Source organism: Lagenorhynchus albirostris, chromosome 6 (assembly GCF_949774975.1).
Source record: "Lagenorhynchus albirostris chromosome 6, mLagAlb1.1, whole genome shotgun sequence".
Taxonomy (NCBI): domain Eukaryota; kingdom Metazoa; phylum Chordata; class Mammalia; order Artiodactyla; family Delphinidae; genus Lagenorhynchus; species Lagenorhynchus albirostris.
Genome location: NC_083100.1, coordinates 20,818,068 through 20,887,496, shown reverse-complemented (window position 1 = coordinate 20,887,496; position 69,429 = coordinate 20,818,068). Strand labels below are relative to the sequence as shown.

The window sequence follows — 69,429 nt, the reverse complement described above, 5'->3', positions numbered from 1 at the left end:
GGTACATAGCGGGTGCTCCCAAATTCCTGCATGTCTCCAAACTTTGCAAGTGCTTTAGGGCAGGTTTAAGTCAATCTCAGATCCCTGGGTGGCTAAGAAAGACATCTTGACTCATTTGACCAACTTGTCCTGGAGCCTAGCATGGGTTCAGGCCAAGGATTCAAAGGATCCCATTGTCTCAAAGGGAAGAAAGAAGAATGATCAAGGAAATGGCTAAGGCAGGATAATAGGGCCAGCTGTCTTCAGTACAAATGATGAGTTTATCAAAAATGGATCTTTGGGAGGTTCCTTCTTCAAGGTCAACAGATCTCATCTGGTACCTGCTTTCTGCAAGCTGTATGACCTCGCACAGATCACTTTAACCTCTCAGAGTCTCACTTTACTTATGTGAAAAGTGGGGATGATAAGAACAGCTTTGTGGGGTTGTTGTGAGAATTAAATAAGATAATTAAATGAGATTATTTTTGTAAGTCACTTTGCTAAGAGACTGGTATAGAGCAGACCACCCAGCTACGCCTCCCCTCCCCTCCCCCTCCCCCTTCCCCCCTCCTTTCTCCTCCCTCCTACTGCTGTTGTTATTACTATTATTAGCTAGCCAGCCTTCCTCATGTCTCTCCAGAAAACCATTAACCATGGTTAATCAATCCCTGTTTCTACTCTCTTATAATTATATAGAGTTGTCCACCTGAGAAATAGTTCAACTGTAACTTTGCACGGCCTCATGCCTTTTGCTCTGGGGCTTTGTTTGAAACCATGCTTGCCTTCTGTGTCCCCAATGGCTTAATATGTGTAGCGTGTCTGTCCTAATCAGATGTCATCCGGGCCTTCCGTGGCATCTCATGTGTAGCTACGCGAGACAACGGCTGCCCACCCAGCCCTCGGGGGTGCTCTTCCCTCCAGGCCACTTCAAAGGAAATTTTGCATACCCCTCACAGCCTATATTTTAAGTCAAATCCTTTGAAATAAGCTCTCCAGTCTGGGTGGAAAATCTCACCAGGCATTTTTATATGAAGTGAAAACAGAAAATCTCATTTTGATAGAAAAGACCAGTCCGGGACCTCATAATCTAGTGGAGAAAGTCGGGGTCAGCCTGACCCTAGCCCCTCTTCCATGTCCTGGCCAAGGCAGTTTGGGACCCACTGCTGTTGAAATGTACCCTCGCCTCCCACTGTGGCCCAGAAGGGACTGGAATCTAATGGGATGGGGACAGAGTCATAAACAACTGCACTGCTACAGGACACTGTGCTTATCTCTGCAAATATTGACTCTGGAGGATCAAACAAGTGGCCAAAAAAACAATAATATTTTCCGCCAGAGAGAAGGTCCTGTTCCAAATGGCTAGGACCAGGCAGGGTAGACAGGCAGCAGCAGATGGCACACCTGCAAGGTGAAGGTCTCCAGAGGGGGCTGCTCGGGCGGGTGGAGCCTTCAGAATCGTTACAGCCAGCAGGGGAGGAGGGAGGGGGCTCAGGCGCACACAGGTGGCCTTGAAGGTTACCAGGCATCCCGTGTTCTGGATCAAAGTTTTCACGGTCAGGGGATTGTTCCGAGAAGCAAGACACCCGCAGTTAAGACCCCACTCAGGTTCAGCAGACATTCGGTTGGACCTGTTCTTTGGACCAGACATCCTGCCAGAGGCCGTCATGAGTGATTCCACTCGATCCTTACAGAAGGCCCGCGAGCTAGGTGTGCTTACTCCATTTTGCAGATGAGGAAACTGAGGCTGCAGCAGTTTGGTGACTTGTAGTCATCAGGTGTGTGACAGGGCAGAACTGGCACTGGGACCCCATAGAACCGCCTCTAAAGTAGGTGTGCTTGTCCTGGTTGTTTCAAGCTAGGAAGTCCTTGGTGTTACAACTCAAACGCCCCTTTATACACTGAGGGTCCAGAGACCAGAATTCTGGGCCCAAAGCAGGAACTGAGGTCATTTGGCTGAGTCTCCGGGTTGTTCACTATTTTGTAAAGATGTGGATGGAAATAACTATTGATTTTTCATTCCGGCTCTTGGGCAGGAGCCCCAGTTTGGATAGTATTGGCAACATGCCCGATGCCACACTGCAGCTCCGGGGTGTGTGTGTGTGTGTGTGTGTGTGTGTGTGTGTGTGTGTGTGTGTGTAATGGTGGCAGGGGATTAACTGTGACTCTAAACCTTCCCTTCTGCCCAAATCCCAGACTACCATACCTTAGAGTCCCACGGCCACTGATAATCATTACAATAGAGCAGCGTCCCCGGGGCCTCTTTTCTTTTCTTTTCTTAAAAATTTATTTATTTATTTATTTATTCTTGGCTGCATTGGGTCTTCGTTGCTGAGCGTGGACTTTCTCTACATGCGGCGAGCGGGGGCTACTCTTCCTTGAGGTGCGCGGGCTTCTCATTGCAGTGGCTTCTCTTGTTGCAGAGCACGGCCTCTAGGCACGCGGGCTTCAGTAGTTGTGGCACGTGGGCTCAGTTGTTGTGGCTCGCGGGCTCCAGAGTGCAGGCTTGGTAGTTGTGGCGCACGGGCTTAGCTGCTCTGTGGCATGTGGGATCTTCACGGACCAGGGCTCGAACCCGTGTCCCCTGCATTGGCAGGCGGATTCTTAACCACTGCACCACCAGGGAAGTCCCGGGGCCTCTTTTCTGTAGAAGGAAAGGGCTGGGTCATAAAAAGAGACCTCTTGCTGGGGGTGGACGTGGGGCTGAAAATGTTATTAATGAAGATAACGAGGATGCGGTAAAGAGGCAGGGAATGCAGAAAGAGACCAATGCCAAGATAAGCTACAGGGTAGCAGAGAGGAACAACAGCAGAGGAGATAGAAATAGTTGCGCTCTGACAGTTGCATAGAGAGAGAAACACTACAGAAAGTGAGGAAGACAAGTTTCCTTGGAGGCAGCAGCCAGAAAGATTTCCTCCCAGGTGCACTCGGGAGGCTGTGGGTGAGGGAGTGCGTGGGGGGTTGTGGAGGGGACTCAGCCACAGAGGGTGCTGAGCACTGGGAGACAGCACTGCTGCCTCTGATGGCCCTGATGTCCTGCCAACAACCATCAGCTCCCAGAAAAGTAGTTTCCAACACGCACCTGCTGTCCATAGCAGAAAGCCGAGGGGGATGTGGAGTTGAGACGTTGGGGGAGGGAAGAAGGCTTCCACCCTCACAACCAAGGAGCCAGAGCTCTGATTTCTAACACCACCTCCAGGAAGCCCTCCCAGCCCACTGTTTAGGCTGTGGGGCTCACCACGAGCCGTCCAGAGGCTCATCGTCCCCTTGCTTCACATTCGCGGCTCAACAGATTCTAATCAGGGTTATAATTCTCAATAGGCTCTTTTATTTGTGTTTTTCGTGTGGGAGTGTATTATTTCTTTTAATAGCCTGTACATTTCTCTACTATTTCTGTTGTGTATCCTTCACAGGATCTGGTGCAGGGCTCCTGTTCTTTTGAGTTTGTACAGCACTCTCTATCTTCTTTTAGCAACTTATACTTTAAAAAATTCCCATGTTTATTAAATTTTGGGACATTCTCCTGCCTGTGGCTTCTATTGAAAATTCCCTTCCTACTCGATAGCTTTTTATACTGCCCACTGTCCTTCGTGAGGTATTGACGCCCTCGTGAAGGCAGAGTAAGGCATTTTCATTCCCATTTTATAGAGGAGGGAACTGAACCTCAGAGACTTGCCTAAAATACTTAACCTGGCCCAAAGGTTAAAATACCTTCTACATTTTGCACCAATGTATGGTACACAAGCTGGTTTTAGGTGTATGTCGAGGAACATATTTTAAGTTCTGTGTTTTGTTTTCATGTGTAAAGGAAAAGTAGCATATGAAACCTGTGTTTTCAGAAATATTGTTACTTGCAGTATTTTATTTACGTAAAAACAAGTGAGTTGATTTAAAGATAAATATTAAAGACATAACAATCGGAGTTGTTCAAAGATGGGGCAAAAATGAGAAGCAGGTTCCCAAAGGACTGATGTTTGGGAAACACTGTTTAGTCTCAGTTTTGTCCGCAGTGGTCCCGTCAGTGGGGTTTTACTGCCTGTCCACAGCCAGGACGAGGAGATAGGAGTGCCAAGTGAAGGGACCAGTGCTTGGGGAGTGAAACCACGGATCGGTCCAATGACCCTGAATGAGGAGGAGCTCCGTTTCTTCAGGCTGCAGTTCTTCCATTTATGCAAAGAGGACTCGCTGAGGCTGCCCACATGTCGGCATGTAGAGAGGATGGGATGATCTCCGTCTACTGTGGGCAAAGCCAGATAGAAGGGGTGTGTAGTGGGAGGAGAGGGCTGCCCAGGAATCAGAGAAGGCCAGCCTCTGCCCTCACAGAGCTCTCAGTGTCACGGGGAGATGGAGGAGACAGATGCAAGACACAAAAACACAGATCTTAGGATAGCTGGGACAGAGCTCCACTCCTGAACGGTGGTGTTCGGCGCAATGGATGGGGTCAGATGGGATTGGCCTTGCCTTCAGGAAGGTGCTCTACCAGGAGTGAAGCGAGAATCATATTAGCAAGAATCATATTAGAAGAGAGGCTTTGTCCTCCAGGAAACTTTCTGCATCCTCATGCTGGCCTGTATAGAGTCTCTGAATTGAGGGTCCTCCTCTTCCCCTGGAGAATGATTCTTTGCTACCTCCAACCCCCTCAATGGCTTAGTTTCCCGACTGCCTGATTTCATCATTTCCTCCCCTACTCAAATCTCCCTCCCTTCCCCCTCAACCTCAGCTGAGCAGTGGCCCTCTCACCAGCCGGCTTCTGATTGGAGGGGAGAGGCTGTGCTTTAATTACAGAGCAAAGGAGAAACCAGGTCCGTACAGTCCTCTCCCGGGCGGGAAGGTGGAGGGCGGGCAGAAGGGCACGTTCGAACCCATGTGTCACCACCACCCGGCAGCAATTTTGTAAGAGCCCAAACGTGCCCACAGCAACTTCATGCTTTCCCTCACTCCCCGCGGAGGCAACAGATTTCCTGGAAAGGGGAGTTAGGGCAACGAAGTGTGTGCGACAGTGTGAGAAGCTGGAGAGGACTGGGGGGCGGGGTGAGCTCTGTGTGCTCAGCTGGACACACAGATCCCTTAGCCCGCATTGCAACACGCCTTTGCGGTGGACTTGGGTTTCAGCTGTAGGAGGGGCTCAGTTTGTGTGTGTGTGATGATGGGGACGGCTGGTGCCCTTGGGGAGCAGAAGGCAAGCTGAGCCTGAGCCTCTGAGCCTGCAATTCCCCATGGCCAGGGCCTTGGAAAAGCTGGCTGGGTCCCTCCCGTCCTTTATTTGTTTAGCTCTGCCTGGTTCTCAGTGGCCCCAAGGGGGTGAGGGTGGGGGTAATGGGAAGATGAGATAATTGTGAGGCCCTGAGCAAGTTTGCTCAGACAGGATTGTGTGACTGCGATCCACTGAGCGAGCGAGGGAGAGAGACCCCCTGGGAAGAGTCAGGGAGGGAGAGGAAAAGCAAGTCCAACAATACTAAAAGTAAACGTGAAGACTCAAAGCCAAGAATCTGTTCGCATTGAGAGGGGCCAAAGGAGGCAAGGGTGAGCAATCTTTCTCCCAGCGGAGGGCCAGAGAGTAGGGGCGGCAGGGATTTGCTGGGAGGAGAGGGGAGGCCTGCAGACAGATTTAGGATTAAGAAGTCTGCTGTGTTTCAGGAGCTCCCCCATCGGAATAAGATGGGCTGTTGTTTGCCAGGGCCTGAAAGGTTTATTTAACGATTCCAGATAGAGTATCGCCAAACAGATGTATTCTTGTTCCTCGAAAGAAAAGCTGCAGCCCATAGGAGGGGGGCAGGCCCATCTAATAGAGGCAGCAGCCCCGCTCGAATTTTTCACAGATGCTGCACCCTTCTTGAAACCTTTTCAGGGAAGCCAGTTCTCTCTCGATCGGGTCCGTGGCATCTGCCTTGCCTCCTGGTGCCGCCTGTCCCGCCTGCCTCCTCCAAGAAGTCTCGGGGAGTGCCCTGTCCGGCTCTGAGGCTTGTCCTAGATGACTGTGTGTGTGTGGGGGGTGGGGGTGGGGGTGGGGGGGAGGGCAGGTCTGCCGGGGCCTGACCAGGTGCCGGACTGAGATTGTCTTCTGGTGATGCTGGGGACTCAGACACCTCACTGTGGGATTCTGGGAAGGAGTGGGGACCACTGGAGAGGGGACTTTCCAACAGGCATCCTGCTGCTCCCATGTAGGCACGTTCCAATGGGCGGTCAGTTGGATGCAGACTGGGAAGTAATACTCTAGGGTCTGTATTATCTCCTGGTCCTGACAGCCTTTGCAAGCCTGTTCTCTAGAATCAAGGAGGCCCTAGCGCAGGGGTCAGCATCTTGCAGACCTCAGGCCCATTCTGGCCTCCATCTGTTCTTGTAAATAAAATGTAATTGGAACACAGCACAGCCATACTTGTTTGTTTGAATGTCATCCTTGGCTGCTTTGGGGATGGGATGGCAGAGTTGAGTAGTTGTGACAGAGACCATATGAAGCCCGCCACGCCTAAAATATTTACCGAGTGGTTTTGTTGTTGTTGTTGGGTTTTTTCTTACTAAAACAGTTTCCTGAACACTGATTTGAAGGCTGAGGGGTGCTCTGCTCAACACTCTTCCTTCATATGCAATGGGGCTCAAGGTCCCGAGCCCATCAGGGATTTCCACAACACCTTGACCTCAACGATCTCCCAAAAAAGGAGGAAAATATTGTGAATGGTTTAATGGGTAGCACCTCTACCTTAGGCTTGGAGCTCTGCTGTGCTCTTTGTAAAACTGTGAGCCTGGGATAGAGTGGTAACCCAGTGGAAGGAAAGACATTGATTCATTTTATCCCTATCAGCCTGTCTCTGGAGAGCAGAAGTGCCCCTCACTCCCCAGGGAATGACTGAGAGTCTGAGAAGCAGAGGATACTGGAGTAACAGCCTGGCTTTCGTACAGATGTTCTCATCAGTGAGAAGGGGCGGAGGCTGTCCATCATGCTTTCCAGAGGGGGCCAGAATAACATCTTCTGTCCCACATGCCGCTTCTCACCCTCCTTGAAGAAGGGCTGGCCCCGTGACTCTTTGACGAGTAGAAGGCGGGGGAAGTAATACTGTGGGACTGCTGGATGTTACGATGCCTCGCAACTTCCATCTGGCCTCTTGAAACACGTGCCCTTGGGACCCTCCCCCTTGAAACTGAGCCACTCTGAGTTTGCTCTGAGAAGCCCAGACCATGTGGAGAAGACATAGGAAGGGTGTTGACCATCCGGCTCAACTACTGTCCAGGACGGTGAGTAACGCTGTTGGATGCCCAGCTCAGTCAGGCAGACCCAAGTCCCAGACCCTGTCTACTACATCCACATGGAAGAGCCCATGTGACAATGACCCAGCTGAGCCCGGCCAATCCACAGAACCATGGCTGATCATACACATAGTTGTTTTAAGACTTAAGCTTTGGGATGGTTCGTTCCACAGTGAGAGGTAACCAGTCCAGGACAAAGGCATCATGGGCCATGAGGGGCAGAGGGGGCAACTGGGGCCACACACCTTGAAGTCAGAAGCTGATTTTCAATTGAGTTCTGGTTTCTTGACTCCCCTGGGGTTGTGGGGAGGTAAGGGTTTGACATCTGGCTCTATTATATACTCTTTGGGTGAACATACATAGGTCACAACCTCTCTGGGCTTCCTATGACATTTATGAGAATGAAATGAAGTAACACCTGGGAAAGTATTTGCACAGATTTACTGCTCTTCGTTTTGTTCTTTTCTTCTTGTCATTGCACGTCATCACCTGTTGCTTTGGCCATGCAGATCTGCTGGGCCTCCTTCTTACAAGAGGGAGAAAGTTCTGGATCTATGCCTTCTTCCAGGTCTCTAAGGCATCTATGCTCTGATGTCTTCTTCTCTTTCTTCCTTGTTTTTCTCCAGTGCACTTCCTGGAAGCTCTGTGCCTCCGGTTAACCCCTCCCACCTCACTATACACCGGGGAACCACCCCCCACCCCTTCCCATTAAGCCCGGTGAATTCCTCCCCCTGCAGCCATCTTCCCAGCTGTGTTAGTGGAAGGGACTTGGCACTTTTCTGACCTCATACTGGGGAACTCTCAGCCTCATGAGCGGCAGGTAATAATAGTAGCACAACTATCTGTTGTCGAGGGCTGCATGAGAGGCAGAGTGCTAAGGACTTCACCTTGATTCTTTCATTCACTCCTTGCAGCAGTTCTCTGAAACAGGTACAATTATTATCACCTCCTTATTAGAGATGAGGAAACTGAGGCTCAGAGAGGGGAAGTAACTAGCCCCAAATGACGGAGCCAGGGAGGGGAGGAATTGGACACGAATGCAGACAGCCTGGCTGCAGAGCCCTTTCTCTGAATTCCTCCACCAGCCTCCAATGCTCATGTTCTCATCTGATTCTTTTCCTTTGTGTCCTCTCCATTCGGTCACTTTAGAGTCATCCAACCTGATACAGTAACTTCTAAAGGACAGGGCTACACAAAAGCCTAAGCGAGCATCTGGGGAGAGGGATTTGGTAAAGGCATTCTGAAGACAAAGATGATGATGGTGATCCGACCAAGTTGTTGCCCTGGTACCTGAGGCTCATCTGGGAAATCATCATAAAGCATGCAGCCTTGGCCTCTCAGAGCACATTCTTCAGTTTTCATATTGCTTGGTTGAGTTTCCAGCCATTGGATCAAAAAAGCCAGAGGTCCTCTTGCTTGTTTCGTTTGTTTCAGGCCGTACCAGAGAGGAGGTGGCTGACGCTGCTCTGAGGCAACTCCCAGGGGTATGGATAGAGGGTAGAGGACACTTCCTCTGCTCAAGGAGTACTCCTACCTTTTCTCTCTTCCCTTCCTGCTGAAACAGCAGCTAAGACTAAAACCTCCCTAATAAAAAAAAGTGGCAACCCATGCACGCAAGATGATTTTAGGTGCTACTCAAGATGTTTAATTATGATACATGGGCATGACATTACATCACATTATATGACACAATTCCTTTTGAAAATTCCTCCTATTCTATCATTAAAAAGATGCTCAGCTTCTTTAGTCATCAGGGACTCCAAAATAAAACCACAATCAGATACAACTATGTACCGCCAGAACGGGTACATTGAGATATGACGGAAAATGCCAAGTGTTGGTGAGGATGGGGAGCAAGTGGAGCCCTCATAAACCGTTTTTTTTTTAATAAAAAAATTTATTTATTTATTTATTTATTTATTGGGTGCATTGGGTCTTCGTTGCCGTGCGCGGGCTTTCTCTAGTTGCGGCAAGTGGGGGCTACTCTTCACTGTGGTGCGTGGGCTTCTCATTGCGGTGGCTTCTCTTGTTGTGGAGCACAGGCTCTAGGCGTGTGGGCTTCACTAGTTGTGGCTCGTTGGCTTCAGTAGTTGTGGCACGCGGGCTTCAGTACTTGTGGCTCGCGGCCTTCAGTAGTTGTGGCTCGCGGGCTTCAGTAGCTGTGACTTGTGGGCTTCAGTAGTTGCGGCACGTGGGCTTCAGTAGTTGTGGCATGTGGGCTTCAGTAGTTGTGGCTCGCGGGCTCTGGAGCGCACAAGGAAGTCCCCTCATAAACTGTTGTTAGGAGTATAGGTTCATACATTTATTTGGCACAACTTTCTGGCTAGATCTACTAAAGCTGAGCACTGGGATACTCCATGATCCAGAAATTCCACGTCTAGGTAGGGACGCCACAGAACTGTGTGCCCACACTCAGTAAATGACATGTTCTGGGAGACTAGAAGCAGCTGTGTTCATAGGAGTCAAAAAGCGGAAACTAGCCAAATGGCCATCACCAGTAGAATGGAGAAATAAACTGTGGTGTAGTCATACCGTGGCACACTCCTCAACAGGAGAAGGCATGAACAACTACATGCAAGACCATGGACAAATTTCACGAGCCTGATGTTGAGCGAAAGAAGGCAGAGACAAAAAGACTACGTATTGTATGTTTTCATTCATGGGAAATGCAAAAACGGGCAAAATTCATCCATGCTAGTAGAAGTAAGGATAATGGTGACCCTTGGTGGGGAGGTAGCCAGAAGGGAGTCTTCTGAGTTCTGTTAATGCTCTCTTTCTTCATCTGGTTACAGGGATTGGCCAATCTGTGAGCATTCCTCAAATTTATGATATGTGTACTTTTTTGCATGTATGTTACATTTCCATGAAATGTTTTAAAAATATTCTTCTCCATCTCCTGATGACTTAATGGAGAAAAATTTCAGCTTGGGTCTGGCTTGCATTTAATACTTCTCTGGCTCGGGCCTTCCCTGGTGGCGCAGTGGTTAAGAATCCACCTGCCAATGCAGGGGACACAGGTTTGAGCCCTGGTCTGGGAAGATCCCACGTGCCGCAGAGGAACTAAGCCCGTGTGCCACAACTACTGAGCCTACGTGCCACAACTACAGAGGCCCGTGTGCCTAGAGTCCATGCTCCGCAGCAAAGAGAGGCCACTGCAATGAGAAGCCCATGCTCGCTGCAACTTGTGAAAGCCCACACGCAGCAGTGAAGACCCAATGCAGACAAAAATTTAAAAAAAAACAACAAAACTTCTCTGGCTCATCTTTTGTTAACCAGAAGAGTATATCAGCTTCAGAGGCTGCAGTAAGCAACAGTATCCAACTTGAACTGAATAATGTTTCTTTCTTTTTTTTAAAAAAAAATTAATTTATTTATTTTTGGCTGTGTTGGGTCTTAATTGCGGTGTGCAGGCTTCTCACTGCTGTGGCTTCTCTTGTGAAGCATGGGCTCTAGGAGCGCAGGCTTCAGTGGTTGTGGCACGTGGGCTCAGTAGTTGTGGCACATGGGCTTAGTTGCTCTGCGGCATCTTCCCAGGCCAGGGCTCGAACCCATGTCCCCTGCATTGGCAGGTGGACTTTTTTTTTTTTTTTTTTGCGGTACGCGGGCCTCTCACCCTTGTGGCCTCTCCCGTTGCGGACCACAGGCTCCGGATGCGCAGGCTCAGCGGCATGTGGGATCTTCTGGACAGGGGCACGAACCAGTGTCCCCTGCATCGGCAGGTGGACTCTCAACCACTGCGCCACCAGGGAAGCCCAATAACATTGTTTTGTTTTCATTTTGTTTATTTTTATTGTTGCTATCTATACATGGCCATCAATACTGCCTTTCCATTTATGGTAGTGATACAAAATTTAAAAAATAGCTTTAAGTAAAAAAGGAAAAAAAAGCAAATTGACTTACATTAAAAAAATATTATGTCAATGATAGTACAGGTGGTACTTAGTTATGGTAAACCATGTGAGGGTGGAGTCTGTGAAACACTTTTCAAATGGAAAAAGCAGGGATTAGGGGGAGGGGAGAAAACCAGTTTCAACCTGTCCCCATCTCTCAACGAGTCCTTACTGCTTAGTGCCCGGCACAGACAGGGCTCTCAGGCCAAAGGACATCACAGAAGAATTCATGAGAAACGTAAAGGAAGGTATGCTCCAGGAATGGAGGGCAAAGCAGGGGGCTAAAAGCTGAGAACCTGGATTCTTTCAAGATTTATCCAGCCTCTCTGTACCAGGCACTGTTCTAGGCCCTGGGCCTGCAGTGATGAACAAAACGTTGGAGTCTCAGGTCAGCCAGTAACCCACCTGTGGTCTTGGTCAAGCCCCTCCTCTTCCCGAGACTTCAATCCATTGAGGATGTTCTGTGATTGAAGCCTCAGCAGCTGCTGGCCTTTCTGGAGTAGAACTATGAACCTCAGAGTGGTTAGGAAAGGACTTGAAAAAGATGGGGTTGTTGTTGGTGAGTGGATGTGTGTACACAGGGAGGAGGGTTACTCTTAACCAGGGAATGAAGAGAAAAGAATTGGTGTAGGATCTTCAGACTCATTAGAAAGAAAAATCTCATTGAGCACTTGGCATTTGCAAGTTAGCTTTACTTTGCCTGCTCATCTCCTTGGTTCTTGGTTTAGGAGAAGAACCTTAGGATCAAGAACCTTAAAGGAGATGGAAGGAGAATGCATCTCTGAACGAATGAATGAACGAGTGAATGAATGAATGAGTGAATGAATGAATGAATGAATGCCTCTCGTATCCTCTCAGTAGATTCATGATTCATTCCTACCTTTCATCCCCAGCTGCTGGGCATTGCAATGGTGACTGAGATCGGTGCCCTGTGAGGGGTATTTCTAGCGATAGTACTTTTCATTCATTCACTAATTCATTCATTCAACACATTTATTGAGTGCCTACTAGGTGCCAGGCACTATATTTTAGACCTGTTTCCTGTCCAATATGGCAGCTACTTGCCACATACGGCTATTGAGTGTTTGAATTTGGGCTAGTTCAAACTGAAATGTGCTGTAAGCATAGAATACACCTCAGAGCTTGAGGGTTTAGTACGAAAAAAAGGAGTGTTAAATCTCTCACTAATAATTTTTAATGTTGACTACACCTTGAAATGATACTTTGAACAAATTAAGTTAAACAAAGTATATATGAACAAATTAAGTTAAATAAAGTATATATTAAAATGGGTTTCATCTATTTCTTTTTACAATATTTTAAAGTGACTACTAGAAAATTGAAAATTTCCCATGTGGCTCACGTTTGTGGTTTGCAATAGATTTTTATTGGACAGCATCACGCTAGAGTATCTCTACTCTGCAGATGCTCAGACTCTAGTGGGTGAGACCAACAGAAACAAATGTTACTGAGCTGGCCCAGTATGCCAGGGCACACAGAGGAGGAGTGACCGGCTGCCTCCTCATGCCTGTCTCTTAGTTCTGTCTGATCTGCTCTAGACACAGCTCTAGTGATTTCCAGAAGTCCAGCTCTGTCTCTTTCACTCCTCTGCCCAAATAAGGATGCTGCACCCCCCTGCTCAATTAAATGAAGCCAACTCTCCACACAAGTCAACTGGATTTCCTGCCGGTCCTCCCCCTGCCCCCAAGCCTCCGCTGGCCAAAGTGGACTTCCTCTCTCTAACCTCGCTTTCCCATTTCCAGGTCCTTGACTTAGCTGGTCCCTCTGCTCAGGATGCCCTTGCTATGCCTGCATTTCCCCTGGTAGAATTCCAAGCTTCAATTTCAACTCTGACCTACCCGTGCAATCCCCATCACCTTACCATCTAAATATTTCTCCTCCTCAAAGCCTCTGACAACCAGTTATTTGTTCATTTCACCAAACTCTCACCCATAACATTGTTAGTTCCTTAAGATCAGGAACTTGCCTTCCTGGGGCATCTAGCTCACCTTCAGGGTCAGGTGGCCACTTGGTAAGTTGCTGTTCAGTAGAATCAAATGGCTCTCAGTTTTAAAGTTAGAAAGAGCTGGAGTGGAGAGCCCTGGTGGGGGAAGGGTGGCACGGAGGTGTTGAGAAATTATACTTGGGCTGGAGGTAGATTAATGGTCCAACCCCCTCCAAGAGAGTCTCTTTGACAAGGAGCTTTGTTAGGGTCACAGGAGGTGGGTGATGATTAAAGTGGGGTCCAGCCTGGAATTTCCTGGAGCTGGGGACAGCTTGGATCAAAGAATCAATCTGAACAATGAAGGGAGGCCATTCTTGTCCATCTGCATTTATTGGAGAGAGCTCTAAATGACCTTACCCCAGGACATTCTCCTACACCTGGAAAGCTGATCTGACGTAAGACCCCTGAAGCAGGGTGTTCTGTCCTGCAGCAAATGCCTCGAGATCTGTGGCTGGAGGCCCAGGTCCCCAAGGGACTATTTGTGGGGGGAGGTGGAGCAGAGTAGGCGGAGAGGAAGGGAGGTTTCTTAGTGTCCAGAAATTGCATTTCAGGTACTAATATGTTACCAAATGCTTGCAGGGTTGAGAAACTGAAATGGTCCCTAAGAGGGGCTGTTCGGGGTAGGCTGATCTAGAGGATGTGAACAGCCTCCTGATTCCTAAGTCACTGTCCCAAGCAACACGACAGCAGTGGGACCCGAGGATGGAGGGAATTGCTGGGAGGGGACTGAAATCTACTTGAAGGTCATGTCTGCCGTCCTTTGCATTCCCTCCAGCAGTGAGTCCAGCGCCGGCCACATGGGAGGCGCGCAAACGAAGCCTTTCCGAATTGAACCGAAAACAGGAGACAAAAGCACCCACTCTTGTCCACTCCCGCGCCAATCTTACCCAAACCCCCAAGTTATTCTCATCCTCCAGGAGTCAGGGAGCCCGGGGTAGAAGGGTGTGGAGGGAGAGAGGCCAGGGGGTGTAGGGGACCCACGCAGCATGCAAGGAAGTGGAGATGGGCGAGTGGGCGTGCGCGCACGCAGAGGCCCGCGCGCGGGAGTGTCGGGGGAAGGGGGTGGTCTCCAAAAGGGGGAGGGGAGAAGGCAGGGGGCGGGGAGAAGCAGGGCCCTTTAGGACCCGGCTGCGGCGGCGGGGGAGGAGAAAGAAGCGGAGGAGGCGGCTCCCGCGCTCGCTGGGCCGTGCCACCTGCCCGCTCGCTCGCCGCCGTCGCGCTCACCGCCGCCAACATGCTGCCGAGACTGGGCGGCCCCGCGCTGCCGTTGCTGCCGCCGCTGCTGCTGCTGCTGCTGGGCGCGGGCGGCGGCGGCCGCGGGGCGCGCGCCGAGGTGCTGTTCCGCTGCCCGCCCTGCACGTCTGAGAGCCTGGCCGCCTGCAAGCCCCCGCCCGCCGCGCAGCCCGCCGCCGAGGCCGGGCCGGCCGGCGACGCCCGCGTGCCCTGCGAGCTGGTCCGGGAGCCGGGCTGCGGCTGCTGCTCCGTGTGCGCCCGGCTGGAGGGCGAGCGGTGCGGCGTGTACACCCCGCGCTGCGGCCAGGGGCTGCGCTGCTATCCCCACCCGGGCTCCGAGCTGCCCCTGCGGGCGCTGGTCCACGGCGAGGGCACTTGCGAAAAGCACGGGGATGCCGAGTACAGCGCCAGCCCCGAGCAGGTTGCAGGTAACGCTGGTTGGGACAACTAGTTCGGAGAAACTTGGAGGGCAGCGGGGGAGCCTGGCTGGCGGCCCTTCTGGAGGGAAGGAATGTGTGGCGGAACCTCAGAGACCGTTTTAGCGGAGGAAGAGCGGAGTCCTGGACCGGCTCTGGGCGATTGTTGGGAGGGGGGACCCGAAAGTCAGGCCCGGGGTGGGGGGAACTGGAGTTCGAGCGTGCGGAAGATCCCTGGCTACTAATTTGGTGGAGAAAAATGGGGAGAGAGAAGGCATCCCTGTTACCATAGGCTTGCCCGGTGGAATGTACTTCTACTGACTTCTTTTTTTGGAGGGGGGATTTCCTGGGGAGGAGGGTGTCGGTCAGATCGGTGTGAGTAGGAGCTTGAGCTGGTGACCGCCGACCGAAGGTTCCTGGAGAGGTCCTGGTGGAGGACGCCGCCGGGGGCTGAGGCTGGCGGGTACCGGTGACACCAGGGACCTCTAGTGAGAAGGGGGCGCTAGGAGAAGGCAGCGGCGCCTTGAGGTCCCTTCTTTCTGGGATTGTGAGGTGAGAAGAAAGGACTTGTTGGTACTTTGTAGGGTGGGCTGCCTAGGGGGAAAATTAAAAAGGAACGCTGTTATTTCAGAGAGGACGAAGAAGGCTCTTGCTTTTATGTCGGGTGGAACGATAAGAGAGGGACGTTTGGGAGGCGAGGAAGAGACCCCATTCGTTGAGTCACTGTAACTTAAGCCGGGTCGCCGGCTGCGGTCCGGGGCGGGGGCAGCCAGGCCGCTCAGTTTAGCATCTGGGCCCCCGGGCGTCTGGCAGGAGGATGCCTGGGCCGGGGCGCAACTACTCTTACCGGAGCGAGGTGTTGTCCTCCCCCCGCCCCCCATCCTAATTGAGGGAGCTCTTCCTGTCCCATAGAATGGGGGCCCTGAGGTTCTTTGTACGGAGCTCGCATACCCCCAAACAAGTTTTTTTGGGGACACAACCAGGCTCTAAAGATCTCTCACGTGTTGGTTTTTTTTGTTGTTGTTGTTTTGTTGTCGCTTTTGTTTTTTAAATTACAAAAGCCTCCTGCCCCAGTGGTCTGGAGGAAGCTGTAATTATTTTCTTTCCTCTTGGAGACGGTGGTGAAATGTGTCCACTGCCTGCTGCTGTTGATTAAAAAGCAAGTTTCTCAAACTTAGAGGGAAAAAAAAAAAAAAGAAGGAAAGAAAGAAAAGAAAAAGTGAAAAATTCGTGCTTGCTCGTCAGCTTCTGCGGTCCTTGGCCCCCTCCCGCCCCGGACACCCCCCGCCCCCCCTTCCTTCAGCCTATTGTTTTTTTTCCCTGTTCTCCTTGGGAATACAATTAGGGGTCAGAGTTGAAATCTTTTCTTTGTCGCATTTTGACCTTGAGTGCACAGCAAGTTAGGGCTTCCTCTGAGCGGAACCCCTCAAGTCCCTTTCTTCTCACTCCGGCTTGCTTCCCTCCCTAGCCTGCCTCGAAGTTAACCCTTTCCTCCAGCTTCTCTTAGAAAGTAATAGTAAAAGGGAAAAGACTCAGCAAAGGTCCTTTCACTGTGGGTGCCCATCCCCCCAGTCCCGCGTTCCTCCTCCTTCGCCCCCCAGCACCCCGTGGTCCACCGGGAAGGTACTGTGGTTTCTGAGCTGAACTCTGACAAACTAAACATCTCCCTCAGCAGGGTGAACTTTTGTTCAAAAGGCCTCCACGTTCATAGAAGCGTTTGGATTCTGACTGTTTTAACCAAGTGCGTAGCACATGTCCTTCCTAACCTTCCTAGCCTGGCTGTGTCCCTCAAAAAACTTGTTTGGGGGCATTTTGTCATTCTTCATTCCTCTCACTCTCTGCCTGAAAACCAACTGTCCTGCCTCCCAGCCCCCAGAGGCAGGTTAGGGTCTTCAGAAGGGAACAGATGCTGGGAATTCTCCCATTCACTCCTTCCTGGAGTCGCCAGGGGAGCTTGGGGACAATGGGGTGAGTTCATGGGAAGAATGTCACTGTGGATTTTCTGCCTGGTTATGGGACTCCTTTCCGCCAGCCAGCCCCAGCTGCCTCCACAGCCTGCTCCCAGCGGCCAGACAGCCGCCTTCCGCATTTTTCTCCTGTGCTCCAGACTGGGAAGAGGGGACACCAAGGTTGGGGGTGGGCGGAAGCTGAGCGGGTGCCCTGGAAAGACGTGCTAAGAGCGGGGTGTTGGAGGCGTGAAGAGGGCTGAGGGGACGGGGGCACTGTGAAGAGGAGAGAAGCCTGGGCTTGCTGGGGTGCAGGGAAGAGAGAGAGGGGCGGGTTTTGAGGCTCCTGTGCAGGAGAGGGTCTTGAGCCAGGGTGGGGATCGGGGTGCTGCGTGGGGACTGCGGGGGTCCGAGTTGGGTGGGGTGTGCCGACAAGAACGTGGCCCCGATGAAACCTTAGCACTGAATGCTGCCGCCTCCTCCCCGTCTCCCATTTCTCCTCCCCCCTCTGAAGAATGACCCCCACCCCCAGCCCCATCCCAGCCTGCATTCCTCTTTGAGCAGGTTGCTTTTGAGAATTTTAAACATACCCTCTTATTTCGAGGCAGCAAACCCTAGCAGTTCCGGCTTTGCTGTTAGCTCTTTTGTCTTTGTTCCCTGGACTCAGGGGCTGTGTTGCTGGCTTCCTGGGGATGGCTGGGATGCAGGGGGTGGGGGTGGGCACATCAGCGGGTGCTGAGCCTGCATCCCATGGGGGTGATGGGCTGGGACTTGGTGGTTCAAAGAAACCCAGAAGTCAGACGGAGGCGCGGATTGTGGGGTGGGGGCTTAGAGTGGGTGGGCCTGGAAGAAAAACAGGAGGGGGACCCTGAGATCTGCGTGAAGTCTGGACCTGAGAAATGCGTGGGTGTGTTGGGTGGTGGCGTGAGCAGAAGTGCCTAGAAATGTTAGGGAAAGGGAAGGAAGCAGGCCTGGGCCAGTCCGGGCCCTTTCAGAATTCAGGGCCTCGGCCGGGCCGGACTGGCTCCCTCAAGCATCTCCCCTGCCTCCTTCCCTTCCGTGTACAATGCCGGGGATTATGCCGAGGGGCGGAGCTGCCCAAGTGGCCGTCTGGCCCGCTGCACTTATAAAGGTGCTATAGAAATGTGCAGTCATTCAAAGTCCCAGGGCCGGCCGGCGGGCGGGCGGGCGGGCCTGGGGAGGCTTTGCATCTGCAGTTGCTGGGGGAGCATAAAGGGGGGCAGAGGCGAGGGCTGATTTACAGTGGTTCAGTGCAGCTTCAAAGAAGGGGGAGAAAAAGCAACGGGACTTCTGGCTCAGAGCGCTGCTTTGCATCTTGTCTTGCATAAATTTGCATACTGAGTTCAAAGTCGTAAAATAGTCTTGGGGAATGAGTGGGACCTACTGTCACCGATTGCTAGCGTCACTACCTTCCCCCACCCCCCACCCTAGACAGAATACCCAGAACTAGCTCTGCTAAGCTGCTCTGCCTGAGTGTGTTGGAAGGGGAGATGGGGGACTGGAGGGCTGCTGCTTCTGGGTCCCTCTGGGGAGACCGGAGATCTGTAGTTCCTTGACTACAGGAATTACGCAGGGTGTGGCTCTGTGCGCTGTGGCCTTGGAAGCAGGGCTGGTCTGGAGGGTGTGACTCCACAGGTCCCGAACCAGCTAGGCAGAGGCAGGCAGTGTTGGAGTCTTTGCCCGCAGTCTCCCTGCTCACCTTCCACTCCCATCCAGAGTGTTCACGGAGATCGTTCCCAATGTGTAGTGATAATGACCCCATCTGTTCCTTTGATGAGATATTTGAGGAAGCTTTGAGAAAAAAAAAAATCCTATTGACAGTGTCAAAAGATCTTACAAAAACAAAACCAGAGGTAAGGAGTCTCTGAATTAGAATAGGTGGTGGAGGAGAGGGGGAAAGAAAAACCCATCTATTGTGGACATGAGGGTCTATCTATGCAGTGGTTCTTGGCCTAATTGGACCCTTGAGTTTCCTGGCAGGCAAAGGGAAAAGGGAGGGTTAGATGGTTCTCATTATTAGCTTACCTTAGCAGTGAGCTTTAAAATAAACTTTTCAGGCACATAATTCCTTTGGGGGAAAGAATTTCTACAGAAATGCCTGCAAGGTGCCTGAGAGTCGGGATGTGTTCAATCACCAGCTGTCAGACACTGAGGGTGACTTTGAGAGCATCACTGTTCTCTAGCCCATTTATCAGGTTAGCTTCTCGGTTCTTAGATTAGCTATTCTCTGCTGTAGAAAATGGGACACACAATTGCTAAGTTCTGATATGAGCAGGTTCCAAAAATTCGTGGTTCTAATGAAATGCAGGACAGGAGTATCCGAGGCGGGGAGGGGTGGGCAGGGCAGGGGCTGCTAAAGGGAATGAGGGAGAAGTAGAAAATGAACAGGCTGTGCCCATGTTTGGTTTTGTTATTGGTCCTCCTCACATACTACAAAACCGTACCAAAAAAAACAAGGCTCGGTTATCATTATCATTATTTTTTAAAGAGACTGCATATCCAGGGACTGCATTTAGTTTTAGTCTCTCTCTTCTCTGTGTTCCCAGCTCCCCTTTTCCTTCTCTGCTTTCTCCATCCTGTCTTCACAACCCACTCTGGACCGTTCTCTCTTTCCCATGCTTCTCCCACTATAATTCTAGCACACCTGGCTGGTTGCTAAGCAGGTGGACAGGGCTCGAGAAAGTGACATGGGAAGTAGATTGGCCCGGCCTTCCTCAGGGATCCAAGTAGATGGAGACCACGTAGATGATTGGGGATTGGCGTGTTTGAACCAAATCTGACCCTTAAATGAGGAGGGCAGTTGACTGGCAGTGTAGGGACTGGGCTTCGTGGGCGGGGGTGCCTGCTAGGGCTGCTTCTGCCAAAACCAAGGCGCAGGGGAGCGAGGTTATACTTCTAATGCGCCAGGGTGCTGGTGATCTGGTTGGCAGATGTTTGGAGCCCCTCTGCTTCTCCTTGCTGTCTCTGGCCAGCATTTCGCTGAGGTGGCAGGCAGCCTCCCGCCTGTCCTCATCCTGGTATGAACTGCTTCTTTGCCTGCTTTGTCTCCTGTCTTACAGCATCCCTGCAAGGGAGGCTGTTTACCTCCATTCCGCAGGTGTGGACCCTGGGGCTCAATGGAGGGGCCACCTGAGCAGCTAAGTACTGAGGTGAGAGGCTAACCTGGCCGCCTTTCCTCTGTACCCCTCTGCCTCTGTGACCAAGCAAGTGAGTGCGGGCTGTTGGCAGAAAAAACCTTTGACCCCCGTCAGCCAGAAGGTTTGTTCCTGGACACCTGCCACGTGCAGGTGATGCTTGGGCCACCGTTCAGTTATTTGCATTCCCTTGACTCTTTGGAGAGGCCCAAGTCCTAGAACTTGGGGAATTCAGAAATGGAAGTGACCAGCGTGCAGTAGTCAGGAGGGGCAGAAGGGTTCCAGGACAGGCCTCTAGAGAGAAGAGCTGGTGGGCAGTGGATGAATGTGGAAGCAGCCTGGCCTTTGCTGGAAGATTGACCTGGGTTCCAATGCAGGCCCGTCTCTGAGCACCTGAGTGATGATGGGCCAGGGTCTTATCTTTTGGTGAAATGGGGATGATTGTATTTCTCAAATGGGGTACATGTGAGGTCAGCTATGATAATGCAAAATGCCTGGCACGTAGTAGGTTCTCTTAGCTGCCTTAATCTTGGCAAGCGATGTCTCCTCTCTGACACTTAGGCGGCCTTTAAAACAAAGGCCGAACCGGCTGTGTCAGGCGGGCCACCTGTTTCTGAAGGTTGTACCAGGCGCTAAGGGGCCTCATCCTGGTGTGAAGTGGCTTTGGTTCAAAACCCAGTTTCCTACCACGTACTTGCCACCCGAGGCAAGAGATAATTCTCTCTGAGCCTCAGTTTCCTTATCTGTAAATGAGGAATCGATAGCACCAGCTTCATAGGGTCACATCTGTGTGTGTGTGTGCGTGCGTGTGTACAGGTAGATAATACGTAAAAAGTCTACGCACTTGGGTGTTTTTTGTTTTTTTCTGTAACAAGCCACTTGATTTCCAGCATCCATACCTCTGACCCATTTTCACAGACAGACTGTAGTGGAGCTGTTTGTGGAAAAGGTAATGAAACTATCTTCAATGCAGAATAAACCCAGTTGACAATAAACGGATGGCCTGAGGTCCAGGGCTTGCAATCTTTACGGATAAGTTAGGTGATGCTCTTTAGGGCTCGTGCGCGAGGATCTGGAGCTGACCAAGATTCTTCTGGCAGCTTCACTGTGGTGCCCGAATGGGGGTGGAGGGACTGTAGGGGGCAGAGGGAGCCCCAGAGTTTGACCCTGGGTACTCTTGCTGGCCTTGCTACTGAGAAATGGGACAGGTTGAATTGGACGTTAGGAGGAACACCGGCACCCAGAAGCTGAGTCCTGCCTTCACCTGCCAGCCGACCTCTAGGACCCAGCTCTCCAGTTGCTGGAGCTCAGAGGACTGGGGAATCCCTGAGGCCACATTTCAGGGGTGGGCAGCGCCTTCCTCCACCGATGGCCTCCACAGGACACCTGCTAGGACCCAGGCTTTAGCAGAAGAGGGTCAGAACCAGTGTGTACTCACACGTTTGGTACACGGCGTGTGCCGGGTGAGCTGTGTCGTATTGTCAGTGCAGCCAGTGAAGACCCCATGGTGCCCGTTTCCTGCCCCAGGAAAGTGGGCTTTTGGGTCCATCCTGTCTGGGCCTAGGGTGCCAGAAAGTTGAACATGATCCTGGCAAAGAAACTGGATGTTCTATCCAAAAAAGCGATGTTTTCTTACTACGCCATCTCCAGCGTTGACCTCACTCCCCAGTGGGGTGGGGCCTGAGGGGTTCTCAACAGGCATGGGGAAGTGTCTTCTGGGCCCTGGGGTTCTTCCTGATGTCTGATTCCACCTGTGGTCCCGGAAAGCCCTCTGAATGGCCCGTCTGGCCACGACGACATGACACTGTCTGTTGTCAAGCATCTGATGGAGTTGAGGCCCCAGGAAGCAGAGAAGCTGGATGCTTGAGTCTTCAGGGGTCAGCAGATGCTTGTGGTGAAACCAGGGACAATAGGGACAAAGCACAGCGTTTGCCACTGGGCATCTGGGGTGGACGGTAAACTCCGGGGACCTTGGTGGTGGGGGGAGGATGGGGGAGGAGAGGCAAAGCTCTCCTTACAGAGGGGTTGGTGGGTCCAGAGAAAGGTGCTGGCTTTCAGGTTCCAGAGTAACTGCCCCCTCCCTTACCCTCTCCCCGACGCCGAATAGAGTGGATGGACTCTAGGAGATTTTTTTTCCTACTGGAAAATGGACCATCTCCCTCTGTCCCTCCCCCTGCTTGGCTTCTGATCCTCGACCCTCCCCTCCCCCTCTGGGGCCACTCCTGTTCCTTAACAAAGCCAAGGAAGATCTGGGCTGGCTCAGCTCCTGGGTGTCAGTCAGGACGCAGAGGGAGACCTTGCTCAGAAAGCCGGCTCCCCCGGAAAGAAATACAGAGTCGACTGTAGTGAGGAATTGTTTCCTTTCCCCCTTTTTTTTTTGTGGGGGGGAGGGGGGCATTTGGCAACCCTTGGGGCCCCTTCTGGCCGCCAGCCCCACATCTCTTCCTGGCTCTTGGGAGGCAGGGCAGGAGTGAAGTTTGGGGAGAAGGGAGCAGGGCCTGGCAAACCTCCAGCTGCCGGCCTGGGGAATTGGCCCACAGGCCCTGGTTAAGTTGGCCCCGAGCAGAGCCTGGGGAGGTTTCTAATTAGTGGATGGGTGTAGGTGTGTCAGCCTGTGTTCATTCAAGGAACTGAGCTCTGCCGGTGAGGAAGCCCTGAGGGGAGGGGCACTGGCCTGGGGAGGCCTTGGTAAGTTGGGGAGGAGGGGGGAGGCTCAGGGGTTCCTTCCTGATAGGGGTTGAGGAGATGGGGACCTTCTAGCTGGAGTGATCTGAGTTGGATTGTAGGGGTGCAGTGAGCAAAGGGTCTGCCTCGAAGGGTAAATGACAAAATACATAAGCATAATTAAAATTGCTTTTTTTTCTAGATATTGTCTACTTCTACCCAAATGCCTGTCGTTTTTTGTTTTGTTTTAAAATATTTTGGCCACACCGAGCGGCATGTGGGATCTTAGTTCCCTGAGCATGGATCTAACCCGCGCCCCCTGCATTGGAAGCATGGAGTCTTCACCACTGGACCGCCAGGGAAGTCTGACTGCAGGTTTTTTGCTTTTTCTAGCTGTTTTAGCCTCAAGATTCTCCCCACTTGACAGGTGAAGAAATCAAGGCCGTATTCAGGTTCAAATGCCAAGGCAAGTGCAGACCAGAATGGACGGACCAGAACGGAGTCTGGGTCTCCAGATTCTCGTTCCAGAGCTCCATTCCATCAGACTCAAACATGCAGAGAAGCAGTGAATTATACACTGCTGCTTGGAAAAGCTCCTTTTCCCTGGGAGGTAGTAATTAAGGCATAACTTCTCAAAAATGTTCCTTTATGCAACTCCCCGGGAAGTCTCTTTTAGGTCTATTGTCTGGACTTCTGGATCGAGGTGCCAAGTTGCCTGTGGATGGGGAACTTTCTTTCTTTCTTTTTTTTTTTTTTTTTTTTGGGAACTTACTTTCTAAAGTGCCTGAGGCCAAGATAAAATGAAAATGACAGTTCCCCTGGGCCCTGCCCTTGCAATTGCCTGATAAGGCTGGGTGGTTTCTATAGAGACACCGGCAGGAGGTGTGTCAGGCAAGATAAAGGGGGGTGGGGGAGGAATGGGTTTACTGGATCCTAAGGGCTTTTGGGGTTGGGTGGGGGCCCGCTGGCTTATGACTGATGGCTTCCTTCCCTGGGAAGATGAGGGAGGGTCCTGTGGAGATGGGAAGAGAGACAAGGTGATGGGGAACAGTAGAAAGGAAGCCCTGGGGTTACAAGGTCTTGGTCAGGAGTTTACCAGGATACCAATGCCCAAATGCCATTCTGGTTGGTTAAGAGCTATGGAGTTAAACCACCTGGGATTTGGTTTTGGCTCTGCTGTTGCTGCTTGATTTTGTGCCACTGGCCTCAGACCCTATGGCTTCTTAGCCAAGCATGAGAGGAGATAAGAAATTATCAACCTCGTGTGATTGCTTGATGATAAAACAACGTTCTGTACGCAAACCACTTAGCACAGGGTTAGAAACTCAGAGAATCAGGTGAGTCGTACTGATGGTGATACCTCTCCACTCTCTTCTCCCTCTGATGTCAACACACAGAACAGAAGAAGGCAAATGCTTGTTTTTTAGCTGTTTGCTGATTGGCCAGGTTTATTAAGAAGGGGCACTTAAGAATCCTGCAAGGAAGTGTGGCTGCTTCCACAGGGTGTGGCTTACCTGGACAGCTGCCCTTTGCTTTGGAAAGTCCAGAATGGAGTCAGTGGTGGAGGGATTTCCAGAGGGCAGTCGTGACCTCATTGTGGTTCTGCTATGGCTGACCTCGGAACAAGGTCCATGCATGCCCCTTGAGGAGAGGATTCTTACTTGAGGCCCTGCTAGTTAGCTCTGGTTCCTTTGCTGCCTCTAAACCAATAGAGCATAACCAAGGAAGACAACTGATGTGCTGCAGGTTTATATCATACAAAATTAGTGAACTTTTAGTGGAAGGAAAAGAAAGCATGGTGACCTATTTAAAGACACTTATTTATATTCAAGACACTTCTTGTGCTGGTTTGAGAGTGTGGCCGGCAATCCTGGACATCTTTGCAGGTTTTCAGTTTCTTTTTGCATCCTTTGGGTTCCATTTGTCAGGCCTGGGATAGCTGGGAGACATCTGGGGATGGAGAAGAATTGGCAGAAGGAGAGGGTGGAAGGAGAGAGGTGAGTGGGACCCAGTGTTTATGGTCCATGGGAGCTGGTCTGCGTGGTGACATCAGAGCTGAGTGCAGGGACAGTTGTTTGAATGTGGGTCCTGGTAGAGGGAAGTAGCCTTCCTCTCCAATTCATGCTTCTGTTCGCTCAGTGCCTTTCTTCTCTCCTAACCACTCTTGCTGCTCTGGGGCTTAGATGGTGAGGGAGAGACCAGAAACATGAAAAAAAAGAAGTAATATAACAGGATACTCTAGGCCAGAGCGCGGTGGAATGCTCTTTGGATAGTCAACTTTTCTAATGTTTAAACACTGATTGAGCACAGGTACAAGCTATGAGACTGACTCTATACAGATACAGTTATCATACCACCTGTAGCACATGCTTTTTTTTAAAATTTTTATTTTATATTGGAGTATAGTCGATTAACAATATTGTATTAGTTTCAGGTGTACAGCAAAGTGATTCAGTTATACATATACATGTATCTATTCTTTTCCAAATTCTTTTCCCATGTAGGTTATTACAGGGTATTGAGCAGAGTTCCCTGTGCTGTACATATACAGTAGGTCCTTGTTGGTTATCTATTTTATTTTTTGTCTGTGCCATGCAGCATGTGGGAGCTTAGTTCCCCGACCAGGGATCTAACCCATGCCCCCTGCATTGAAAACATGGAGTCTTAACCACTGGACCGCCAGGGAAATCTGGTTATCTTTTTTTTAATACAGATAGCCTTTTCAAAAATTAATTAATTAATTAATTTTTGGCTGTGTTGGGTCTTCGTTGCTGCGAGCAGACTTTCTCTAGTTGCGGTGAGCGGGGGCTACTCTTCGTTGCGGTGCGCAGACTTCTCATTGCGGTGGCTTCTCTTGTTGCGGAGCACGGGCTCTAGGCACGCAAGCTTCAGTAGTTGCGGCATGTGCGTTCAGTAGTTGTGGCTCGCGTGCTCTAGAGCACAGGCTCAGTAGTTGTGGCGCATGGGCTTAGTTGCTCCGTGGCATGTGGGATCTTCCCCGACCAGGGATTGAACCTGTGTCCCCTGCATAAGCAGGTGGATTCTTGACCACTGAGTCACCGGGGAAGTCCTGGTTATCTATTTTAAATAGATCAGTGTGTACACGTCAGTCCCAAACTCCCAAGCTATCCCTCTCCCACAGCACATGCTGTTTGATCGTGGAGGGGAGCAAGAAAAGCATTTGAAAAAGTTGGATATTATCTAAGAAGAAACCAAGTCAGTAGAGATGTATATACATGTCATGTAAGTAAACGGGTGCTGTTTTAGCCTTTTGACCAAGGCTCTTGGGAAGATCTTGATGTGAAATCATGGGACCCCTCTCTGGTGGATAAAGTTACAGAAGGAAAAGAATCTCCAGTCTTGGAAGACGAAAGCGCAATCTCTTTCTTCCAAAAAGGCAAAGTGAGCACACAAAATGTCTCCCTTCCTGCCCTCCTTTCATGATGTGTGTACTTTGTTTTACACTCTATGGAAGCTAAGTACACGTTTGTGTCTTCAAGAAGCTCCCTCCTTTGGAGGAGGAAGGAAAAGCGCGGACCCCTGGCTCTGTGCCACTGCACTCAGGCTACGGGGCTGTGAAGGAGGCTGAGTCCAGTGACGAGTGCTTGGCCCAGGATGCCCGTCATCCACTCAATCAAGTGGCCTTTGGACACTTGGAGGCCATATTGTCCATCCTCCTTCCTCCCGAACGATACCAGAGGAAGATGTGTAATTTTTTTACACCTGCAATTTGTTACTCATTTTAGTTCTTCCTCTGAAACTCGGGTGGCTTCTAACGTGGATCTCTCCCATTTCGGTTTAAGGCTGCTACCTCCCTGCTCCTTAGGAAGCCAGAACAGCTGTTTCCCTTCCTTTGGGCATGAGTGGCCCTTGAGTATTGATTCCTGCATCTTCTCCTCCTTGACCCTGTGACCGGCTTCCACTCTCTTCGAGTCTTTCCTCTGACTCATTTCCCAGTTCTTCATGCTGCACAGACCTGGCCGGGAGCCCGTGGTCAGTCTCCGACTGGCAGGCAGGTGGCTCTTGTGACATTGGCCTCTGAGAGTGGCACTGAAGTTGGCCATGTCACTGTCATTTGGTCCTCCTCCAGCCAGTGGGGTTCAAGGGGCACCCGTATTTACTGATACCCCTGCTTGACAAGGAGGGTGAGAGGTGGATGGAGTGAGTTTCTTTTAAAAGAAAACTTTAAAAATGCATAGAAATACTAAGAATGACATAATAATGCCAGTCTACCGCCCACAGCTGGGAACGTTGATATTTCGTCGTCATATTTACTTCAAGTCTTCTTTTTAAGCTTCCGCTGATGGCCCTCCCCACCAGCCACCTGTTCCCTGTCCCTCCTCCCCAGAAACAACCACTAGCATTATTTAGTGTTTCTCTTTCTTAGCTAAACAGGTTTGCTAATGAATGACCAATATTTCAGAGTCATTCTCTGAGATAATGGAAAATGTACATAAAAGGTTTCATTCTGCAACTTTTTCCCCCGTCCACTTTAGGTTTTGATATCTACCCATGTTGATAGACACAGGTCAGAGCTATACTTTTTTTTTTTTTTTTTGGCGGTATGTTGGCCTGTCACTGTTGCGGCCCCTCCCGTTACAGAGCACAGGCTCCGGACGCGCAGGCTCAGCGGCCATGGCTCACGGGCCCAGCCGCTCCGCGACATGTGGGATCTTCCCGGACCGGGGCACGAACCCGCGTCCCCTGCATCGGCAGGCGGACTCTCAACCACTGCGCCACCAGGGAAGGCCCTGTAATGAACGTTTTTGTGCACATGTCAGAGAGAAGTAGAATTACTGGGTCAGGCACACTCTTCCCATAAGCCTTTGGTCCACGTTTGCACCAAAGCACGCTCTCCACTCACTTGGGCCTTCGGCAGGTAGGTCCCCTTGCCAGGTTCTCAGATGGCTTTAGCTGAACCAGACGAGAAACGCTGGGGACTCACGGGAAGGAGGGAAAAGCTGATAGTACTGTTGACCATCTTGATATCAATTTCTCTGGCTCTTCAAGGACAGACTGGCTCGCAGAACCCCAGAGGACCGTGGCTGAATTTGAGCATGTTTTTGTTTTCTCAAACTGTCTGCCTCAGCCCTGACCCTCCCCAGGTCTTGGCGATTCCAGGAATGACCCTGGTGTTTTATGAAGCACTCCTTTGGAGAGTGCAGAGGCAGGGAGGCCCTGCACTTTCTGGTCTCTCGAGGGGGACCCCGCGATGAGAGATGCTCTAGAAAACCTCCATGATGCTTGGCCGAGGAGGGCCCCTGTATGTGCATCTAAGCATATACGTGTCTGTTCCTGAACCCGCACGTCAGTGGGTGCAAGGAGCTTACAAGGCTTCGCCTTTGCAAAGTGTACACGTGAAGGCGTATCTCTTGAATAGAAGCCTTTTCTCCCATCACCAAGAAATTCTTCAGGAAACCGAGTCAGGAATCACAGAGGAATGGGGCCCTGAGCTGGAAGGTGGTTGTTAAAAGTACAGAGTCCTTGACCCCTCCTGCCCGCTCCACCCCAAGGCTTGCTGTCTCCAGAGCTCTGGGGCTGGAGTGTAGGACTGGTCTAACTCTCTGAATTTACAGCTGAGCACACCGGGGCCTGCACATCTGAAACACCCAGGCTGGCATCATTCAGAATCCCAGGCCTGGCAGTAATGTCAGGATCAGAACCTTGGGCCTCTGGCTTTGCGGCCAGTGATGCCCTTCTTGCCACACTAGAACCGGATGGCCAAGGCTTCGAGCTCCAGAGCCTGTGTTCCAAAGGAAATCCAAAAAGGGCTCAGAGTGGCGTGGCAGGTAGTTGGCCCTCTGCCCTCCTGTTGTCCACCGTCGCCGTTATCTCCAGTAGCGGTTTCTTCCCTGTATGAGGATGGGGCTGGGTGCCTACTGGCCATCGCACTCCACCGACTTCACCCAGCTCTGCAGCCCTTAGCTAGGTGATGGGCTCGTGGTAGCTGTCGGTGCAGGGAGATGGTCTCAAGGTGAGAAAGGCCAGTTCCTGCCCTTGTGTGATGTGATCACCTGTGGGACCTATGGGTCTAGAACATCAGAGGAGGCCGCTTGTTTGCAGCCATTTCCTTACGTACGGGTGGGCGGCGGGTGTCATCAGAGAGGAGACCTTTTGTTCAGAAACCATACTGAGGAGCTACTGGTCTGTTGCCGAAGGGATTTTTCCCAGAATGAGGTGGCATCTGAGAGATGTCAGGTTTGCTTAGCTGGCTCCGTAGCAGGGAGCAGGGGCTCAGAGAATGGGAAGGGAGTTTGGAGTGAAGCTGGGTGTCAGCAGGGCGTAGATGGCCCGTCCAGGAACGCCATTAGCTGGGCTGGAATGCCACCACGTGAGACATCCACGCACATACTACTCAGGATTCCAGTGTAAGAGGCCGCTGCTGCCTGCCCGCCTGTGACAGGCTAAAAACAGGTGGAGGAGGGCACATGATGTCTCTCACGCAGAGAGACTAAGGACTTCAGGTTTAACCTTAGCTGAAAATTAACCAATAGGCCCCCTTCCTACCCCACCTGTTTCTAACTTCTGCCCCCGATGACGTCCTCCCACTCCCCCACCTCCCAGCAAGGCCTGAATCACCCACCCTGGCTTCTGGGTGGTTTGTGCTGTTGACCAGAGTGGCCATATGCCAGGTGAAGTTAAGTGAGCAGTCAGCCATACAAGGGGACTGGCTTCAGAGCCTCTCCAACAACATCTGCTTCCCCTGTGTGTTGGTGCGTTTACCTGTGAACCCTGCCTCACCTATGCGTGCACGGCGGTTATGAGACTCTACCTATCTTTCCTCCCTCTCTCCTCCTTCCCTCTCCCCCTTCTTTCTTGCCTTCCTTCCTCCCATCTTTCCTTTGCCTAAATGCTATAAGCAAAGTTAAAGTAATTTTGGCAAATCCACCCTTGCCCAAGGACTTCATCAGATGGCAGAGAGCTTTGATGTTTAGCAGTATATGGAATTTATACAATCAACAGAATCAAGCTTTAGAAGAAAGATGTCGAAAGATGTAGATGCAGAACTCTTTTATAACTCATTTTTCCCCCCATGCATTGGCCGTTCTGCAGACCAGGTATCACCCACCCTTCCCCTCTACCAAACAAATGCACCTTTCATTTACTCTTTCAAGAACTAGATCATCTGCACATTTCTTCCAAAGCCTGATTCTGCCCACATTGGGAGTTTGAGTGGTACTGATGCTGTAGCCTATTTAAGTAGCAGCCTTCACTTTAGTAGGGTGATGATTCTCATTTTTCAGACATAAGACATTAGAGCTCAGAAAGGTTAAAGGGTCTGGCCAGAATCACGGGTGAGTTGTCAGGGGCAAAGCCAGGATTGGAATTCAGGGCTCTTGACTCCTGGGGTTCTTTGCCCATTTGAGTCTGTGAATGAATTGTCCACTGCCATGGATATTAGTGGAGAAGTCCTCCTGGAGGGAGGAGGAAGATGGTAGTTAGTATTTATTCTTTTGCCCAACGTATGTCAAGGTTAAGTGAATTTTGGGAGAAATCAACAAAGAAGGAGCCATGTGAGTTCTGTGCCCAACCAGCGTGGAACCAGGAAAGCAGCTGGCATTCCCCTGGCCTGTTACTTGGAATCCATTCTCAAAGGGCCTGGAATGCTATTACCTGTTGAAGAAGGAGGTGAGTTCACTGGAGGGAGTGATGGATTTAGGGTTGGGTTAGATCATCCCTCTGTTGCCCTCAGCTCTTAGATTTCCAAATAATCATGAGATAGACTGAGGAGAAGGTTGGAAAATGACTAGACTTTCTTCAGAATAAAGAAAAGAAGAAAGAAAGATGTATTAACTTCTTATGAAGATGTGTGATGCTTTTGGGAAGAGGTCTCCTTTTCTCACCAGGCCTGCATGAGGACAGATGCCTCACACCGTAAGCAGGAAGGGGTAGGGGGTTGCTGTTATATTCTTAGGGCTTGTTTTCCCCAGAGTGCTCTAAGGTCTCCGGTAGATCAGGAGTTGCCAACTGTCAAATGGAGCAGAGGTCGGAGCGTCGCAATAGGAGAAAGTGAAGTTTCATGAGAGAAAGGATCTTCATCCGTTGAGTAAGGTTGTCAGTGCTACAGTCAAGCCACATGACACTGCGGGGGAAAGGACTGTGCCAAAATTAAGTTTTAAAGCCAGAGTGTAAGTGCACAGAAGTAGGCATCTTTCTGCTCCCGGACTGTCCCCCTCCAGCTGCCCTGCTTGGCTAGCTTAGTAAGGCCGGGTCACAGGGCGGTGCGGGGACCCCAGGCCAGTCGTGGAGCACCTCTGATGACAGCAGAGAGGTTGTGCGTGCTCCTCTTGGACCCAGGTGCTGGTCCTTCTGGGCCTTGGGTTTTCTGTCTGTAAAATAGGACACCTTGTCTGTGTCCTCTTGGTCCATCTGTCTCGCATTCAGCTCTCCTCCAGGTGTGTAAGGTGGGAAGGTGTGGCAGTGCCCCTACGGCAGGACGGGCCTTCTCCCCGCCCTTCAAGCCTCCCACAAGGGAGATCTACTCTCCCTCTATCATCTCCCCCACTTGTCTTTGGAAAAGCTTGACCTTCTCTACATAATTGGGAAACTCCCTTCTTTTCCTGGGTCACTAGGCAGGGAACAGCTACTGCTTACTGATCCTTACAGGGACATCTCCTCAGGAATCTTGGAGGTCCCTGTCAGTCATCTCTAAGCCCGCAGGCTTTTCCAGTTATGTGATTTGGGTTGCTAAGAACCATCTCTTAGAGTGACCTTTGCACTGTAGCCCATGGAGCTGCATACATAAGTGGTTGCTTAATAAATATTATTCTGCACCGAACTCTCCTAGGCAGAAAAAAAAATGCAACTTGGTATTTTTGTTCTGAGGGCAAATTCCATCTCTAGCTGGAGTTCTCCATGTGGAATGTTTTCCTGCGGACTGCGCTGTCACACCTATAAGGGAACGTATGGGCAGAGCTTGGTAACGTGTGATAATGTCCTTGTCCAGCAGAGCGTGAGGGTGCGGTGCCGTGCGGGTGCTTCCCCGAGTGTGGGACGCAGAGGAGGCAGCTGAGGGCGAGCCCCTTGTGCCGGCACTGCGTATGCACGCAGCAGCCCTCGGAATCCTCTCTGCCACCCACTGGAGGTGGATCCTGTTTGTGCGTGTTTTACGGACGAGCAGTGAAGGCACAGAGAGCTTAAGTAACTTGTCCAGGGCTGCACAGCTCAGTGGTAAAGCTAGGATTCAGCCAGGCAGTCGGACTTTGGAGGCTGAATCCCTGAACCTCTTTGGCTGGGGATAGGATCTCAAGGAATCGAGGCTCTTCTCAGCCTACAGTCCTTTCTGATCTCCACCCAGTCAACAATTGTGTTTCCCTGTCCTGGGCTTCCACTTCAAGATGTGGGGTGTCGGCACCTGCGTCAGCAGACCAGGCCCATGGATTTCCTCATCTTATTGGCACTTTCGTTGGCAACGATGAGATCGATAAAGGAATGGAATGAAACATACCCTTGAACCCAGGTGGCTTCCGTGAGGGTGGACGAACTGACCTTCCGCTCAGAGCCGTCAGGGACATCTCAGGACAGGAAGCCACCTCTGTCCTTCTGGGATAGGACTGCCCACTTGAGCCCTGTCTTCTGGGACCTGGAGAGGGGCTGCAGGGGGCACCAGACATGTTTGCCTTTGTGGGCAAACACAGAAGAATTAGAAAATCGTATTTTATAACTGCAAACGTATCCGTGTTATATGAAGACGTTTGCTTTGACCTAAAAGTTTTTTTTTTCTTCTGATTTTGAAAGAAATGAAAACATTTCCTAGGGCCCTGGGCACCGTGCCCTCTGTGCCTGATGAGCAGACCAGCCCTGCCTGGAGCCTGCCATCCTGAACGTGCATGAATCTGTGTGCCCCTCTCTTCCATCCAGTGTTTCCAGAGCTTGCAGAGGGCCTGGTTCTGAGCGTTAACTGTGGGCTGACCTCTAGGGCTCATCCAAAGGATGCTTCTTTGGCCCCTGTCAGTGGTACGAGTGCCCGGGAGAGTTAGGGAAGAGGGGTCAGCAGGCTAAGAGTCCTCTGGGGTCCCCACCACCACCACCAAGAAGGAAGGCTCATAGGCCAGAAGTGTTCCTTGTGATGGAACAGTGGTGGAGGGCTCTTAGCCGAGGGAGGGGATACAGTAAAGCTCAGATCTGCTTTATGTGAGGCTGGGAGTCTTCAGCACTGGGCCGGGAACTTCAGGCCTCTGGATCAATCCTAACTGCGAACAGTGGTTTTCAACTGGAGACCATTTGGCAATGTTCAGAGACGTGTTCGATCGTTGCAACTCGGGGAGGGTGCCGCTGGCATCTGGTGGGTAGAGGCCCACGATGGTGCTGGGCGTCTTACACAGGACAGCTCCTAACAAAGAATCTTTTGGTCCCAAAGACAGTAGTGCTGGGGTTGGGAGACCCTGATCCCGAGAATGTCCCAGGCATTGGGTTCTGGTGAGTGGAGCCTTCCCAGACGTTCCTGAAGAGGACTAAATGTGGGCCATCCTGCTGTGTTTCAACCTGAGAACGTGGAATTGCAGCCACAGTGGAGACGGGCTGTCTTAATTTAAGCCTCGGGGCAGGCGGGCAAACCTGCCCCCAAAAGAGAGGAACCCGGTGAACTTCTGAGAGTCACAGGCTTCGTGACAGCAGAGCGGATGGTTCCAGAAATGGTGGGAAATTCCCAGAGCCCTTGTCTAATTACTTTGTGAGCAGAACTCAGGCGTCGGGTGCAGAAGTGGTGTTGAGGTCTCCATAGATGCTCTCTGTCACCGTGGGCAGGAAGCAGGCTGGGCAGGGCACGATGAGGATGGGTTTGTTGTGCCCAGGGTGAACTCGGGTACGAGGGGCTGGGCGAGGGCAACCCAGAGGTCCCCATTGTTTTCCCCCTTTGATCCTGCACGGTTCCCAGTGCAGCCGGGGAAGCAAGACTTTTCTAGGCGTCTTGCTGTCTTCCTCCTGTGTTCCCCGGGCCAGCACCTGCAGGGATGAAGACAGGGAGCCTGAAATTGTGTCACCAGGTCCAGGTGCAGAGAAGCAGAGAAGCCTGTAGAAATGGAAATGTTAGAACTGATGGTGAGGATGGAGATGAGTCCCCCCCGCCCCACCCATTTGTGCCAACATCTGCCTTATGCTTCAAGGTTAATGTTAAGCAGAATGGAGGGTTACCTGAATCAGCCCATCCTATTTATTTGCCAGGTCTGTCTCAGACTCTCGCAAGCCTCTCCTTCAGCCTTCTGCCCTCTACCTCTGGCATCTGAACCGGGAAGGTGGGATCATCTTCGTGGTTGGCCTCAGCTGCCTGACCAGTCCCAGGGGAAAGCTGCAGCCGGTCCCCATTCAGGGGAACCGGGCCGGTAGCGGAGCCGGGGAACCCGGACTGCTTCTCTTGGGGCCTCTGGGTTTCTGCTGTTTCAGCTTCAGGGACAGAAAGGGGAGGGCAGGGTGGGTGAGGGAAGTTTGGGGTGGGTGAATGTAGAACGTGGTCGATCAGGACTCCCACCCAAGTTGGTGGCAGATGCTTCAAATCAGCCTTCCCCTGCAGGTGGTGCTGGGGCTTCTGGAACAGGATCTAATCTGCGCTTGGTTTATTTATGATAAAATCTGGGCTACCCGGAGCCCCTGGAGAAATAGCCATTCTAGAGAAAAATTTTCCGGGTTTCACAGGGCTTACTCATTTAAATATTTCCATTATTTTTCTAAAGTTTAGCAATTTTGGATAGATAATCTTTCTTAATACTGAATACTTGTCATGTTTATCCCTTTCCTTGTTGGATGCCCCAAAGTCGTATTATCAACACTAGTCTTGTTTCAGGCCACACAACGTGGAAGTTTTCAGGGGTCATCAATGGCTGTGGAGTTGTTTGCTGTGCACCAAATGTCCCCGGAGTTCTTATGTTTGGTTTTTTTTACTGTCCTCTTTCCTCTCTGCCATTTGATACTTCTCGCCACTGACCACGTGCCTTCCTTTTTCTCCTTTTAATTTTGTTGATTTTATTCTGTGGTGGCCTTGGAAACCAGACATGCAGAAACCAGGCTTATCTGACCAGTGCTACTGCGAACCGTCAAGGTTCTTCGTGCACTGACTTCCCTTGACTTGTGAGGAAAGCATCGCGGCTTCACAATGCATGGATGTGGTGTCTGCTGTTCTGATGCTTAGAAGCTTATCTTCCTCTGCTTCCTGCTTCTTGATTGGGTTCCACATGGCAGGGGTAGCAGATCACTGAGGCAGCTGTCGTCATCATCATCATCATCGTCAAAGTAATCGCCACCCACAGGACATAGAGTTTCTGCGTTCCACACTGTATCTTAACGGCTTTACCTATAACATACTCTCAGCAGTTCTGTAAAGTAGGAACTATTATTATCCAGTAGTTTACGGTTCAGAAAAACAGAGGCACAGTGTGGATATATATGCAGGAGAAATACAGCTGGTATAAAAAGTGGCAGAGCTGGAATTCCATTCGAGTCCGCCCTCCTATATCCAGCATTTGCCAGGCGGGAGATTACGTGCCTGGTTCTAAAGGATGCTCCAGCTCGTGAGAACCGACCAGGCATCAGGCCTAGTGCAAAGGGAAGGGATGGGAGTAAACCTCTATTGAACTCCTCCGTTTCCAGGGACCCCGTTGGTCCCCCAGAGTCTGCTGGAGCGCGCTCCGAGGATGCAGGCGCTGGCTCCCCAAGGCACGGAAGAGGGTCCCACACCTTCGCTGGTGAGGGAGTGAACACCGAAACTCACAATCCAGAGGGGGTGTCATGGCCCCCCTTTTACAGGTCGGGGCCAGCTCTTTACACCGTATAGCATGCCCAGGACAGCGACCCCCTGAGCCCACCACACTGTGCCTGAATTCTGAAAGGACTGCCAAGTACTAGGCGCCTCGCCTGAGACCCTTGTGTAGAAATATTGTAAAAGCCATTCGGGTATGTTATCCAGGCTGTAAGTTTTCAGAGGTGCATTAGAGGGGAAGAGAAAATGTGCACGATTTGTTTGGAAACTCCCACTGCCTGCTCCCTGAGCCCTGCAGGGGGCCGCTCCAGGCAGTGTGGTCTGAGACCCTGTTGGCCCTGCCGTGTCTGCGGGGGGCTGTTTGCACCCCGGCCCACCTAGAGCTTGCCAGAAATTGTCTCCCTGGTTAGGACCCTTCCATACCATTGACTCTGTTCCCTGGCTGGACGTGCCTAAGCCTGCATGAGACCGTGGGAGGGGAGGAGTGCTCTCAGGGCCCCTCCACCTGAGCTGTGTGCACCGTAGGAGCCGTTCCCTATTGCCGGCTAGCTGGAGGTTTAAGAAAGTCGAAAGACTCAGTGGATGGTCCTTGGACAGACATCTGGATGAGGCTACGCGCCCTGCGATAAGATGAAACTACAGCGTGGTCATCGGTCCTGTTCTGGGGGCTCTCGATGTAATGGGGGGTGGGGCAGCATGCATAGACAGGACACAAATCAGGGTCCCGGGATGGTGCTGTAGCGGCCATAGGAGTGGAGCGTCAGGGCAACAAGAGGAGGAAGCAGACGGGCAGATGAAGAGTGATGGCGGAGGGGGCTGGACGCTGTGTTCCGGTGTCAGCGTGGCTCTCCACCTCACTTCCCCGCCAGACACAGCACGGCCCAGTGATCTCTGCGGCATGAGTTTTAAAAGCTCATCCGATCCATGCCTTTTCCAACCAGACATGAAGACTTTAAACGGGGGGAGTTAGTGGTGGGTGAATCTCAGAGGTCTTTCAAGGAAGAGTGGTGGCCGTTCCCCGTTCCCCGGTGAGAGCCTTGCCTACATGGTCATCCTTCGTTTGTGCCCCTCTGCTCCCCCACGCGCATCCTCCCCCTTGACCTCCTGGGATGGAGGCAGAGCACAGTAGGTGACCCAGGCATTTTTCTGGAGTCAGAGAGCCTGCGTTCAGATCCTGGATTCTGATCTTGGTCAGGAAATTGACCTCCGTGAGCCTCAGCTTCTCTGTCTAGAGGTTGGGGGACGTTACTAGTTGTGCTCGTCATTGCTGTGAAACCGAAATGGATCATCCACATAAGTCCCTTAGCACCGCTGCTTAGATGTTGGTCATCGCCTTCCTTGTCATTATCAGGGGTCCAGATAGTCCCTGGAGGGCCCACCTCTCTGGAAACTGGACCTGCAGCTCTTCCTCCCTCCCTCTCTCTGCAGACAATGGCGAGGACCACTCTGAGGGAGGCCTGGTCGAGAACCACGTGGACGGGAACATGAACTTGTTGGGAGGTGGAGGTGGTGCTGGCCGGAAGCCCCTCAAGTCGGGCATGAAGGAGCTGGCCGTGTTCCGGGAGAAGGTCACGGAACAGCACCGGCAGATGGGCAAGGGTGGCAAACATCACCTCGGCCTGGAGGAGCCCAAGAAGCTGCGGCCGCCGCCTGCCAGGGTCAGAACGGGTCGGGTCTGGTTGGAGGGGTGGGAGGACGTGTAAAGGGAGTGTCCCAGCAAGCGGGGATGTGGGCCCCCCGATGAGATCCATGTCCTGTGGGCCTGTGGGCAAAGCACTTCCCTTTCTGATTCTGCCACTGACATATTCAGGGACCTTCAGGTTGATCAGTTTCTCTTTGTGGGCGGGGCGCTCAGTATCTTTGGCTGTGAAATGGGCTCTGCGTACGGGTTCTTGAAGTCCCTTCTGAAATCTCCACGTTTCTGCTTGGCTTTGGGACACAGGCAAAGCAATGGATGGTAGAGATATAGATGGATCCACTGGAGCTTGCCCACTCGCGTTGCAGCTGCCCTCACTCAGCTACCCCACTTCTTCTTTCCAGCTCAGCTTTGCTGTCTAGGCCCTGGTTGGGTTGACGGAAGGGAATGGAGGTTGGGCCACCGGGTGGGTGTAGAGATACTCCAGAGGCAGCCACTTGAATTCAGTCTTTGCAAGTAGCTCCCATTTTGACCCCTGAAAGCCGTTGACACAGATGGAGGAGAGGAGGGAATACTCATATGCAGGTGGCTTTCTTTAGGGGTGCGGTGGAGCATAACCATATGGTAGGTAGATTGCTGGGCTGGGTGTCAGAAGTTCCTGGTGCCACTAGCTAGCTGTGTGGCCTTGGGAAAGTCCCTTCAGAAGAATCACGGGCCTGTTCCCACTCTAAGCATCCTCTCCGCGTGCCTGTGCCCACAGACCCCCTGCCAGCAGGAACTGGACCAGGTGCTGGAGCGGATCTCCACCATGCGCCTTCCCGACGAGCGGGGGCCCCTGGAGCACCTCTACTCCTTGCACATCCCCAACTGTGACAAGCATGGCCTGTACAACCTCAAACAGGTGAGCGAGGATCTCCTTGGCCCCGGACGCTGGGTGTGTCTTGTTCTTGCCCCATCACCTGTAAGCCTCTGAGCGGGAGACCTAGTCTTCTGTGAGGAGGCGGGTGGCGATGCCAGCCAAGAGGGGAGGGGATGCCAGCTGCCAGGCCAGGGAAGGCGGGGGCGGGGCTTCTCTTCTTGGCTTCAGGCTTGTCAGAGCCTGACTCCATGTACCCAGCTTACCTGCCAGCAGCGCTTGGTGTCCGGGATAGGAGGGAGCCTCTTGGAGGACAAATAGCGCCTCACACCAGTGCTTCTTGATTTTATTGAGCGTTAGAATCACCTGCAGGTGATTCTGGGGCCTCGTCCCCAGAGGCTGTCATTCAGACAGTCGAGTGGGATCTGAGAGTTCGCGTTTCTAACCAGCTGTCAGAGGACGCAGATGATCCGTGGACGGCATTTCCAGAATCACTGATTTAAACCATTGTTGACCAAGTAGACTCTCTGGTTTTCAAGTATCTCAGGGAATGGAGAATCAGGGGTGGAGAAACGCCACTTGAAATATTTCTAGAAACGGTTAACAGAACAGTGTTATCAGTACATTAGAGAAAATGCAGAAAGTGTAAGTAAAACACCCAGGAGCCCTTTTTCCTCCTCTTTCCATTCTGTTCATATGCCTTCTAATGATCTATGTGTGTATGCATATTTCCCCTTATCATTATTAATATTGTTTACCTAACCACATAGAGTTTGTAGCGATGATTGTTAGTGGCTGTTTAACATGGTCAGTTGTCCTTTCACCTAGTGCCCTGCTCACTTCCTCCAGCTCATCCCTGGTATAGGGAGAAAAAGTCTGTGTGCATTTCATGTAAGGCAGAGAGAAGGATTGAGATGGTGTGGACTCCACCGGCCATTCTGTTCTCCAGCAGAGGGTCTGAGCCCAGCTGCACACTGGGCTTCTCTAGGGAGCTTTAAAGAATACAGATTCCTGGGCCTCACCCCCAGAGATCCAGATTTTGTGAGTCTGGGGTGCTTTCTGGGCACCAGATTTTTCAGAGGCTCCCCTGGTGGTCCTAGTGGGAAGTCAGAACTGACTTTTAAAGGGTGGGTGTGCAGAGCCAGGAGATGGGGTACGGGGCTCTGCTGATCCCCCGGGGTGGGGGTGGGGGTCTCACTTCCCCATCTCCTTCACAGCCCAGGCATCTTGCCCTTTGAAATAGCAGTCTAGCGTTAAAAGCTATTGGTTCGTACACCTGCCCTCTAGATGTAAGCCAGCTACTTCGTCTGGAGTTCAAAAGAGGAAATAGTGATCTTCTTTTCTACTGAAGCTTATGGGTAAACGGGGATTTGCAAGAGGAATTGGCTCATGGGTAAGATCAGGGATCCTGGGAGGGGAATGCCTGGCTTGGCATCTCAGCTGTGGCCCTTACTAGCTCTGTGACGTTGGGCAAGTTACTGAACCCATCTGGGCTTCCTTCCGATCGTCCTTAAAATGGTAAAGTAATGGTACCTACTTCACAAGGTGGTTGAGAGGATTAAATGAGTGTACGTTAGGGGCTTCCCTGGTGGCGCAGTGGTTGAGAGTTCGCCTGCCGATGCAGGGGACACGGGTTCGTGCCCCGGGCCGGGAAGATCCCGCATGCTGCGGAGCGGCTGGGCCTGTGAGCCATGGCCGCTGAGCCTGCGCGTCCGGAGCCTGTGCTCCGCAACGGGAGAGGCCGGAGGCCGCGACAGTGAGAGGCCCGCGTACCTCAAAAAAAAAAAAAAAAAAAGAGCATATGTTAGATATGAAGTGTAAATGAGCAGTGTATATGACTGCTCACGCCACGCCCAGCACATAATAGGACCCGAGCTAACGCTGACTTTCATGTGCGTTTTCCGCCTCACACTACGAGTGAACTCCAGTACACTGGGTCCCTGGCTGGATGGGACCTCCCCGTGGATGGGGGCTGAGTCTTTCCATCGCGAGGCGTCCCCAGCAGCCTTGCTGATAGCCAGAGCACGTCCCTGGGCCAGCAGCACCAGCGTGAGTCATGTTGGAGCTTATTAGCCGTGCAGAATTGCAGGCACACCCAGACCTCATGAAAACGGGACCTCCGTTTTATCGGGGTGTCCTCTATGTCCTCCTCTTCTCTCTCCTCAGTGCAAGATGTCTCTGAACGGGCAGCGTGGGGAGTGCTGGTGTGTGAACCCCAACACCGGGAAGCTGATCCAGGGGGCCCCAACCATCCGGGGGGACCCCGAGTGTCATCTCTTCTACAACGAGCAGCAGGGGGCTCGCGGGCTACACACCCAGCGGATGCAGTAAACCTACAGCCAGCCGCCGGTGCCTGGCACCGCCCCCCACCCCTCTCCAAAGCTGGCAGAGCAAGGAGAGCGCTTGCGTGGTGGGTGGAGGGAGGATTTTCCAGGAGTTCTGACACGTGTATTTATATTTGGAAAGAGACCAGCACCGAGCTCAGCACACCCCCCCGCCCCCCCTAACCCACCCACTCCCCGCCTTCCCCCTCCCCAGCTGGAGATGCCTGCACCCTCCCTCCTCAAGTCCCTGCTGGGCAGGAAGCGGGTGGTTGCAGTGCGGAGCTGGGGTAAAGGTTTGGGAGAGGGAAAAAAGAAATTTTTATTTTTGAACCCCTGTGTCTCTTTTGCTTAAGATTAAAGGAAGGAAAAATAAAGCACGTGTCTTTTGCCTGAGTCTTTGGGGCCCCCGTGGGAAAGAGATCTCGAGGCTCACCAGCCTCCTTCCCTCCAGCCTTGGCTGGACTCGCGGGAAAGTGGGACAGGCACGGTCTCGGTTTTCCATTCATAACACAGCAATGAGATGGATGGGGCAGGAAGAGGGGCTATGGAAACTCAGAAGTCCTGAATCCAGGTGGACTCCCAGCTGAGACTCTAGCGACCTTCCCGCCCTTGGGTGGGCCCTGGGGGAGGAAGGGTGGAGCCCGTGTCTCTTTCTCTCTCTCACATTCAGATGACACTGCAGAGGAAGAAAGGGAGCAGGGAAACAGTGGAATTGGGGTCCTCTGGCCCCTGAAGTCAAGGAGAGCTCCCTTGCCCAGGGGGAGACATCTACTCAGCCCCCAAGGAAAAGGATGGGGCTGTTGTGACCTCTGAGAATCAGGGCCTGAGGAGCTGTCTGGCCCCAGAATAGCACGTGTTGACCAATGCGGAGGGACTAGGGAACGAGGCACAGATGTGGGTCTGAAGCACAGTTCTGTGTGAGGGCTCTGCCCGCTTGGTTCTGTTGGCCCCTTCAGCCCTGGCCAATTCCAGGGGGCTCCTCACTTTGCGGGGGGGGGGGCGTGGGGGAAGGAGTGTGCAGTGCTTTCAGACCCACTGTCCACACACGGCCCCATTGGCCCCATGTTTCATGGTGCCACCCCTCTTCTGTGGCATCTGACCCCTTCCTGCCATGGAGGAGGGGACCGGAGGCAGCTCTGCCTGGTCCACCTCCCTCCTGACCGTCCATTTAGCATCTCAGGAGAGGCAGAGGGATACCTGGGGCCTGGACCAGGGGTGAGATGAGTTTCACTCCTTGAAGAAGAAAAGCAGGTCCCCCAAAGCAGACATCCTCTTTCAGAGTATCTAGGCTGGGCCAGGAGCTAGTGGCTGGCCGCACCGGAAGTGCATTAATTCAGTTAATGGTCATGAATCCACAAATGAGCTATTATTAGCTCCACTTCACAGATGAGGAAATGGTCCCTGGAAGGGCCCCACCTCCACCGCCCAGGGCTGGGGCCCCTAACTCCAGAGAGGGGGTGCTGCTCAGCCCGGAGTTACACTGCCCCCTGTGGGCGGAAGCAGGGCGGATGCTCGGGGAGAGCCTGGAGGGCTTTGGGTGCTGGTTGGATCTGCAGCCTGTGGGTCACCAGTCCCTACACGAATTTCCTTTTGTCTGCTGATGGGTATTCCCACCATCCCTCTCCCATCCCCTCAGCCGTAGTCGGCAGCCGGTGGCTGCTGCCTGGGTGGGGCAGCTATGCTGCCTTTCCCAGCAAGGGCAGTGCTTTTCAACTTGGCTAACATTTGAATTGACTGGGGCACTGAAAACAATTTTCATGCTGACGCTGATGCCCCACCATCAGGAATTCTGATCTCATTGGTCTGGAGTGGACTGCAGGCGTTTTTTCTTTCTTTTTTTTTCCCTAACATTAATTGATTGATTAAGGTTCTAGTGCAAAGCCAAGGAGTAAGGCAATGAATACTGAAGTCGGAACACCTGGGCTTGAATTCTGTCCCTTACTATTCCATTGCCCTGGAGGTACCTTACTCGCTGCTGAGCCTCAGTTTTCCTCATCTGTTTAATGGGGATGATTTCAGCCTCAACAGGGTTGATATATCACCCAATTGATAACGGTGGTTATTAATGTGAGACAATAGATGTGAATGTGCTTTGAGAACGGCAGGAGTGTACCAAATGAAAGGGGTTATCATGGGGCCACTGCTGGGGTCAGCCCTCATGCCAGCCCCCATGCCCCAAGGTTGCTAACTCACTTGAGTCCTTTCTGTAATATTTTTGCAGCGTACTCCTGAGGATGCCACAGTCTCCCTGCCCATTTCCATGTCGCTTGCCTGCAGCCTTCTTGTACTCTAAGCCCTCTGAAGAGGTGGATTTTCCGGGTATGTGATCAGTACTTCTGCTGTGGCTCTAGCTACAGGAACCGCACTGACTGATGTATACTGTGACCTAGAAACCTTTTCTGAGGCAAAGCTTAATTGCACCCATGTGGGATGATGGTTGGCTGGGCAGGGATCTTGACGATGTCAAGCTGATGGCTCGCCTTCTGGAACTGTTTAAATTTTAGTTTAGGACGGGCCGTGGACAAACACTGCGGCTCTACTGCCACTGTGTGGCAGCATGGGAAACTGAGTTTACACCGTCTCAAAGCGTCATTTGCTTAAGAGGTGGTCCCAGGAGTCCAGAATGCGTCAACTGGGGATGCTTGTTGAACTTGCGAACCACGGGACCTATCCTAGGTTGCCTGTTCTCATGCCTTCCGAATGTGGAGAATCACCGCTGTAGCGACCGCATTTGTCAGATGTGTCTGGAATACTGGCTACCTGTGATGGGAGAGTTGGGAGCATGGGCTTGGAGGAGGTGAGGCAGCCTTGGAACAGAATCTGGAGGCTGCTGCTTGTGACATGTGACTCTGGACACATTTCTCACCTCTGAACCTCATTTGTTTTCATCTTTAAATGTTGAGATAATGTCTCTCTCAAAGAATTGCTTTGAGAATATAAACTCATTTCTGTCGTATGATAAGTGCTGCCTACAGGCAGTGACTACTGTATCCTGGGCTCAGTGTTAGGGTTTTAGGATATGAAGGTGAAAAAGATCATGGCCCCTGTCCTGAAGGGGCTGACATTCTAGTAAAGGGAAGCAGCCGTACAACGGAGGTGTGCCTGGTGCAATTAGGAGAACAATTGTCTCAGGAGGCACGTAAGGACAGAACTGTAAGAGGAAATAGGAATTCGGGGAAAGGCGTGTTGTGTGTGTGTGTGTGTGTGTGTGTGTGTGTGTGTGCGCGCGTGCGCGTGCACATGTGTGGTGGGGTTCAGACAGAGGGGCCAGCATGAACTACACAATAAACGTGGAGACCTGCCGATGGCTGAGGTTGCCTATGGTATGGGAGGTGCAGGGCGAGGAGGGCCCACCAGGAAGGACCTTGGGTGTCTTGATGAAGGATTCTAAGACCGAATGCTCTCAAGAGTCAAGGAAGGAGTTTAGGAAGAGGACGACATGACTGGATCTGTGTTTTAGAAAGTGAACTCTGACTGCGATGTCTAGCATGGAGGAAACGGGTGGGGATGGAAGGTCCCGGCAGGAAGAAACTGTAGTGATCCAGGTGAGAAGTGAGCGTGGTCTGAACCGGGCAGGGCAGGTGCTGAGAACGGTCAGATTGGAGAGCTGTCGGTGAAGTCGTTTATTCCTGAGATTTGGGGACTTATTAGATGTTGGGGGTTAAGGAGGGCTGGTTTGGCAATCGGGTAGATGCCATTCTCTGAGAGAGCAAAGGGAGGAGAGAGATGGAGAGGGGAGATGAAGAGGGGAGAGTTTAAGAGGGAAGATGAGTTCAAATTTTGTTCGTGGTTTTGAACTGGTGCTTTTAAGGTATAAAGTGAAATAAGACAGGTGAAGTATCTGAGCTTACAGTACGAGTTCAGTTTTGGACACCTTGAACTTGAGTTGTCTGGGGGACTTTGAGTGGAGAAGATATCCTCAACTTTCCCCTCATCCCGACATCCAGTTCATGAACAAGTCCCATCAGCTTTAAGCACAAGATACTCTTCCAGACTCTGACAAGTACAGGTTTCTGGTAACTGAGTATACTGCTGAACTGAATGAATAAGTATTCTCAGAACTCTAATGGAAAACTGATGAATTCATAAAAGTGCTAACAAAAGATCAAGATGAAAAAACAATTAATTACATGGGACTGAGTGAACTGATGAGGATGATGATAATTTTTGTGACTTTCTGTTTGAATTAAAAAAAAAATCCCACAAGGACTCAGAGGCAAAAAATATACAAATCAATTTTCACTGCAAAGTAAAGGAGCTGTTACAGTGGAGGATCCCTGGACTGAATGTCAATATCATGACATAGTATGAGTGTGTTTTGTGTTTGGTAATTGCAATCATTGCTGCTTCTGTTGTGGCCATCCATTCACAATGCTTGGTGTCAGTTCACTTATCTCTTGTAAAAATAAAATACAGGGCTTCCCTGGTGGCGCAGTGGTTGAGAGTCCACCTGCCGATGCAGGGGACGCGGGTTCGTGCCCCGGTCCGGGAAGATCCCACGTGCCGCGGAGCCTGCGCGTCAGGAGCCTGTGCTCCGCAGCGGGAGAGGCCACAGCAGTGAGAAGCCCGCGTACCGCAAAAAAAAAAAAAAAAAATACAGTGTGTGTGTGTGGAAAAAAAAAAAAAGATACTTTTCCTACCCATCCCCTTCTCTCCCTCTCCTCTGTTGCCTACACAGCAGGAGAGGGGCTGGTTGATGGAGGAGATGGGGAAGCAGCGGGCAGGGAGAGAGAAGGAAGGGGACTGTCCCTTGGAAACAGAGGAGGACTGATGGGGGAGGTGGGAGAGAACATGACGGAGGTTGACTCCATAGGGGTTGGGATGAGAAGATAGGACGCTCTCAGAGGCGGGTCTTGGTTTTCTCTGATAGCGAGAAGGCAGTATGAGGAGGAACGTGAGAGTGTGTTGGGGAACCTGGGAGGTTCCTCAGGCAGGATCTGGAGGTTGGGGATTCTGTGGCGGTGTCAGCCCACACGATGCTGGGACTTTCTCCAGCAGGGCACAGTGGGGCTGTGCAGGAGTGACAAGGGGAGGTTTATCCAGGGCCGAGGGGCTGCAGGGCAGGTGGCACCCGGACAAGTAGATGCTAACAGTGGAGCCACAGGCTCCAGGATCCCCGGGGAAGAGCCGGGGAGGGTCGATGAATCGAACAGCAGAATTGGGGAGACCAAAGGCTCTCGTTCTCCACTGAGTAAAACGCTGACCTTGCAGCGCCCTCACTCCATTTCTCTCACTGGAATAGCTGACCGTGCTTGGAATGGGAGAGGGCGATCTTCAGATTTGCCATGCGGAACCCTTGAGGGCGCCCAGGCTCAGAGAGGGGCTTCAGTGGATGGAGGTGAGACCGTGGAGTTGAGAGTGTTTCTAAGAGTGTGGCCTTGGACCAGCTGCCAAACCTGGGGGTGAGGTTGGGACACAGCAGACCCCAGGCCCCAGCCCAGTCCTGCCGGCTCCCGAGGCCCCCCGGGTGAACACGTGGTCAGCAGCGTGCTCTCGGTCCCGATGACGAACTGTATAGGGAGGGGGTGGGACCAGGTGCACAGCAGCCCGGAGCCAGGTCCCAAATGACATGGGTACCTGAGCAGGATGTCCGGAGGTGAGGGTTGTAGGAGTAGGGGGCATGGTGGAGTGGGCCTGGGGGTGGCATGGGCCCTGAAGGGGGAGCAAGTCTGAGAAGAATCCTGGCCCCCTCCTGCCCCCCACCCACCCCAGGCAGTACGTGGATGAGCAGCTGCCAGCGGAGAGGCCAGGAGACAGTCCCGGGGCAGGTGATGCCATGTGGCCTGACCTGGACCACACGGCCTTCCTGCGTGCCACTCTTCCTGTCCCCGCCCAGCACAACTCATCAGCACTCCCGCCCAGGAAAGTGAGGAAGGCCGGTCCGTCTCTGGCCTCCCAGCGCAGCTGTCATACCCTCCAATCTCTGCCGTCACTGCCGGGCGCTGGCTGAACGGCTGCACATCTGCAAAGCTGTGTACGGGCCCAGTGGTCTCAGGGAAGAGAGCTTCAGTGATGCTTCCGAAGGACACATGCCCAATGACAGGCCAGCCCCTTGCCAGGCAGGGACACTCCCAATGTCTCTGCTTTGCCATGTGACTCGGACGGGGCAGGGCACCGGGGGGGGGGTGTCCGGGTCGGGCAGAGTGGAGATGCCCCCAACTCTGTCCCCCTGCTGTGCCCATGGATGGAGGCCCTTGTTGGGGGTGGCCAGGGGGATGCATGAAGGGCAGTGCCCTGCTGTGGGCTCGCAGATAAAGAGGGGACATGGAGATGAGGAGAAGCGGCCGGAGGAAGGAAGGGCGGATGGTAGAACAGTGTAGGAATTGTGGTCCTTACGCCGCTGGAGGGTTGAAACCAGAGTTACTAGCCATTTCATAACTTTCCTCTTCAGTGGGTGGAAATGGCAACGGGGTGCTGGGCAAGAGCAGGAGGTAGGATTCACCTCTGCCAGAGGTTCCCAGGAGTTGAGAGCTTGGGAGGAACATTCTAGCATTGCCTTCCTTAAAGTCCTCTCTGAGGAGAAGAGACCCATCATTTGCTTAGGAGTTGATTAAGATCGCTTTCTTTAGCAGCGGGAGCTGAGATTAGATGGTAAAAATGATAACAGTCCTAGTGCTAACGCTGCTGAACTGCAGGATCACCCTCCCGCCTAAGCGCCTTGTGTAGGAAACTCACTGGAAGGGTTTCGGAGAGATGGAGAAGGGGGCACCTGGGTTTGGGTCTGGGGGCCCCTCTGGAGGGAGCAGGCCCTGGTTTTGCTTCCACCTGGTCCTCTCTCCTTCCCTCTGTCCTCTCTCTCCCTTCGCCTACCTTCCCTGGACCCTCGGAGGAAGGTGACGCAGGCTAACTGAATGCATAACTTTATTAAATAAATGCTTTGTCACGACAAAAGACAAAGATCAAGGAGTAACATAAATTATAAGTTGAATAAATAGTATACAGCAATCTTCACTTTTTTAATAAAACGTGAGATCCTCAGGTTTTTTGTTTTGTTTTTTTTGTTTTTCTCGTTTTTTATTTCCTTACGTACAAAACACTAAACAGGAGGCGAGCTCTTCCACATTCAGGTGATTTTTTCCCCCCGCTTTTTCTTTTTCTTTTTTTTTCCACAAACAGGTTTTGTTTGTTGGTTTTTTGTTTTTTTTTCATCCTTTTCACCAGTAAAGATTATGAGCATTTATTAACAAAAAAAAGTTGAAAACAAAAAAAGAGGAGAGAATAGCGCTATGGTATGTATGTATGTCAAATTATAAAGAACTACAGTAATATGTGCTGTGGTTATTGCTGTCTAAAAAACAAACAAACCGGTAGGCAACTCGGAATCTGAAGGAATCTTGTCTGACAACTGTCTATCCGTGTGGGCTACTGTGTGATGCTGGTGGTGGACGGTCCGGGACTCAGGCTGGTGGCCGAGGACCAGAGAGGCGGGGTGAACGGGTGCAGGGCGGCTGACCCCCCTCACCTCCCCTTTCTCCCATCCAAAAAAAGTTAAAGAGAGGAGGCCAGAGTCTGTGGAAATGGCTAAACTATATATTCCATTAGAAAACCAAGAAAGTATGTTTATAAAAAGACACCAAAAGCCTATGAGAAAAAAAAAAGTGGAGAATAGTGCAAAATAAGTCTTGCACTTTAGTGGTTTTAAAAATAAAGACAGTACAACGCCCAGGTTGCTGGCCGGTAACCTCCGTTCCTTGGCCCACTACCTCTCAAAATAGAGCCTCCTTTCTCTTGGAAGCCAAATCTGTCCTCTCCGAGACCAGAGGGTTGATTCTCCTTGGCCCACTCCTCTCTGCAATTGTCATCTGAGCTGGATCCCTCTTGGGGGCTAAGTGGATGGAGGGGGGGGCACTGCCCCAGTTGGAGGGGGGCTGGGCAGTTGCTTGGTAGCCCTGTGGCTGCTGACGAGCTGGGCAGTGGGAGAGTGGTGGTCCAGGCCCACCCCCCCGGAGGAGGTTGGCCCTGCTGGGTTACCATGGAGACCACAGAGGTGGTGATAGGGAAATGGGCGAGAGGACAAGGGATGGGACCACACAGGGCCTCCCATCCTCCCCCTCCGTGTGGGGGCTAAATGTCTCCAGGCCTGTCTGTCCAGGCCTGGCTGTCTGAGAAACTTTCGAGTCTCTTCCGTCCCAGATGCCCTGTTTTGCCCCTGTGCGTGGGGCCGCTCTAGGGGCAGGGGGAATCAGTCCTGGCTAGGCCTCCCTAAGTGACCTGGCAGTAGAGGCAGACACAGGTCTTCACTGCCAGAGCGAGGCATGAGTCAAAGGGGGATGGGGAGAGACCTCCTGTTGGCGCAGTGGGCCAACGTTTAGACTTGAGGCCATAGAAAACCCAGAGCCTAAGGCCTCTGGGTGAGCAGACAGCGGCCAACAGGCAGCCTGGGGTCAAGAAGGTCCCTGCTCCGGGACTTCACAGCTGGCAGCTCACCACACCTGCCTTCCCGCCACCTCGCCCAGGGGAGGGCTCACCTTCCTCAATGTCTGCCTCCCCATGGGCTCCCACCCTGGGCTCAGGCCAGACCTCCCTCTGTCTGAAGGTCCAGCATCCTCTAGGGAGTGGCCAGCTGACCGGAATCCTCCCCCCGCCCCGTCCTCCCTGCAAGCACTAGAGAGAGACTCACAGGTTTGGGTTAGTCAGTGTGAGCTTTGGAGGCCTGAAGAGACGGGTGGTGTTAAAGCAGGTCCCAATCCCCCACCTTACGGCTGACGGCAAAGAGCCCATGGAAGGAGCACAGGCCCCTTCAAAGTCCAGTAAACAGCGGGAGGAAAAGACAGCCCCTCTCAGGAACCAGGAACCAGGTCCAGGCCTTGGGGGGTGGGGAGAACTCTGCAAATCCCTGGTTCAGTCTTTTCTTAGGGGGAATGACCCCCCAGTATCCACTCGGTAGATCCCAGGTAGACGACTGATCATGATGCAAAGAAAGAATGGGCGGAAAGAACAGTGAAGTGGGAAAGGCTGACGATACTGGCCTAAGACATTGAAATGTGAATCGGGGGCTTGGGGACAGTTGCGCAGAGAGCTGGGGCACAGTGACACGGCAGGTCAGGGAAGTCCTCACGGCTGCCAAACCCCTCAGTCCCTTTGTCCTGCGAAGATCGACTGCCTCTTCCATCCCAGCCAACCGTCCTGGCCAGGGAAGCAGGAGACATCCCCCCAAGTTCCAGAGCTGCAGGCTTTCCACTAGCTGGAGTGTGTTTGCTCCTTAGCTATCCCTCTTCACCGTCCCCCAGTTAGATGCTGGTGTGGTCTCCACGGCGTCATGTCATCAGGAAAGAGTGGAGAAAGCTGCGTTCACAGCGAGACAGGGTCTCCTTTGCCATGTCCAAGACCCTTCTCCTGGCCGGCGATCTCCATCCTCAGAGGGCAGCCCCAGGGCCGCGCATTTGTTGGGGGGAGTCCGTGGAGGATGGGATTTTTCTTGGTTCAAAGTCTGGCTGCCAAATGACAGCACCCCCAAAACACACATTCCCCGCTTGTCCTGGGCCTTTCCGCCGTCCTCCACCCCAGGACGGAAGCCAGAACTGGCCAGAGTGGATGAAGAGCTTGAAACCCTCTCTGGCCTCAGTCCCTTATTGCAGGGTGAAGGTGGGCAGGTGAGCACATAGGCTTGTCCCTTCCAAACTACGGCTAGTCTCTACTGATCCTGTTTCTGTCCAGCCGCTACAGTCTAGAACCCCTCGAAAGTTACCCACCTTCCCTGGATCCAAGGCCTGGATTAAGCACATTTCTCTCTTACAACCTGTTCCCCCATCTTCCTCTCTCCTTCCCCTTAACTTCCAGAGGCATTATCAGGTGGGGACCCAGGGAAGTGTCTCTTGGCTTTGTTCTCTTTTCTGTCGCTTCGCTCCAAAGCTAGAGCGGGACAGTCAGCCCCCTGTCTCTCCAGCTCTCTGCCCCTCGCTTCATCTACTCTGGCCTGAACAATCACTTTTACTGTTTCCCCATATTTAAACCTTTCACCTCCATCTCTCTCTTTGCCGTCTCTCATTTCAGTCTCTCTCCTGCTCTGCCAGCGTGAAGGCTGAAAGAGGCTTTCCAAAGGCAGGCTCTGTCCAGATGAAACAAAAAGGCTGGGCAGGACCAGGGGGTCAAACTTGGACCTATTGGGTTCACTGGGTGTGGGAGTCCAGAGACAGTGACTTCCCAAGGGTCTAAAGGTGAATGGGATGTCCTGGGGAGCTTGGTGGGTGCACCGCTGGGTGTGCTCGTCCACCTGGCTTGGTGGTACATGAACACACACACACGGGAAATCATGAAAAAAATCCAACACTGTGTCCCACAAAGGGTTGAGTTTGCCGCTGCTCATGGGAGGCAGGCATTATGGGTTGTATTACAAGAAGATGGGTTTTCTTGGTTTTCCCAGAATAAGGACGCTCTTCAATGCCCCCAGAGGAACTACTTGGAAAAGTGAATGCAAACCTTTGACAGAAAGGAAGGAAGAAAGAAAAAAATCAAGAAAATAGATTTATATGCCTATATAATACTATATGGAGCCTTGTAGATAAATACAAGCCCACTGTTTGTTTTTCCAGCCTATCCTCCCCCACAAAGGCTGTGCTAGCTGCGAACTGGATGCAATGAAGGGCTGAAACTACAGGCTTCATTCAGGGCAGAGTTTTAGCCGCCCTGGAAGAACCCATCTTCCCACTCTGGGGGGTGTGGATTGATTTCTCAGAGTCTGCAGTGGGAGTGAAATATGCGCACGTACTTCATACTCATGGATCCACTTAGGGACACCTGCCTATCTAATATCACTCAGTTATGAATTTGCTGTGTGTTGAGAGGAATGGAATGCATTTTAGGTTTTGTAAATTTGAGGGAGAGAGAACACAGTGTCGGGGTGGGAGGAGAGGAAGGACCCGTCGAGCTGTGCAAGCTGCTGGCGGCAGGGGGAGATTGATCCAGGAGAGGCACTGACGCCTGTTGTCTTTTCCTTTCTCCCCCTGTGACCCATCCAAACTGGGCAAATTCCAAGGGTGTCATCGAAGGCCACACCTGGGGCTGCACCCGCTCCTGCCCAAGCGGCTCCCCACCTCGGACCGGGGCTGGACGTAAAGGCGGCTGCTTCCGGCCCACGCTCTGCTTTTCCTTCTCATGACTACTCATCCTCCCCTCTCTCACACACATCTGCTTCCCTCCCTTTTCTTTCTCTTGTTCTTCCTCTCTTGCCCTCCCTGTTCATTCAACTTGCCTCAAAAAGAAAAACTTTTTTAAAGGGGGGGGTGTGTCTCCTTAGCTTTGTGCATCTCCGTTGTTGCCGTTTTCAAAGTTGAGACCTTGCCAGAGATTCCGAGGTCCTCAGTTTCTTCAAATAGATAGATATATGTATTTTCTTCCCTTAAATGAGATGAAATGAGTGGCGTCCTGGGGTGGAGGGAGGCACTGGCTGGAGTCGGGGCTGGGGGGGTGGGATGGGGTGAGGGAAAGATGGGGAGGGGACGCGTCACTCAACATTGCTGCTGTCGAAGGTGTGGCACTGAAAGTCCCCGTCCACATATTCCATGCCTGGCAGCTTCATCCCGTACTTGTCCACGCACCAGCAGATGCCACGTTTGCGGCCACGGGAAGGCTTGCACTGGGGTGGGAGAGTGACAGGCAGTGAGGATGGCTGTACCCCGAGGCTCTGCTCCTGCCTGGCCCTTCATCCTCCCTGCCTCAAGACAGATCCTCACCCCCGGAGAGTTGAGGGAGCTGTACCCAACCCTGGGGGTTCTGATGTCCATACTGCATGGGCGGACGGTGGGGGGGGGGGCGGGGGGGAAGTGCTGATTTAGGCAGTCTTCCCTAGGCTAGCTCCTACGACTTTGTTTCATGTCACCCATTCAGGGTCCTCCAACTTGGTATTTTCCAGAGAATGATATAACCTGATCATGATCATGATGATGAAAATGATGATAAATTAAATTGTTAAATAATAGTAGTAATAGGAGGCATCACTTGTATAGCTGTATCACCTACAAGGCACCGCCTAACACTTACTATATTGTAGGTACTGTTCTAAGTACTTTATAAAGATTAGTCCATTATTCCTCATAATCATGTGAGAATAATAGGTAAAATTATTCTCCATCTTACATGAGAAACTGGAGGCAGAGACATTGACTAACTGGGGTAAGAGGACACAGCTAGTAAACAGGAGAGCCAAGCACTCACGCAACGCTGTCTGGTTCTTGACTCCTAACCTAGAGGAGGGATGCCCTCATCAGAGTCATCTGGGAGGGCATTTGTTAGAAATGCGAGTTCTCAGAGTCTGCCCGGGACCTACCGTCAGAAACTCTGGGGTGGGACCAGCAATCTGTTTTAACAAGACCTCGGGGTGATACTGATGCCCTAGGAAGTCTGAGATCACTACCCTAAGGTAATGTGTACTCCTTAATGGGCTCAGATGACTGCTTAATCAGCCGTTGCCCAAAGGGTAGCCTGGCTGTGAATGGGACACTAAATGATTTCAAGTGGTATGTGGTTAAAACACGTTTTAGAGTCATGTATATGTATATATTTATGTGTGACTATCAGAAAATAACACATCCAACGTGTGACGTGACACAGTGACAGAAAGTTTCCTTTTTAGATGAATTCATGTATGTAAGGTGAATCATTAAAACGTCAGTAGATTACAGTGTAGGAGGGATTGGGGACAATCACGACTGTGACGGGTGCAAGGATTTTGGAGGTTTGGGACAAAGTGTTGTTAATGACAGCAATCCAGGCATTTAGAGGTGGAGGTTTCTGGCAAGTGCCCTGAACTTGGGGCTTGGCACGGGGCGTACCTGCTTTCTCTTGTAGAATCCTTTGCGGTCACAGTTGGGCAGGTACACGGCGCGGGGCACCATGCGCGGGCTGGCCTTGAGCTCCTGAAGGGAAGCCTCCATGTGCCTGCGGCAGGGACCCTGTGTGCGGACAGGAGGGGTGAGAGGCGTGCCAGGGCGCGCGGGAACCACCAGGACGCGCAGAAAGCATGGCTGCGGTATGGGGGGCGTGGTAAAGGGTCTGTGCGCAGAGTCACCGCCTTCCGTCCCCAATACCTGCCACCCAAGGTCTCCCTCCGCCTCGCCTGCCGCACCTCCTGGGCGTATAAAGTGCTGGCATGCGCGCTCATTCAGACGCGGGCTAAGGTGGAACGCTGGGGCGGTGGCGGAGGCTGCGGGGTGTGGATGCAGAGGGGCATGGGGAGAGAATCCTTGAGACTCACCTGCTCAGACTCCTGTCTCATCTCAGGTGCAGAGATGACCCGGGGGTGGGCGGTGTTCTCAGCTCCCCCCACGAACTTGGACTGGGTCAGCTTCTTTCTGCGGTCCTTCTTCACGGCCTCGGCCTTCAGCTCGGAGATGCGGGTGTGCTTGGGTCGGAAAATCTTGGGCGAGTAGGTCTCCTCCGCCATCTCGGAGGTGGTCGGTTCCTCGTGCTCGCGGGAGTCTCTTTCTGCAGGGAGAAGGGGGCTGAGGCCCAGCCGTGCAGAGCCCGAGGCTCGAAGGATTGGGGTGAGGGCACGGGCTCTCTGCCCTCCTGGACTCGTCCAAACTGGGGAAAGCAGGGAACTGAGAACCACGGCACGAGTCGACACTCGTGTAAGTGGTGGGAAATCCAGGGCGACTTCATGGGGTAGGAGAGTGTTGGAAAAGTCAGGCTGATACAGGAGGGGACGTCGGACAGGAGGGAGAGGATATTCTGGGGACGGGGAGGGCGAGGGCTGTGGGAAGGGGCTTGCTTGTTGGGGGGCTGGCTAAGTAGATGGGGTGGTGGCCGGAGGCGGGGCTGTGATGTAAGAACACAATCTGAGACCTAGGCTGTCGGGGGAAGTAGGCGATGGCCAGAACGTGGACAAGAGGCCAAGTCCATCCTTTTGGTGTTTTCGGAACTGCTGGAGTTGAGATATATCTGGAGCCGGGAAACCAAGGGCAGGAGGGTCCTGGGGTGTCTGGACGGGCAGCGAGGTGGGACCATCAGGCAGAACAGGAAGAGGGGAGCCGGGAAAGCCAGAAATGTGGGGTCTGGAGGGGATCAGTGCCGGCGGCTGGGGGTGACGTGGAAGCCCGGGGCCTTGCTTCCTTCTCAGAGCTGGCTCTGTGCTCTGTGCCCTGGGAGGCTGGGACATAACTCAGCTCCAGGCCAAGAGAGACAGACTGCTGGCTGCGGGTGGAGTGGTTATATATAGCAGTGACTTGGTGACAGTCTATATTTAGCTGACTTATGACCTTTAAAGAACTAGGACTTTGTTCATTTATTTGTCGATCTGTTCATTCCAGCCTCCGGCCTTTTCTTGGTCCACAGATTTCCATGAAATTCTCATCTCACAGGCGCCCTTCTCTGGGTCCCTCCTCTCAGCGCCCTGATCTCACCAGCCTAGGCAGACCCAGGGCAGGAGGTCTTCGATTGCTCTTCCCAGGTGGGCAGGATGCCCAGGGTAAGAGCAGGTGTAGGGCAGGGGGGGGTGCGGGCAGGGAACTCTGTCTTCACTGCCCTCTTTTCTTTTCAAATTCTAGAAAAAGAAAATAGGGCTTTGGGGGTGACCCTGAATAACTCAAATAGACTGAAGAAGAATCCGGTTGTCCACCCTCGCTGCTCTCACCGGGCTGCCCTGGAGCTGAGATGGCAAGGCATGGGTTGGGACATAGAAGGAGAGGAATCTGAGGAGGTGGTGTCGAGGAGAGGTGCAGGGAGGGAGCAGTTCTGTGAGAGGACACTGTTTGTGTCCCCGGGGCAGGAGATTTCAGCCCAGGGGAAGTTCCAGGTGTGTGTTAAGAGAGGTATGTGGAGGCCTGGCCTAACCTGGTCAGGATGGCAGGTGGCAGGAAGCACCCAAGCACCTGTTTTGTCTCTTGGCTCGGGATTTGTCAGATTTAATCAAATAGGTAATCCAGTCCTTAAGCCCCGGGCAGGGAAGTGCCCCACCCTAAAGACGCCTCCAGAGGTTTGCAGTGTCCTGGGTGGCGGCCGATTTGGGTATTTATCCACAGGAGAGGAAGGGAAGTAGTTTCTGGAGAAGAAGGTGTGAGAAAGCAAATGACAAAGCAGTGGGCAGGCTCTCCCTGAACAAAATTCAGTACCAGGATCCCTGTCCCCTTCCGGCCTTTCACTCCCTCTTCCCACCACGTCCTGCCCTGTGCTCTGACTCTATCAAAACCCATCGGGATGATAAGTCAACAAGGTGATGCACCTGGCAGGTGGAATGGAGCCTTCCGGAGATTAGCTAACAGAGGGATGTTTTTGGCGTAAACCAACTTTTCCTGGTTGTGGGATTAGCTAGGATGGGGGTGGGATGCAGGGTGGAGCAAGCTGATTTGGGGGACTCTGTGCGAAGTGAAAGATTAGGGCTCTGTTATCTAGTAATTCAGGCCCAAACCTGAGGCCCAGGTCTTGAGGGAGGGGGTGAGGAGAGGAAAAGCGAACCATTGCCTAGTCACATCTTACTGAGTGACTTGACACTTCACTCAGACTCTCTGGGCATCCCCAAGCGCTCTGACCCTCGCTTGAGCAGTGGGGGAGGGGAAGGGGCAAGAGATGGTTGCCATTGAAAGGCTGGGAGCATTCTGGGTGTGCATGGCCACACGCCTTCCCCAGTCAAGATTGTAACCAGGTGAAGGGAGGGGAGGAGGGCGAGAGGGCTGGGTGTGGGACGCGTGGAGGAAGGATGAGCATCTCCTTTGGGGGCTGCTCTGGCCTGGCCCAGAGGGAAAGCAGACTGTCCTCAGGGGCACCTGTGGATCTGGGCTGTTCACCGGGAGAGGTCCCCGGGGCTGCTTACTCCCAGTGGCTGGCTGTCCCAGCTCCCCGAATGCCTCCAATAGTCCGTCCCTGTGTCCACAAGTACACGCACCCATCCCAGCGGTACTATTTCTGGCTCTTAAAGATATCTGGGGTGGGAGTGCCACCCACCTTCTTCTGGTCACCTGTTTTGGGGGCCCCCTGTCCCTTTGGTCAGAGGGTGTGATCCTCCAGATGCCGTTTCACCTTCTCTCACGGAGCTTCTCTCTCTGGCTTTGGTGGTCGTGGAAGTACATTGGCTAATGCCCACCCTCCCCCAGCGTCAGCAGCCCTTCTCAAGACTCTTCATATTTTAGGATCTTTGAGAAGTGCTGTGGCTGCCCTTAACCTTGACTCACCCTTCCTGGGAGGAGAATAGGGCTGTTAACAATGGTTCAAGAAACTTTGGGGCAATTTACTTTGACCTCTCTTGGTCTTATGTCCAAAAGTGTTAGCTTTGCGACTAAGCAAGGATGATACTGGAGAACAAAGTGCCTTCTTTAAGGAACTCAAAGTACTTTTGCAAACCCTCTGTCCTTCCCCTGGCCTCACCAAGGCCGGGTTCCTGAGGGCGTACCCTCCCCAGTTTGCAGTCTCTTTGGCTGTTTCTGAAGGGCAGACTTAAAGTTTTGATGTGCCTCCCGGGTTTCGGTGCCACTTAACCCCATGGGACCTATTACTTAGGCAGCGGGAGAGTCGAGTATCAAAGATACTAATCAGGGTCTTGTGGTCACCTGTAGGCTCCAGAGAGACAGTGGAAACTTGGAGCGGAGCCAGGGCAGAGCCACGAAGATTAAAGGGCTGGAAAGTAAGACTGGAGCTGGGATGCCAGAGCCAACTAGCCCTACTCAGCTGCTTTGCAGCTGAGTCATAAATAGGCTTGCAATTTTGGGAGGGTTTAAGTTTTAGATAAAACAAGAAGGCACAAGTAGACTGGCAGCTCCTGAGCTGTTGCATCCAAAGAAAATGGAGCAAGGTTGCAGAAGGGATTTAGGTGGGATATAAGGGAAGTTGCCCTGCACGTGAATAGCAATCTAGGGAACTTAGCAATGCAGTAGTTCTGGAACCCAGTCGACCAGCATGTCAATACCTCCATACGGCCAGTAGGTGGCGGAGGAGACCGATGGCCGCAGAACACGTCCGTGGCGCTTCCTTGTAGGGACTAAACAATTTTAAAATCTGGAATTTGTGTGCCTCCCTCCCCTACTTCTCTGACAGCCACCCCAAACCTCCCCTCTTTGTGTGTCTGCGGCATGCATGGAAAGAGTCAGGGAGATGGACATGCACGGACTGGGAAGGACCCACGGGGGGGTCAGGGTGGAGAAGGCAGGTGTGGGGCGGGGGCAATGCTACCAGTGTGTAATCCCCTGCTGTTTCTTTAATCTGCACCTGAAACACGGTCAGGGAAAGAAGGGAAACAGATCGAGGACCTCCCTTCCTATCTCTAGATGTTATTTTGAAAGGATTCTGCAGAGAGTGGGCAAGGGAATGTTCACTATTGTTCCCTCCTCTGGGAAACTGTTGAGGCAGGGCCCTTTAACTCCATGATCTATCCAACAACTAAGGAAGCAAGGGTTCTCATATTGTCCCGATATTTACCTTTGGATAACTATCTGATTCTCTGCTCTATTCTGCCCCCAGTCCTGCCACCCGGGCTCTCTGATGCTCCCAGCCCCTGCAGTGTTAGGGTGGGCAACTCAGTTTCTCCTTCCTTCATAAGGCGCTGTGCGTTCACACTGATGCAGCAACATCCACTCCCCAGGGCAACACGAAAACCTGCCTGAGGACTGTGCCATCCTCATGTCCCAGTGAACCTTTTTTTTTTTGGCCACGCCATGAAGCTTGTGGGATCTTAGTTCCCCAACCAGGGATTGAACCAGGGCCCCGGCAGTGAAAGTGCTGAGTCTTAACCACTGGACCGCCAGGGAATTCCCCCAGTGAACCTTGAGTGTGTCTGGGTGCAGGCCCAGCTAGTGTGGACCCAGAGGCATCCCAGGGCGGGCACTGCTCCTCACAGCACAAGTGCCAATGCATGCTCCCTCCCCAAGCCCCACCACGGTCTCCAACCCGCCCTCTCACTGTAGTTCTCCCGAAGGCACAGGGTGCTTTAGCAGCAGGACCAGGTACTTGCTCTTAGGAAGCCTTCTCATCCCACCTGCTCCCCGAGCCCAGCGATGGGGTGGGTCCAGTTGGGGACCTTCTGCTTCCTGCAATCGAACCTTCCACCCTAGGGCTGTGAGTCCTACCTTGGCACCATTAACAGCCTGGGCCCAGCCTGGTGTTTGTTTCCCACACTATCTTGACCTCATAATCAAACGTAGAGAAAATGGGTGGACCAGATATTGTGACTTCGCCTACGGAAACTGAAGAAGCTGAGGTGTACTTGGAACGCGCAGCTCAGGAAGGATGTGGGGCTTTGCCAGGCCACTTGGACCTGGGAGTAGTCTCTTTTCCTAGCCAGAAGACAAGAGGGGTTCACCCAGAATCTCTCTACAAGGAATGAAAAGGGGAGCTGGGTTTCCACTGCCTCTCATTCTAGCTCCCTCTGTAGAATTCAAACAGTAAGCTTCTTAAGGGGAGAACTTTGTCATTTATCTTGGTCTCTCCAGCCTATGGTCTTCAATAAATAATCTTTAAATGGAGAGATGCGTGAATCTGCTCACGAGACAGAGCGCAGGTCTAGGAGCAATTCTGTAATGCCAGCGGCGGCATGTTAGAGCTCAGTGGATACCCTGAGGGGTCATGTCACCCATGCACCTGCCTTTAAACACAGGAGCTGCTGCAGAGGGAACAAGGCGGCAGGGAGGTGAGCCTCACAGGAGCGGGAAGAAGTAGGGTCCCCTGGATTTACTGGGCTTCTTTGATCTAAGACTGTGCTGTCCAATACAGTTGGAATGAATAAATATTAAGTCAGATTACAAACTCAGCTTCTCAGTTGCTCCAACCACATATCTGCTGCTCAATGGCCACATGTGGCCAGTGGCTACTGTGTTGGACAGCGCAGATCGACGACACCTCCATCACTGCCGAAAACTCCCCTGGGCAGCTCGTCCGAGGGCACTGATCCATGCCTGGGTATGGCTGGATTCTCCGTGCCTCCTCTCCACTTGGCCTTGTTTCCTAGCCAACCTGCAGTCTCCTGCTCTTTGCTACACGTAAGGCTTCTGCGAAAACGCTGGATCAGCTGCTCACTGTTTAAAAAGATGTGAGACGTGTCTCAGTCTCCTGAAGTTTGACCATTTCCCAGCTGCAGATGCCAAGAGACTCAATTACACTGTGTGTGCCTTTGCATAAAGAAAAAGGGGACGGGGCAGTAGGGAGGGCTGCAGAGCCCTCCAGGGGAGCTGCCCCGTCCCTGCTCCTACCCGTAACATCACTGACCAGTGCCTACCTTGCCCCAGTCTCTCTTGGAAGACTCTGTTTTCTTTTCCTCTGTGGTTAGTAACAGACATGCATGTTCTGGGCTCTTCTTCACCTGAATTATGGGCTGAGAAGGGAAGGAACACTGACTTCCCAAGAGGAAAAGAAACCCAAACGACTGTTACCCTAAGGAACCAGTTGCAAGAAGGGAGGAGTTGCAAAAAGACACTGGAGGGGAGTCTTGCTGACCTGGGGTACATGGCAGAGGCGGGGAGCAGATTCAGAGAGTTAGTGACTGGACAGAGAGAGCAACAGGCTTAGCCCCCTGAGCTCCTTTACAGCCCCCCGCCATTTCAGGCCAGGAAAACCAACGTGGGTATGTGACATCTCTATCCTGAGCACAGAAATAAAGACACCATAGAGCAAAGCAAAGAAACAGAGTCAGGAGCCAGACTACCAGCCCTTGACCTTCAGTCATCCTTCTTGGGAGGAAGATGGGGCTGCTAACCGTGGTTCAATAAATCCTGGTGCAGGTGTACTTTGACCTCTCTTAGTTGCTTCCTCTCCTCTCCTTGCCTTAGTTTTCTCATCTGAGTCATGGGGAGGATGACAACAGCCACTTCTCCATAGGGTTGTGAGGATTCTATGAGCTGCTACGTGCTAATGAACTCTCAGCGTAGGTCTCTGCCTTGGTAGGTCTCTGTTGCCTCCCACCTCCCTTGTTCCCATCATCAACTAAAAATCTGGTTGCTGTGATATGTGGCTGACAGGTGCCTACTTGTAGATCACAAGATCTCAGGTGCCTTGGACTGAAGAAAGGTCTGCTGGGAAGTGATGGCTCTACCTTCATCTCTGGGGAGACTGATTGCCAACCTCAGGTGAGAGGGGCTTTGCCCAAGAGCTTCTGAGGACTGCTTCCCACTTAGAGAACTCAGCTTGGGAGTCTGTCCTTTGTCTAATCCCATTCCTTCATGCTGCATTAAGGCACTAGGTCTTTTTACCTAAAGATGGAGAGAGAAAAGGTGACCCACCACCTTTCCGCAGTGTAGATACGGCAGGTGTCAGGTTGGTGACACTTCCCCAGAATGAAAGGCTGGGGTCCCACTCGCACATCCTCCACTGTAAAGGAAGGATCCTCCTTATTTTTTCTCCCTGGGGACAAACTAGGATTCAGGGCCATGACTCTGACACACATTTCTTGATCCCTGGGCGGCAGCTGGTGATAAATTTACCCATAAGAGATACACACTTATGCGCAACTCCCAAGATGAGTATATCCAGCCATCCAGTATCTCTCTAGACTTGGGGAAGGCACATGCTCAGTAGAAACGTCTCTATCTCTTTCCTATATACACCCCAAACCAGAAGGTAATGGAGGGGTGAGGTGGGGGGCAGCCTTGAATGGGGGAAGGGGAGATGAGGAGAGGCAGGAAGTGAGGGACCATTTCTCCGACCTGGCCACACTCCCACTGGTGACTTATCACGGCCCATTCAGAACAGCACAATTAAGTAGCCAAATTCCCTGAGAAGTCCTGTATGACCAGAAGGGGGCGGCAGGGAGCGGATGGTTTGAACACTTTTTTTTTTTTTTCCCCTCCCAACCCTGGTTCCCCTAAGAAGAGAGACTTGCTAGGGGTCAAACAAGGGAGTCTGTCCTGTTTGGCAATTAAAGCTCAGACTCTTTTCCTTTTTGACTTCTTTGGGGCAGGAGGGGAGTAGAGACAGTATTTCCCTTCTCAGGTATGGGAGGGGCTTGCTGGTGGCCTCTGCCCTGTCCAGTTCGGTGGCCACTAGGTATATGTGGCTTTTGGCACTTGAAATGTGGCTAGTGGGACTGAATTTTAAGATTTATTTCATTTAAATTAAAAAAATATCCTTGGTTATTGGAAAACTTTTGAGTATATTTAGGGCAACTCAGGTATACGAATCTACTTTTCCAACTGTAAATCTTATGAAAACTAAAAATACAGATCAAGTATTTCCAATGAAAATTTGGTGTTTGAATTGAGATGTGCTGTAAATGTAAAATACACTTCAGATTTCAAAGACTTAACATGAAAGAATGTAAAATATCTCATTATAATTGCTTATTTTGAGTATATATGGAAATTATAATATTTTGGGTATGTTGAGTTAAAACATACAGTTAAAATTAATTCCACCTGTTTCTTTTTACCTTTTTTTTTTTTAAAAAAGTGACTCTTAGAAAGTTTGAAATTACATATGTATGTGGCTTGTATTATATTTCAGTCGGACAGTGCTGTTCTAAAGGGTGTGGAAGGAGAGCCATCTTCACTGAGGTGACAGGGAGACTGGGGAGCAGCTCCCCAGTACAGCTGTAATGGTACAATCTACCCAGTTCAGGATAATAGGGGCCCATGTAAAACATCCCTGCAAACCAGGAGAGGTCATATGAGGCTAGGTTCTGAGTGCAAATTCAATCTGGGTTTTGCTTCAGGATTTGGTAAGAGAAGGGCTGATCTCTGATGGTTTAAGTGAGGGATCAAAAATAAGATAACCTATTTACTTTAAAACACCCCCCAGGGCTCACCTGGTGGTCTAAGCCGGGGGTCCCCAGCCCCCAGGCTGCAGACCGATATTGGTCCGTGGCCTGTTAGGAACCGGGTCGCACAGCAGCAGGTGAGCAAGGAGAAAGCAAAGCTTCACCTGCCGCTCCCCATCACTGGCATTACCGCCTGGACCATTCCCCCTCACCCCTGCTTCCGGTCCGTAGAAAAATTGTCTTCCATGAAACCGGTCCCTGGTGCCAAAAACGTTGGGGACAGCTGGTCTAACCTATTGGGAAGACAGCCTTATCTGCCTCCTTCTTAAGAAACCCCCAAAGGAGGAGCTGCACCAGCAACCAGGATGTATGAGGATGGCTCCCAGCAATTCCTCAGATCAACGTGAGGCCCCCAGCTGTAATCTGGAGGGTTTCCTCTCCTCTCTTTCTGAAAGAGCTCCCACATACCTGACTACGTTCAAAAACCCGGTGACCTTCTCTCTCTCTTCCTTAACAACTTTTGTGGCATGTGGTTTTCTCTCTTTTTCTTCTGATGCGCAAATCCCCCAATCACTCCCTCACCCTCATCCCACCCCACCCGAGCTCAGATCTCATCATCTTGCTGCGCGGCTCCATGGAAGCCCGTGATGGTGGAGGCTGGTTGCCATGGGAAGCCGGCCACTTCTGTGCCGTGGGCTCCTTAGAGACTGTGGACCGCTGCCTAGCCAAGGAGCAGCGAGGGCCTGCCTGCCTGCCTGCCCGCATCAGGACAGCTCCCTGTCATTCAGGAAATGAGGTTTGGCACATGGACCTGAAGTCCTGACTGAACACACCACCCTTCTTGCCCCCATCCCAAACCACTGGCTTAAGCCAGCCTTGCTTGCAAGACCGTGCAGAAAAAGGGACAGAACGGGGAGGGATTGCAAATAAAGGGGTACTGCCTTCTCCACTTTGGCGTCACTTCACTTCTTCCCCTCAAATGGAGCACTCCCAGTTCTGAGTTCTTATTTCATCCTCACAACCCGCCCCCCCCCAGCTCCTCCCCCCGCCCCCAAAGCTATGGGATGACAGCCTCGGGTGATATTTGCCAAAGACCTCATTGCAGGTTAGACCAGACTGAGGCCAGAGACCTAGTGACTTAAGGAAGAAAGCCAGGGAGAGCGGAACGGAGGCCTAGGCTCAACACGATTCTAAGGCTGAGTTCTCGCCCTGGCTCTGCCTCTAACCCTGCGCCTAATTCTGGGCTAGTGACTTGCACTTAGGGCCTCAGAGTCCTCATCTGTAAAATGAGGGCCTTGACTGCCATGATGCCATGATCCCTGCGGGTTCCTTCCAGCTGTAGCATTCTTTGGCCAACACCCAGACAATTCCTGGAGAGACTCTCGGACCTAGCTAAGTTGAGTGGCCAGGCAGGAAAGGCTACTTTGCCTCTCATAGAGATTTCCAGTCACTTCTCTGGATTTATATTTAAGAAGGAAAAAAAAAAAAAAGACATCATAACAGATATCATGGCAAGAATTGGAGCTTGAAACAAGAATGGAGGATTCTGTGGATATGGGGAGAGGGGACCAGAAGCTTAGAACTGGCTTTTTTAATTTGCTTATTTCTTCCTGCAGATATGTAATAAATCTTATTTTTTGGAAAACATATGTCCAGATTACACTTGAAGGATGGTCTCTGGGGGTTGCAACTTTTGGACCTACCATAGTAAAAATGCAAAACAAAATCTCAAACAAAACCTCACCAAACAGCCTCCTCCCTCTTCACTTCTGCTTCCAGTGGGACCTCATTGGTACCTGGTCTGTTTACGGTGTTCTTCCAATTTCTGGAGGCAATAGACCTGGAGTGTGGTGGCCCTTCTCCAAAATTTTATTTTCCATACATTAAATAACTGAGTTTCAAAGACACTGCTCAGGTACAAAGTAAAAACTTTAGATGACAAAAATCACCTTCTTTTCCTGTTAGCACCTTCCCCCTTACCCCACCCCCCCCTTCCCCATTAAGGGGACCAGGGTTTCTGCTGGGATTCCTGCTCCCATGCCCTTTGCCGTGACCCTCATGGTGACCTCTGGCTCCTAGGTCAGGCTGGTCCCCCCTCTGCAGCTGCAAGCCCACCTGCCTGCTCAAATCCAATCCAAGCCCCAGGACTAACGCACAGCTGCTCCAAGTTAAAACTGAAGCCCTCAGGGGAAGGCCTTGGAGTTGGGGGATGGAGAAGGGGGTGGGATGGGAGGGAGGGATAAGAAAGGGGTCAGGGTGGAGGTGGGGAGGGTAGGGGGAGAAGTGGAAAGAAAATGAGCTCTCACTGTGGCCAACTGTGCTTGCTCTTCCAGTCTGAACTGACAAAGCAGAAAGAGGGGGAAGGGAGGGGAGGGGGAAGGCAAGAAAAATCAAGTTAAAAGCACCCTCTCTCGTCTTCCCAGCTCCCATTTTGGTTGGCTCAGGGCACAGCCAGCCTCTTAAAGACTTGTTTCAAAGGGAGGGGATACGGGTGGGAAAGGAATCTGTCTCCTTCAGTTTTCCGTGATCTTGTTCAACCCAGACAAAAATTTGGCCAATAAACCTAACTCTGGAACTTGATTTCAACATGGCATTTGGACCAGGCTGAGAATGGAAGCCAGGGTGCTGGAGGGCCAAACCCCTCAAAGAAGCAAAGGCGGAATTCATTTTTATTTAGGTAATTTTTCTTTCTTTCCCAGAAGCATATTTTCTGTTCTTCCTCTCTTATTTCTAAATGGCAGAACTGAAACCCAGAACCCACTTCTCCCTGTATCCCAAACTTAATATCTCACAGGCACAAGAGAGATCTTCCAGACCCGGGCAAGTATGTGCGCCAGTAAAGCCGCAAGGCTCCTTCTCCAAACAAAGCTGAGAGCAAAGCTCGGTCCTTCCTTGACTCGACCCAGCTCGCCCATATTTATTGAGCTCGGTCCAATAAATAACTCCTGTCTCCCGCCTCCCTCTAGCCCTCCCTCACATTGCCCTCTGTTTCTATATCTATCTTTGCCCCTGAACTGGCCAGAATAAAATGCAGGGCCTGGAGCGCTCCCGGCACCAGGCTCGCGGGCGGACGCCCTCTCCCGTTGCTCAGCAACGCGCCTAGCAAAACACCAGTCCCCTCCCGCCCTCCGCTCTTCCTCCCAGAAGCTTTGGCTGCCCGCCATCTCGCTCTCCTCAGCTCCCCATTTCTGATTCTAGAAATGCACTTTTTTTTTGGTTGGAAAACCCCCCTAAATCTCTCTCTCTCCATATATTTTTTGATATATGTGCATATGTATATTATCATCTATGTCTGTATCTAAATTTGGGGCAAATCCAAGTTCGCACTGCTGGTATCGGTAGGGAGGAGTGGTGGTGGAGTGTCAGGGGGCAGTAATTTTGCCTAAAGGAGCTGACACTCTCCTCCCTCTCTCTGTTCGTTGAGCTCTCTTTAAGTACCGTCGCTGCACCATCTCCAACTTTTGGGGGACCCACCCAGTGGTTTTCGGGCTGAAAAGCTCTAGCCAGGAGAGCCCACTCCCATCCCATCCATCCGGGAGGAAGGCGTCAACTCCGGCCACCGGTCAAGGGCAGCCATCCAGCGACTACAGTGGGTTAGGCACCTGCTTTAGGCGGGTGGAGTCTTCCAGAGGGATGGGGATGGGGATGCGGGAGGGGGAGGAAGGCTGCTCCGTGTTGGTCCAGAGGCACCTTGAAGGTGGGGGCTGAGGAAGGGGCTGCAGAGAAGTCTAAAAGGCATCTTGCTTGGGACAAAAGCGTGTGTGTGTGTGTGTGTGTGTGTGTGTGTGTGCGCGCGTGTGTTGGGTTGAACTGGAACGTTGGATGCGCCCGTTTGCTCTCCCAGCAGCTGCGCGCGCGGGCACCTTCCACACCAACCACATCACACCAACCATACGGTTGGGCAAATAAAAATGGGGCCAGAAGGCGGCTGAGCGATAGCTTGCATGCTTTCGATGTGACCGGATTGTTACCCAGAGCGCTCGCTTCCAAGCCAGGAAATCGATTCATACCCCACCCCCCACCCCGTGCTAAGCTTTTCCAAATCCACATCCCACAAGATGAAGGCGAGGGGGACCGCCTTTGAAAAGTGGCTATTAATAAAAATAACTTCACAAACCGGCCTCTGGGGCCTCCGGGGCCTGCACGTTGCTCTCTCTCCCTTTTTGCAGGCTGCAGTCTGGAGAAAGACTACCTCTTGCAAAGCTGGAGGGACGGCCTCCTGCGACAGGCAAAACCTGCAGGGTTTGTGGGCATCCAGGTCGAACCCAGGAAAGGTCTCCTGCCTCTTCTCAAGCGCCAACGCACTCCTTTCTTACACGACAGTGTCTGTAGTGTGCAGTTAAGAAAACTCACGTTGGGGTGCTCGTAATGGAAGGGGATAGGAGGTAAGAAGAGCATTGTCCCAGTAATAAAATACTACACGGAATAAACATTATTTAGCTAAGTCTGAACCCCTTTGGGAGAGGACCGATAACGACGTCTCAGAACCCAGACTCTTGTGTAGAGTTCATTAAACTTTTGCTAAAAATTTAAGATCAAGTAACTTTCCAAAAGGAAACCCAGTCTAAGGGGCGCAGAACTGTTCTGATTGAAAAGTAGAGCTCTGTCAACCTTTTAAACCCGAGACTCCTGGCACTGAGACTTTGGGGGCGGGGCAACCCGGAGGCGGGGCTACTTGGAGGTGGAGGGGAGGCTCCGGGAGCTTGGCTTTTCCGTCTCCGCCCCCTTGATTTTGCATTCTGCGTTTCCAGGGCCCCTCTTCCATTTACACCACGCCCACTTGTGATCTGGTTTGAGAGCTTGAGGGGCAACGCGGGAGAGTGGGCGATTAGCACTGGCGGGGAAGCTGTGATGTCTGAATTTCATGCCTCTTCTGGCTTCCCAACCCTGTATCCACCTTTCTTCCTAGGTAAAATCTGAACTGGGGCACGGGAAAAGGAGTTAGATTCGGGGACAAACACCAGCCCTGGAACACCAAACCCTTCCTTCTTATCTCTTTCCATCACTCCCGCCCTCCCCCACTTACCGCCTCACCACCTTCCCGCCGCCTCTGAGCTTGACTAAAGTAATCTTTCCTTTCCAGGGAGGAAAAACGGTATTTTGCATTTCAGTATGTTGTATAATTGACCGCGGTCAATCCGATCGAGTCAAGAGCAATGGGTGTGCACGTGGGAGGGGCATCGAAGTCCCCACCCAAAAGCATTAGCTACCAAGGGTGCGTGCGTGCGTGTGTTATGTGTGCATGTGAGTGTGCGTGTGTGTCTGGTGGGGTAGGAGAATAGAAACGTCAAGGAGGGACTGGGGGGTGGGTGGGTAGGGGGCTGGGAAGGACAAAGGTGGAATTACCACAGAAGACCGGTGACGCCTCTCTCTCTCCAGGTCCCCAGTTAAAGCAATATTTTAACAAAAGACATTATTTTTTTTCAAGTTCAGGAAAAAAAAAAACCCCAACAAACCCACCCCACAACATATTGGGTAGATGGGGGTGGTGGAGAGGGAGTTAATAATGTAAGGTGTACATTTTCGGACTGGAGATTCAGTACCTGGGGATTTGGACCTGGAGACTGAATAGGATCTTAGAGTCAGTGTTTAGTCGAGGGGGAGGGGTGGGGTGGAGGAGGTGTGGGCAGGAGCGAGGAAAAGAAGCGAAAACAGGGAGAGCCTCGGCTAGACAGTAACCCGGGTAGCAGGATCGGCCAGGGTTCCAATCCCGAGGGGCAAGGACCCTCCCCGCCCTCCTCCCGGGATGCACCCAGGCTCTAAGCCACTTGCTGGGCAGAGCGCGCCGGGCCAGCCTGTGCCGTGTCCCCCGCCCGTGCGCCGCATAGCTGCCTGGCACACTGAGCGTGCTCACCGATCTTGGCTTGCTCGCGGTAGCTCTTTTCGTTGAGGCAAACCCCGCGGCCGTGCAGCAGGGCATGCAGCGGCTTCTCCTCATCCTGCCGGGGGAGGCAGCGCAGCCCCTGGGCGCAGCGCTCAGTATAGACGCCGCACGACTGCCCCTCGGCCAGGGCGCAGGTCATGCAGCAGCCGCAGCCCGGCTCCTTGACCAGCTCACAGCCCAGGGGGCTGGGGGGGCACATGGAGAGGGCTTTCTCGTCGCAGGGCTCACAGTGCACGAAGGAGCCCAGGCCCTGGGCCGGTCCCGCACAGGCGGCCAGAAGCAGGAGGACCGCGGTGAGCACCATCTTCTCCGAGTCTCCCCCTTTACCTGGGGCGGGGCAGGAGCGCGAGAATGAAGGGAGAAGGGGGCCAAGAGGGCGCGCGGAGAATTGATTTTTCTTTTGAAAATTTCTGGCAGGTAGAGCAGGTGGCCTCCGCCAGACAACTGCAAAATGTAGGGAGCGATGGAGGGCTGGGGTGCCTGCAAGCAAGTCTCAGTTGCAAAGATTACGGACTTGCAACAGGTAGGGGAAAAAAGAGCAGCGCCAGGTGCACGCAGAGGGATCGGAGGCGGGAGAAACAACCCCTCCCCAAGCCTGACCTGGTCAGAATTGCGGGGCGGGGGCCAAAAATTATTCACCCCAAAACCACCACCGGAATAATGAGATCGGAGGCTGTGGAGGAGGGGGTGCGGGGGGAGAAAAATAGATTTCGTCTTCAAAATTTTTGTTTAAAATCTCCAAGTGCACCCGGCTCCTTTCTAACCCTCAGCTGCCAGCGGCGCGCGGCTGCCTCGGAACAGGTAAAAGGCGGAGGCTGCAGCCGCGAGGGTGGGGGGAAAATGTGGAAATAGAGAAAAAAAAAAAAAGACCAAATTCAAGCCCCTAACACCTCTTTTCTCCCACTCTGCCAGCACCTCTTCGAAATTCGCAGGTTCTGCGTGAAGCCCGAAGCAGGGTGCAAACGGAGAAGGGGGTGATGAAAAGGAGGAAAAAAAGAAAAGAAACAAAAAAAAAGGAAAAAACCCACACCGCTTTGCAGCTCTTTCCTAGCTCTTTTTCCCCGGCAGAAGTTTCCAAAGAGACTACGGGCTCCGGTCGAGCAGGCGCTTTTAAATAGACGGCCCCTGGCTGCCAGCCAGTTTGTAGCTGCAATTTGAGCTCCCCAACACCCAACCCAGGCAAGGATGCCAAGGAGTACAAACTCACACGGGGTGGGGGTGGGGAGAGGCCTTCTAGACACACGGGGGCTCCCCTTCGCCGCCCGAACAGCGCCCTCCTCTCCCGGAGTGGAGAAAGGGCCGCGGGGGACGGGGCTCGGACTGCCCAGAGCGGGCAGGAGGCGAGGGGCGAGTGAAGGAGAGTTCTTCGCAGCACGGTGGATACAATACGGAGTAACCCGTCTCCCGGTCCCTCCCACCCCTTAACTAGCCAAGGCCCAGGCTGGAGGGAGAAGTATTTTCTTATTAGCCAACTGGATATATACAGTGCCCAAGAAATCCTTCCTTAGCTTTGGGAAATGGCTGTCTGCTGGTTTTTGAGTGACCAAGTAAGGGGTGTGTGTGTGTGTGTGTGTGTGTGTGTGTGTGTGTGTGTGTGTGTGTGTGTGTGTGTGTGTGTGTGTGTGTGTGTGTGTGTGTGTGTGTGTGTGTGTGTGTGTGTGTGTGTGTGTGTGCGCGCGCGCGCGCGCACGCGCGTGCGCGCTCTGTCTCTGTCTCTCTGTCTCTGTCTGTCTCTCTCTGTCTCTGTCTCGCATGTATGTGTTGGGGTGGGCGTTAGTGTAGGGTGGCCAGTGATGGGTGGTGACTGAAAAGAAAAAGAAAGAAAAGAAAAACTGAATTTCCCCCCTAAAAATCTGGGGAAGGGGATTTAATGTAGTGTTTCTGTTGCTGGCGGAGTGACTGTC

At 52.2% G+C, this 69,429-nt stretch overlaps 2 protein-coding genes across 2 annotated transcripts; one reads left to right on the top strand and one right to left on the bottom strand.

Moving 5' to 3' along the window:
• The first annotated feature begins 14,309 nt into the window (after positions 1 to 14,309).
• On the top strand, positions 14,310 to 40,174 carry IGFBP2 (insulin like growth factor binding protein 2). The gene is made up of 4 exons (XM_060152152.1): positions 14,310 to 14,774; positions 36,647 to 36,876; positions 37,615 to 37,755; positions 39,877 to 40,174. Exons 1-4 carry the CDS (start codon positions 14,348 to 14,350, stop codon positions 40,039 to 40,041), a joined length of 963 nt encoding a protein of 320 aa, XP_060008135.1. The 5' UTR covers positions 14,310 to 14,347; the 3' UTR covers positions 40,042 to 40,174.
• A 7,665-nt stretch (positions 40,175 to 47,839) lies between these two features.
• On the bottom strand, positions 47,840 to 68,624 carry IGFBP5 (insulin like growth factor binding protein 5). Its single transcript, XM_060152153.1, has 4 exons — positions 67,496 to 68,624; positions 53,227 to 53,456; positions 52,805 to 52,924; positions 47,840 to 51,609 (listed from the first exon to the last, which is right to left on the bottom strand). Exons 1-4 carry the CDS (start codon positions 67,827 to 67,829, stop codon positions 51,478 to 51,480), a joined length of 816 nt encoding a protein of 271 aa, XP_060008136.1. The 5' UTR covers positions 67,830 to 68,624; the 3' UTR covers positions 47,840 to 51,477.
• Between the last annotated feature and the right edge of the window lie 805 nt (positions 68,625 to 69,429).

Bases quoted from the DNA above. Each gene is read 5' to 3' on its own strand.
- IGFBP2 (XM_060152152.1), top strand. From the start codon at position 14,348: ATGCTGCCGAGACTGGGCGGCCCCGCGCTGCCGTTGCTGCCGCCGCTG. The intron at 14,775-36,646 runs GTAACGCTGGTT...CTCTCTCTGCAG, and splicing joins CAGCCCCGAGCAGGTTGCAG to ACAATGGCGAGGACCACTCT. The intron at 37,756-39,876 runs GTGAGCGAGGAT...CTCTCTCCTCAG, and splicing joins GCCTGTACAACCTCAAACAG to TGCAAGATGTCTCTGAACGG.
- IGFBP5 (XM_060152153.1), bottom strand. From the start codon at position 67,829: ATGGTGCTCACCGCGGTCCTCCTGCTTCTGGCCGCCTGTGCGGGACCG. The intron at 53,457-67,495 runs GTGAGCACGCTC...TTCTCCCTGCAG, and splicing joins CCGCGAGCAAGCCAAGATCG to AAAGAGACTCCCGCGAGCAC. The intron at 51,610-52,804 runs GTACGCCCCGTG...CTCCCACCCCAG, and splicing joins GATTCTACAAGAGAAAGCAG to TGCAAGCCTTCCCGTGGCCG.